The 72,089-nt window shown below is 42.9% G+C and overlaps 1 long non-coding RNA gene across 1 annotated transcript; it reads right to left on the reverse strand.

Moving 5' to 3' along the window:
* Positions 1 to 31,582: 31,582 nt before the first annotated feature.
* Positions 31,583 to 53,962, reverse strand: LOC109284483 (uncharacterized). Its single transcript, XR_009455041.1, has 3 exons — positions 53,873 to 53,962; positions 44,893 to 44,939; positions 31,583 to 32,572 (listed from the first exon to the last, which is right to left on the reverse strand). It is a non-coding gene; the product is annotated as an uncharacterized LOC109284483 (long non-coding RNA).
* Between the last annotated feature and the right edge of the window lie 18,127 nt (positions 53,963 to 72,089).

A 72,089-nucleotide genomic window follows, 5' to 3' on the forward strand; every position in this document is an offset into this window, starting at 1 on the left:
TAATGGAGGGCAGGGGATCACCCTCACCCGGACTTCCCTGTCCCGTAGCAGGCATGGGCATCCCATGGGACTGATGAAAGACTGATGCAAAGTACCCATTTAATAGGTTGGCTTTTTCCTGGGCATCAGTTGTCAGTTGCCCCATCTGGTTCAGCGGGGGTCCAGTTTTGCCCCTGCTTTTCCTCCGGCTCCCCACATATCTGAAAAAGGACTTTTTATTGTCCTTGATGCTCGAAGCTAGTTGGAGTTCAGTTGCAGCCTTGGCTTTCCTGGTATGCTCCCTGCAAGACCGGACCAGTGCAGAATAATCCTCCTTGGAGGTGACTCCCATCCTCCATCCTTTGTAGGCCTTTCTTTTTAGCCTCAGGAGGTCTGTTAGGTCCCTGGAGAGCCAGGGGGGCTGCTGTGCCCTCTTGCTGCCTTTCCTCCGAGATCAAAATCTTTCCTCTTCAAAATCTTCATCTTGGTATTTAACGGCTTTGTACTCTAAAAGTTTTGTTTTGTTGGGCTTTTCTCAAATGCCTTTTTATCATGTAGCAGGCCTACCTTTTGGAGCTGGGTTGAGTCCCAGGCTCGAAAGTCTGCTGTTTGATTGGTGGAGCCCTTCCACCAATCAGGAGGCAGCAAAAGGAGTGAATCCACACCCCTTTTCTGAACAGAGGGGGAGAGGAGATTCATTGACCTGATTGTAGCCTGCAACACTGTTGGGCCCGGAAGACATCAGGGGCAGAGTCCTGAAGAGTATATAAAGGAGAGCATGCTCTGCATGCTGGGGGGAAAGAGACACGAAGAGGGACAGCAAGGAGAGAGGAGCTCTGGAGATGACCGTCCTCAGGACCCTGCCTGAGCCTTGATGGTGCACGGATCAGCACACAGAGAGCCGGCCCTTAGAGCAGCTTGAGGCTGCTAAAGTTAGTCCCCGGTCTAAGCCGAACAACTGGAGCCCCACAGTGTGGCTCTGCATTAAACTAAAAGAGCCCCAGTGCCCAGAACAGGGCTTAGGAAAGGGAAGAACACCCAGTGCGAGGCCAGGGAACCAGAGCCAGTAACGGCTTGGCTCCCATGGGAGCACCCTGGGTGCCCAGCGCAGGGCACTGAGCCATGGAGAGAAGCCAGAGGCACCACTGGAGAGAGGCCCTCATGGGACTGGCCACCAGGGGATGAGCCTTGGCTGCTTCAGAGCAGAAGTGGGAGTTGCTGGGGAAGTGGGCCCTGCAGGGGAGGTGGGCTTGGGAGAGGAGGGTCTGCAGCCTCCACCCTCCTCCATTGTGGGAGGGGGAGTGTCCACATCCCAGGGCCCTAAAGGGGAGGGACTCCAGGGAACACCCTGGGTGGTGCTGTGTGCTCTTTTTAATTTGTGATTGTTGTTGTTTCATATTGAAGAGGTTAATATAGTTATGGATACTCCTTAAGAAAGTTTACATGTGTTTATCTGTCTTAATAGGCAATAAACACATAGACAATAATTGGAAGATACCTGTATTGTTGCCTGTGTACGTTTATGGTATTGCTTTCTCAGCTTACCTAGGTTATTTAAGTTGATTCCCGTATGTGTTTGTTGCGTCGATGCCTTGGCTTACCTGTTTCAATGTTTTAATGCCTGTTTTGTGCAGGGGGTGTTAATTATTGAATATGCTGCAAGTCACCTGATTTTATGCTTTTGTAGTCCCTGGAAGTAGTGTTATATGTTGATTGCAGGTTATTATTTGTGGTGTCACATGTTAATTTTACTGCACATATTCAATGTTCCTTATTTATATGTATTTATTGTAGCAATAAATATTCATATAGTTAAGCGCTTGGTCTCGGCCTGGCTCTGTAGAGAGGAAAGGGAACTGCTCCCAGGTGGCAGGCCCCTCTCTCAGCACCCTGGCTGACCACCATCCTTTCCACTGGAAGACAGGGTACATGCCCTGAGTGTACGCAGGCTACAATCAAAATGAGACTATTTATAAATCTAAAACCAAGTGTGACACTTTTATTGGTACCTGGTTAAATTACAGGTTTTGTATTTAGCTCATTTGTGCACAGTGTATAAGGCACTAGTTGTTATAGCAGTGGATTTTTACTTAAACAGTTACAATATCCCAGCAATGGGCATATTATGAGTGCCCAACACTTCTGGCAGTAAGGCACTTAAGAAGATCGTTTGGGTGAGTCAGTTGGAATCGGTTATAAAAGATGTTTGTGTATGTTTTGATTTTCCATAGTATATAACCTCAGCTCAGCCTTCTAGAAGTTCAGGTTTCTTTTGCATACAAGACAAAGGGATCTTTCCACACTCATATCTATGTGAAGATTATCAGGTCCAGACTAACTAATGGGAGGAAGGGACGGAAAGTAAGTGCTGTGTAATGTTCCACATTGGCATAAACTCAGACTCGGTTCACACTGTGATGAGTCCTACTGTGCTGTAGTTTTTCAACACTTGCCCTCCCCTCCCTCCAGGTTATTGGGCATTTCTTCTTTTTTCTTTCTTTTTTTTTTCCTGTTTCCCTTCTTTCCTTTCATAGCCTACTGATCTCCCCTCACTCACCTTGTGACTCCTGGTGGACCAGTAGTTTTTTTTTTCCTCAGGATTACAGGCCATCATTCACTAATACACCTCCCTGACTATCCAGGCAGTATGGTCAAAGAACAGGTTACCTTATTATTTTCCTGCTAACCTTGATCTTCCCTGGACCAGAGTGATGCAATTTGTCTGTAAACAGCAGACATCTTGTTTGTTTTTCTTTAGCATCGTCTGCATATGCTGGGTCTCAGTTTTAAGTGTTTTGTTCCCCACTTTCAATTCTAGTATTCTCAATAGTAGGTGCTCAGAATCATGAGATCTGCTTTTTTTAAAAAAATCACTTTCAACAAAAAAAATAAGGATAAACTTGGGGTTAACTTATTTGCCTTGTGAGCCTTTAGAGCTCATAAAGACTGCAGCCACTAAAGCTTCTTCAAAGCTGAGATATTCATGCCATTGCTTGTTGGTGCTTTTAAGGAAAACACCAAGTATGGCACTGTTTGTAATAAAATTGGGAGCGTTGGGAGCTGTAGTTCCAGTTCTGAGCCCCAAGCAATGTAAAGCTGCTCAATGACGGTAGGTAAAATTCCAAGCCAAGCCATAGCAACTTTCTACTCAACAGATTGCTATGGGAAAAGTACATTTCAGGAAAACTGTTATTTATTACTAACCAAACAGTGCTGCATAATCCAGGGAAGGCAGAACTAAATGATAGCCTTGTCCACTAGTATGGATGTTAGCCATCTTTGATTACCTGGATGAAGAAGACATATTTAGTCACCTGACCCTGATATACTGCCCTTAGATCAAAGCTATCAATTCAGGAAGTCAACTAACTGACTTACTCATTGCTCATTTCTCCAATGGTAAAAGAAAACACCTTCCTCCTACTTCCACTAATGTGGGTTCATTCACATTAGGGTGTGGACACACAATACTCCTATATTTCTTACCTAGCCAATTGATTCTGTCTCTACTACACAGTAAAAGTATAGTGAATCACAAAACTACTTGACTCAGATTCAGAATAAATTTACCCCTTTCAAATGTGCAATAACTTTACCAGGTATACCCGCCATCTATTCACTAGGCAATTTCATCCTCATATACCATCTGCTCTGTGTGAAATAATGGCTTCTCTACCACTTACTGACGAATTTAGCTTCAGAGAGACAATAGTAAAGCCACTCCTTACCACAGTGTTAGCACAAGACTCTGTCTGTCCAACCACTCAAATCAGTCAACCCAAGAGTGCCAAACTGTTGCCTGCAGAACCCTGACTCAAATGAACAAAGTCACTTGCCAACTAGTAGTTGAATGAGCAGGAGATCTGAGGTGCTCAGCCCAAGCCCAGCGTCTGTCAACTGGGTGCTAAAACTGGTCTTATGAGGAGCCAGATACTTCAAACAATGTACTACTTGATGCCGGTTTAAACTTTAATGAATTAAATGGTTTATTTAACAATGCAACAAGTAACAACAAGTGAACAGCAAATCTATTACTGTTTTAAAACAACTCACTGTACTACACATATATGTGTGTGTGTGTGTGTATATAAGTTCCTTCTATATACACTTTTTTCATTCCATCCAGGAAGAGCACACGCCAACTGCAGAAACTTCCTTTGCCTGACGAAAGGTTTTTGAACCCAAAAGCTTGCTTAATAATGGTTTTCCAACTATTTAAGTTGGTCTAATAAAAGAATATCACATTCCCCCAAAGAACCTTGTCTCTCTACTACATATACTATTATTTACAGGGATACATACAGGCAGATACAGACATACAATACAAAGGGATGAATGGATGATATTTACCTAGGAGATGATGAGGTAGTACAACTGGGGATGGAAAAGAGTAGACCAGGACTACACTCAAATATTCTCCTGACATGATGCCAAGATCCAATAGTATTAACTATTCTTCTATCCATGCTGGGAAACATTTGACTCACAGCCTCTCTCCACCTCTTGGGTACTGCCCAGACTCATACTCTAAGATGCACACACCACACACCAACCCTCACTGTCTACCTGTCCGGTACAAACCAATCAAATCAGCCTCTCAGGCACTCTCCCAGTCTCGCACCGTCTCACCCAGTCTCACACTCTCAACCACCTCCCAGGCATGCGCACACACTGACGTGGAGGAGAAAAATTCATTTTCTACTCACTCTGCACACCACGCTCTAGTTTTTCCACAAGGCACGTATACAGGTATTTTCACACAAACCACTAGATTCTCCACATGGCACACAGGTATCTCCTCACCACGTGCTATCTTTGCCGCACAGCCCTCTACTCTCCAGTACTTGCAGGCCACAGGGTCACTGAAAGCTCAGACTAGTCACAACAGACCAAATTTACTATAAAGTAAAATCCAGGCTAAGTTATTCTGTAGTAATCGTGTTGCATGTGTGCTCCCTGCATCTGGGAAGAGGTCACTGTATTATATCATCTGCGAGACTCCCAGGTATTTCTCTATCCATCTCAGCTCCAGAAAGCAGGAAAGGAAAAACAGCCTGCCCTTATGAAAACTATTACTTGAGTAGTGGGACAAATGCCTGGCTTTCAGAGAGGCAGCAAGAGCTATCTGTTTGGTTACTCACTCAAGTTCCTGAGTTAGTTTGGGCCATATGAAGAGAGGCTAGGGGCCTGGATGGAGATTTCATGTAAGTGGAGAGCTCATGAGGTCTTTTAAAGGCAGGCAGCCTAGACTTGACACACACAGGCTTTTTGGCAGACTTAATATCAGACAGGCTATCAGCCTGGGGTATTTTTTGTCCATTACTGTAGTGCAGTATGATGCACAGGAAAAAAAACATACCAAGGAGGAAATTGTTTCCCAGACAGACACATATCTGACTCATCTAAAGCCTAGATCTCTATCATGAGAGTAATCTCAACACTCCTGAATATTATTTTGATCTGTTTCTTGTGAATGCTCATATTTGGTAACTTAAAAATCATAAACACAATGTTCTTGGATAAACTTTTGTATTTCAAAGCACTGTTTGTTTTCATAATAACCCTTCCTTCCATCCCCTGGGAGTAACAAAAGAATCACTGATGCCATTTAAAAAGTACTTCATGTTTGCCATCTAATCGAACAACACTTGAGAAATATTTTGTTACTTCACCAGGGATTCTGTAACCCATGACACCTTATTGAATTTACTGGCAGGATGTGAAAGGTAGGAAAGAATCTATACCTTGTGACAGATCATTGAACAAACATGCTGCTCAGAAGAGATTTGAAAACCTCTTCTGCCATCCCTTTGGCAACAATCAAGTGTATGTTCTCATTCTTTTTTGCTTTGGATGAGTGGTTAAAAATTTCATTTTTCCTTGCAGGTTAGTGCCTCCATGGGCACTTTGTGATTTCCTGTGTACGGGGGTTTCTTATCACATTGGCATTGGTATATAGTAATACAAGTTTGTTTGCTTTAAAGAAACAATATTTGTCTTTTTAACTGAGACTAACTTCTGTATAAGTATCTGATATATTTTGTATTTGTGTGCATGCATGCTTCAGCATCACTTGTTTTTGTGCCGAGCCCTGACTGAGTGCCTGTTGTATAAAACATAAATCATTGAAGTAAATGAAGTTCACTCCATTGGCTTCAGTGGTGTTCTGGCACATGTCATAATGCACTGGAGTAAAGTTGGGTCTTGGTGTCCCTGCTACTGAAATCTGCCTGCCCTGTGGGAAAAAAGCATGTTTACAGGAGCTTAGTGAATCACATGTGCATCTCAGGCAGAACTGGGGAAACAATGCAAAGTACGTGTCACAGATATTCAATACGTGAATCTGTTCAGGCACTCATTAGCTGCTACATGGTATGAGGACTTATGTTTGAAAAGGCTAAAATTTGGTTTCTACAAAACTTGCTCAAGCAATGTTTATAATGTACATAAAGAACAACTGTATGATCATCAAATTATGAGCAGATCCAATACCACGGGGAGGTCCTGGTTCCAAAGAATCTCTTACCTCAGCCAGGAGCAGAATTAGATTTTATTCCAAAAGTTTTCAGGGATATAGCTACACATTAAATTCCCAGCTTGCATCAGCATTCCAGATGTATATGTAGGTTTATAAACTCTTCAGGGCAAGGAAATTCTCTCTCATCTGTAAAACACTGTATTGTGTAAATGACTAGTCATGAGGAAGGCTAGCTGGGTAATGCTTTCTCTGCCCCTGGGGAGTCATGACAGCTTCCAGAATTTCTGAAGGATTATAGCATGGGGGGGGGGTTTGTTATGCCACTTATTTAAAGGTGGCTGTACCAGCCTACCTTTAGTTTTGGCTGTGCAAGTTTGGAGGGTCCATGTTGAAATGTAGACTCCTCACACTTCTCTCATTTAATGCATAATATTCTATATCAGTGTTATGCAGCCAAAGTGGTACGAGATCCTTTTGAGGGTGTTGTGGGGCACTGCAGAGTTAGCACCTTGTGACAGGGGGGCAGCTCAGGGCTGAGTCTTGAGTCAGCCCGCCCACCTGTCTCTATGGGGCAGTCTGCCCAGTCTCACCTGCCATGACTTTGCTGTTCCTATAACTGTTGGAAAATGTGGGAGACGACCCATTACATGCCCTGATGCCAGGGGGTGCTCTCCACCACTCTGAACCTCCCCTACATGGTGGCCCATGCCTCGCAGATGGTATCATAAATTTTTAACTTCTCCGGCCCCACACTAGGCCTTATAACACTCTAGTCAAGACCCCAGCTAGATCCCTCCTAATCAGGCAGTCTACTCTGCCTTCATCAGGCAGCCACTCTCCCTGCCTCCTTCCCCCTCTTGGGTGTGGCCCCTACAGGACCTTTGACAACACAGGCTCTGGCCTCATTTCCAAGGCCAGTCAGGACTGCGGGCCCCCAGCTCTGGGTATCCTGCACAGTGAGCCCCTGGCCCTTCAACCAACCTGGTCCTCACCCCAGCATGGACCAGTCAAGGGTACCTTGGATCAACCCCCTCTGTCCTATGGATCCGCCTTCTCAGGCCCCACTATGGGGTTACCCACCTGGTTGTGGGGGCTGGTGGGGTTTTAAGGCACCCCTCCTCACCTTTCACCAGGGTGGTAACTGGCCTTGCATTTCTTGGGGGCTGTCCCACCATGAACAGCCTCACCAGGCCACCCATTCCTGGCAGGGTGCAGTTTCAAGTCATGCCCAGGGCCAAGAGCCACCTGTTCTTACCTGCCAGATGTTTTATATAGCAGTTCAGCCAAGCAATGTCTCTGCCTGGCTGCCAGCAGCAAACTGCTGTGTTTATATAGCTGGCTGCCTGACTTAGCCCTTAAAATGTTGTTAAGGGCTGTTACAACTGTACTGGGTTGTTTCAGTAATTTTCACATACCTTTAAGTGTGCAAATGCCTACAGGTGATTCACAGAAGAAACTCAGATTTTTCAAATGGTAATCCATAGTTTCCAAAAACATTCTGACCTGTTGTGGTCTTTCTGAGTTTTTGAAAAAGAAGAATTTCTCTATTATTTTACTGTAGTTTAAAAAATGAGCGAAAGCTAAAAGCTAGCAGTTTGGGGGGTGGGGGGCGGTGCTTTGAGTGTAGCGACCTTGAGAACCACTGCCTTATAAAAGGAAAATGCCAGTACTCTTGGATATGGGGGAAAACAAAAATTAACCAGCAAAATAGAATAGGTGTGTGGTTGAGGTTCCTCTTAAGTGATGTAATCTTCCAGAACACTTCATCTTTGGACCCATCATACCAAATGTGTAAAATTAATCCCTCATTAGAGGGCTTTAAAAATATATGTATACTTACTAGCTGATTGTCTGTCAGGACTGACGGGGAGGGGGCGGGCAGGGACAGAGTGCCACTGCCCACCACCCCACGCCACTCCACCTCCCAGGAAGGGGCAAGGGGAAGCTTGCCTCGCTGTTCCCTCTGTCCCCTTCAGCCAGCACCCCGCGCCCCCGCCGTCTCCAGGGAATGGGGGGGGGGGGGGGAGGCGCAAGGCCAGTAGTGCTAGGCTCTCCCCCACCTCTCTGTCCCCTCCATCCCCGCTGTCATGGCAATGTGCCAATGCCTCCTGGCTGGAAAGCTCTTGGAGCACTCTGATTGGTTGTTTTAGTAACCAGCCAGAGTGCTTCAAGAGTATTACAGCTAGATAGACAGATGAACTAAGCCCTTTATTATATTAGAATAATAAATGTTTAAGCATTACCTCCCTTTCATTTTGAATAGCATTCATGTGCCACTCTTTAGTAACTTGGCAAGTTTCACAGATCAGTTGATGCCTTAAAGGAATACAAATCCTCATTTTTTATATGTATTCCCTAGAAAGCTATTAAAGGAAACACAGCTAAAACTGTTCGTTTTGGGTCTGCTTTAACACTCGTTTAAACTACTGTAGAAGTATTTCTACTGAAATCAGTGATATGACAAAAATCCTAAGTGATCTACAATGGTACTGAGATTTTCCTTTTGAAGAGAAAACTTTAACATTAAGTTAAAATTACCATACCATAATACACTCCAACTGGAAGATGTGGTGAAAAAGGTCCTGTGTCTTACACAACATTAAGTTAAAATTACCATACCATAATACACTCCAACTTGTTGTAGAGCAATTTATCCAAGAGGATTTGTGAGTTGCTATTCAGGCCTAAAGCACTGCTTATCCATCATAGATGGATAGAGAGAGTGTGTGTGTGTGTGTGTGTGTGTGTATAGTTATATTTCTGCAGGTAATCAGTTAAGGTTTACAGATGCAGGAGCTCTTGTTACTCTCATTGCAGTACCATCACCAGGGAATAGGGGATGAGGGGAGGGGAGAGGAGAGGGAAGCCAGGCACCAGCTCTGGGCGCTGACTTAAAGGGGGCTCTGGAATGTGGTCCCCTGGAGAATCTGCCATGGCATGAGCAACCCCATGCTTCAGCAATAGAGGCAGCCAATGCAGACAGCAATGCAGCAGTAGCCAGGGTCTTTTTGTCCTTGAGTCCAGCAGGGGTTTGCCCAGGGCATGAATGGGTCTCACTCGGCACCTATACACGTCTGATGCCTACTCCAATGCATTCTAATTAAATTAATCAAGTCTGCTGGCCTGTTCTAATTAAAACATGCCAACAGCCTCGGCATCATGTATATTCAGCAACCCTGTGTTTCAAAATGGCAGTGGGGGTGCTTTAACTAAAGCTCATCAAACAAGTTTTAGATAAAGTGCCCCCACTGTTGTTTTGAAGCACAGGATGCTGAATACATGAGATGCTGTGGGGGTTTCAATTAGCAGCTCTCGGGAAACTCTCTAATTAAAACACTCCTCCCCCCCCCCCCCACATGCACACACCCTCCAGAGCATGTGTCAAAGCACCTACAGTTCTTATTGATTAAAACAGTGGGTTTCAAACTTTTTTTATTTGTGAACCCCTAAAAATGTCAATGGAAGGTGCAGATCCTCTTGCAGTGTAAGTGGAAGTATTCACCTACTTTTGATTGATCATAGTAATCTTTTGTGGACCCATTAAACATAGTCTGTGGACTTCCAGGGATCCACACACCACAGGTTGAAAACCAGTGGCTTAAAATATTGTAGCAAAACTTCAGAATAATTTAGTAGTGTGTTGATAGCTGGATGATGCTTTCTCAAAATTAAAATATGCTGTATAGATTTAATTAAAAGTATATGCACTTGTGTATATTCACTGTTCACGTAACGCTCAGATTAAATTCACAATCTTATTCATTTAATAAACTTAGCTCAGACTTTTATGGCCTGATTCTTTTTTTCTCTCCAGATATTGCTGAATGCTAAAATTCTCCCAAATCCATTTAATAAATTTCTAGTTTAGAAAATAAGTGCATTGATTTCTGATCCTGAGGCACTGTTGAAGATTTGATAAGCTGTCATTTTAAAAACATTATTCTTGATTTACATGGTTACTGGCCACATATGCTTTAAAATGAATTTGCAGGTATTTATTCAATAAGTTTTTTAGCATGTAAACAAGATTTCACTGAAACTGCCAAAAAGATGAGGAAAGAAGGCAGGAGTGGAAGGTGGCTGAAGGAGGATGAGGAAGAAAGACAGATTTGTTTTATTTGGTTGCATCCAACCATATGTATCAAGGTTTGGGATCAGAGGAATGATCATCAATAGCTAATCTTGTCCTATGATATTAGAATGGACCAGCGTACTGGACTTTCTGGGAAAAAAAGGGGGGAAAAAAGTGTGTGTATCATATGCCGGCACTCCTTTGTAGTATATGTACCATCCAGCTGGTTTTTATAACATGCTTTACTTACTAAGCAAAAAGGCTGGTTCCAGAATAAACATACATGCATGCTTGCTTACTTTGGGTAGATGTTATGTTGGTCTAAGATGCTGATTGATCATACTCCTCTGTGTGCGCTCTTTCTGAATCTGGCAGCTGAGAATTCAGAACACCTAATCTGAACAAGCAGTCTGGAACCGTGGCCACATTTTAAATTCATCTTTTTGAACAAGTGCAGACAGCTTAATGAAGCAATATTTATGATACTGATATCATTTGGGAGGTGCTGCTTCTTTCTCTGTATTCTATTTTTTTTTCAGTATTTGATCTGGCAGACGCGTTATTAAAGGAATATTTCAAATTTGATTACTCTTCTATTTGACTGCCCACCTAATTCATGCATGCAACATGCCTGGGGAAATTATACATAGGAGTTTAGTAGCTTTATGTCGCTGTCTGAAAATATTATTTTTACTCGGAGTATAATTATTCATATATAAAGCTACAAGCATTTAAACTAATCTATGCCATCTTCCCTATTTAATTACATCGCTTTTTTCCCCCTTAATTTATTCTTCTCATTCCCAACTGTTTTTATTATTATTATTAGCTATTTTATTTTAGTTGGATTAAAAATAAAATAATATGTGGCAGGTCATTTGCAAATAATTCCTTGCAATCAAGAGGCTCAGAGATATTGGAAAGAAGGTTATAATTTGAAATGTGTATAAGGCACTTGATTAAAGGCACTGCCTTATTTTTTCACCTTTGAATTATTAAACAGATTTGGTTGATTTTTATGACAAGGGTGGCTTAGAAACATGCAGACAACTAAACTTACAATTGAAAGCTTCACAGCATGGTGCAGAAATTTAATCCATGTCAATGGAGCTGTACTTTGTTAAAATCCATTTCAAATGTAAGTACTTCATATGATTGAATCCTGTTTGCTTCGGCAAAGAGTTTAGGTGAAAGATTCTCACATCTATGCTAAAATGATAGTGCTTTCAGTGCCTCAGGATGTGGCAGTTTCAGCTGGGTACAATGCCCCAAGGATTCTTTAAGAGCGCTGATAAAATCTAGTATTCACTGTAGGTCAGTGAACTTTTACCTAATCAGTTTTTAAAGGGTAGAGAGAATATGGTGCTCCTCTGCTCCTTTCCTTCACTAGCTCCCTACTCCCAGTCCATAAGACGCCCTGACATATTCTTCCAAGCTTCTTCAGCTTTTGGTTTTCACTCGCATAAAAACATCAAGACTGAATAGCCTTATAACCAACTATTGTAGTTAAGTAAAACACCTGCTTTAGATATGGCTAACCAGTCTTACAAAATACTCAAGTGACTGAGCCAATGTTGCATAGTACTCCTAGCAGAGCTAGGAATTCTAAGTCCCTCCTGGTCCACTTATATTACCATTAGACAAAACTTCTCAATTTTATGCTCTTCTATTAACTCAGTCTCTTCAATGACAGGTTGGAGTCTTGTATAGTTCGTAATACATGGACGGAAGACTGTTGCAGACTCCTAGGAAATTGTCTGCCATATCTTGCAGGGAAAGTGATGCATTTGAATAAGCAGCTGCTATTGGAATTGGAAAGGAATAGGGAGCTAAGTAGTATGTTGAAAATGCCTATCAACTGACTCTTATTTCTGAATCATTGGCTAAGAAAAAGAAGAGCCCCCTTGATACTGTATTTGAGGAATCCTGAACAACTATGGAGAGCCCCATGCTGAGTGGTACTTCAGGCTTTCTACCTCTGAAATAAAAATTATATCTATATAGTAGTTAACTGTCTCTAGTTCGTTCTCTGTGCTGATCTCCTTCAGAGCTGAAGTTGTTTTCCAATTCATAAGATCAGAGTAATAATTCTGAAATATGTCATGCAGCATATGTCTGACGGCTGGATAATCCATTATCTGACTCAGCGCAGGTAGGCCTAATGAAACGCTCGTTGCAAATTAAGCTGGTGGTTGGTTTGTAAAAAGTCAATATTAACTTGCATTTATCCTATGCTGTAATGGCTGTGAGATTTGTGTAAATTTGAAAAGCCACAGATCTTTCAGGTCCTGCGCTGTTTTCATTGCACCAGAATTCAATTCTAGCCAGACACCCCACAAAACCAGATGTTCCTGCAAAGCAGATAACTGAAGCAAGGGAAATGTTTAAGTCTAGGAGCTAGACTTAGTACAGTATGTTTCTAATGTAAATGTCTGGAGGCTTTTCTTTAAAAGTGTTTGATTTCTAGTTCTCTTCCAACTAAAGCTGAATGCTACATCAATACATCAGCCTTCATGATTAAAATGAGAGCTGTAGATATTTCCTTTAGCAATGCAGTAGGAGTTCTTTTTGTGGTAGAAAGTGTTTTGACTTTGACAATGGTTTTTATCAAGACCACTGCATAGGGAAGAACAGCTTTCATGCTAGCTTTGTGTTATTGGGCCAAATTTACAAAAGGGCCTCACCTGGCCTCTTACTTTACATCAAAGACTTGCAAAAATGTTCAGTAATGGGCACAAGTGGTTTTCTGTAGACAATTACTTCATTAGTGGACCTGGACATTTTATGTGCTCACAGAACTAGACAGTGGCTTTCACTATTGTTCCTATGCCCAGTCTGAAACTTTGAGGGCACACAATCAGAAGTCACTGTTCAAATCGGAGCAGTAAGTGAAAACAAATTTGTAGCATCTCACAATCTCTGACACTACTGAATAATGAGCCTGCTGAGTGCACGTAAAAGTTTTAATAGGTACTTGGCATGTGACTTCTGCCTTATAATTACAACTGGGCAAACAATAAATTTACTAGTTCCAGTGAACAAGTGCAGTTTCTCTTGTCCTAAACTATTCACAAAAGCCAAAGAGTTTCATCTGGACAAAACACTTCAGGGGTACATTCAGAGAGGATGAGGAGGAGGAGTTCATGTCCTTCTTATCCAGTGGTCCAGTAGCTAGGGCACTCAAGGTAGAGAAACTCAGCTTTAATTACTGCTTTTAATTTGAACACACATCTTTCTCACCCCAGCCCTAATCACCAGGCTTTATGAGGTGTTAGCAAGGTACTCTTCCATTTTGTATAACTTACCAAATAATTGTCAGTAGAATGGGGGGACTAAATCCCAGGTGTCCCACTTCCTTGTTGAGAACCCCTTCCACTTGCTTAAAGAGTCATGCCTGCTCTCTGCTTGACATACTTCATTATGTGGTAAAGTAGAACATCATTGTGGTGAAGTGGAACAACTGTAACTAGAGGCATTGATTCAGATCAGTCGGCTGGGGGTGGGGGAGAGGACGTGACCCAAGTCCAAATCCTTTTCTTTTCCTTTTTGATGAACTCTCTAACCATCTTGAAATAGGACATTGTGAAGTACACCTTGTTCAGTTCTTCCTGTCAAAATATTCAGATATTCAATCAGCAAGAAAGTAGGACTGATTCTCTGTCCTGGTGAGATAATTCTCACTTCTCTGGCATAAAAAGATGGACACCACCCCTAATTGTAGCTCTTCACTTCCTTTGCTTTCATTGCAGGCGCCCTAACACAAAACTTCATCTTTCATGTTCAAGAAATTGAATTTTTTCAGCTTTTAGTTTTGCCAAGAAGAACAGAAATATTTTATGTTTGGTTCAGTTTGAATCTTTTCCTTCCGGCTAAACATAAATATCAATTGTTCCGAGAGAGAAAGAGAGAGAGAACGCATAGGACAGAATGTGCTATTCCTCATGTACTGCAGTTGTTTTGGAGCTTTGAATGATACTAGAAGCCTTAAATCAACGAGGTAGTTGAGCACATCTCTCAATTTTAAGTTTTTGAGTAATCCCATTAATTTTTTAAGACTGCTCATCTGCTGAAGTAGCTCGCAGGTCTGAGGACTAATGTTAGCCAATTTCACCTGGAGAACTCCCATTTTCAATGAGGAAATGTTGGCAAATACCCCAGAAGAGTGTGCGGGCCGGGAGCGGTCCAAGGTTCTCGGGGGTGCGCGGTGGGCTGTGGCCAGCAGCCCTGGCATGCGGGTCGGGGAATGCAGGCTGGCGGACTAGAATTAGGCATGGACACTTAGTGGTTGATTAAAGATTATTTTACTTACACCGAAGATGGTCGCGGTGCAGGCAGGAAAACTTGCTTGAGTTACAGTTACAGACAGAAAAGAAGAGAAGCAGACAAGAGTTCCTTCCACGCGAACCTCTAGCCCAATCCGGTTGAAGGCTCTAAACACGCGAGCCCATCGTGTCAACCGAAGAAAACAACTCAGAGAAAGAGCTCTGGATACACTCACACGAAGTTTGCTAGGCTCCATGGAACTTGCGCGTAGGGAAGGGGTTCATCGAGGGATCGTTTGGCGACGGGGAGAGGCCAGAGGTTGATCAGATCCCTATAGCCTTCTCAAGGTACACGCTGGGTCTAATAGGCTCCGCAGTGCTTAGAGATCTTCACAAGACGTGAAGTCCTCCTCCTCCTGATAGTTGTGGAGTCCTCCCTTGCGGGGTTCTCCTTGGAGTTCTCCAACTTCGGCGGAAACCGCTTAAGTCTCTTATACGGCTAGCAAGCCAATCGCTAGCTGCCACGTGGGAATAATTTAGAACTGGCCAATAGTGGGACACAAATTTGCATGCGGGTGGCGGGTGTGGTGGGCCAGTAAGGGGCGCTTCTGCGTTGAGCCGCCCACCTCCCTGCGCCCAACCGCCTTCCAGGCTCCAAGTGCCTCCCTGGGGTGCCTCCCGTCCGGCCGACCCCTTCCCTGGAGCACACCCGCTAGCCTGGGGTTCCCGCTGCCACCATCCAAGGCTCTGGACTCAATTCTGGCTCTGCGCACCTTGGAGAACACAGGCCTGATCGTCCAATGGGTACTAGACCCAATACAAGCACTTGGGGCACTTCCCCAAGTCAGGGGCTTATTAGGAAGCCTCCCTTAGTCCACAGACCTAAGGGGCCTCCTTGGCATAATTTAGACCCACCCCTCAATAAGTCTCCCACACCGGTCACAAAGGAGAACTTTATTGATTACAGGGGGTAGGGCGGAAACAGGGTAAAAGGTAGAACAATATCATAGAAATATTAGAGGAATATCAAGGAATCCCATAGAGCAAACCAGGGTGGCTGAGGTAGCCGTTTAAACACGCATCTGAGTTACTGAAGCTAAATATCTAATCGGATCTCTAGTAGCTTACTCACTCGCATCGTCCAGAGGTGGTTGTTGTTTCCTCTGGAGGCAGGGCACTCTTGGAGCATGCGGTGATGAGGAGAGAGCCAGGTTCAGATTCACTTGGATGACCGCATGGCTAATGGCTGCCGCCTTCTTGGACCGTGCCCTTAAATAACCTCTCTGACCTCAGCAGCCCGGTCCAATCAAAGCTGCCAATACTGGCTACAAACCGACCAATCTCCCAAGCATCCCTGGCTACCTGGGCCCGCGCGCAGGGCCGGGACTTCCCCCCCGCCCAGGTGACCAGAGCATCGCCTCCCAGGCGCCAGGCTTTTGTCATGCAGACAAGGTGGGAGATCCCCGCCCTGAGGGATCAACACCAGCCTCCCAGGCTGGATGAGACAGATCTCTGGAGAGGGGCACCGACGGTGGCATTTCTGCCACAGCGGGAACTCCTTTGCACCGGGGTTTTCTCTTTGCAACTGAGAAATGCACCTTCCAAAGAAAGCTCCGAGTGGCGGGAAATAATTTAGCAGTGCCGAAGCGCACACACACGAAATCACACCCTTGGGTTGTGACATCCCCCCCTTGATGAAGGCACAGCTGAATTATGCTACACGCTCGTCACTCGGGTGATGAAGAGCTCTTACCATGGGTCGTTGAACTAAACGGGTAAACACAAAATTCGCTAACATAAGAAGTTTGTCCTCTAGGGATCAAATCAAATAATAACCAGCACAAATACATATACACATAATCAGATTCATAACAAAGAACTGCACGATCAGGGCTTCAGTGGGCATCATGGCGAAGTCGCGCTTCAAGCCCTCACTTCTTCCGATGATGTTATCCTTCTTGGGGCTTTTCTTCGCCACGCACTCTGAATTCCGGATCTGTGAACAAAACTCTCAGAAAATAAGTTAACGTATATCAACATATTTACAAAATGTACGCACAACAAGGCGTTTAGTCAAGCTCAAACTCCATGGACATGAGTTCCAGCCATGAGACTATAGCCTCGTCAGATTCCATTTTAGATTCTTTGTACAGCTGCTGTAATTCCGTCCAAGCACGAATGCGACTGGTGGTGGCACAAACTCCATCTTGCGCATCAGTCACTGGGTTGATCGTGGCTACAGGACGAGCTGCTCTTTCGGGAGTCGATGTTGTTATAGGCTCAACTACTGCTGCGGGAGTCATTGCTGCTGTTATTACTTCAGGCAGGAGGGGCGGATGCACTCCTCCGCTTGATTCTCCCTTCCGTCGGCATGAAGGCGTGGTCGCCGGAAGCGACACTGTGTCAATGGGCGTGGTCGCCAGAAGTGACGCTGCGTCAGTGGGCGGAGTCACTGGCCGAACTCTCGCGGGTTTCTCCGAAGCTCCACCCTTCTCTTCCGGTTCTTCCACGCGGTCTCCTTCTTGCTCGGCGCCATCTTGGCGTGGCGTTTCAGGATTCTCTTTCGCAGCCACTTCTTGGACCGCTTGAACGGCCATACGCAGCTGGGCTTTCAAACTTAAATTCTTTTGCATTAAGTCAGTTACTGTACAAAAAGTTGCAGTTAGTACTCCCCCCTTGTCATATTGTGGGGCCACCCTCTCATTCGCGGCGCGTTCCTCCGCCTCCAGATCTTCGCGGAGCTCGGATGGAAGCTTGCGACCCCTTAATCTAGACGCCAGCATAAAGGGGGTGAACCGGTCGATCGGCACTGGTTCTTCACTCTCCCGAGCACATCTTAGGCAACGGGCACACTCCCGGGTGAGGGTCGGGTTTACTGCACCTGCCGGGTTGACTCTGGCGAGGGACACAGTGTCGAGGGGCCTGAACAGGACCCGCTCATCACTCATACACCCGAATGTCACGGGGTGCAGATACACTTCCCTCTCTCTCGGGGCTCCGTCTTCGGAAGCTCCCTCTTCTCCCTTCAGCGAAAGGCGTCCGCTGATAAACCTCTCACCCATTCCGCCCGCCTGGTGGTAAGCGATATGCGCCTCCAGTTCCATTCCACTTGGTGTTTTCCACTGCGCCAAGGGCAGTTCTTAACTAATTCTAGCTCCAGCGTGCCTTCCCCTGATCCCATCCTCGTCACCATGTGCGGGCCAGGAGCAGTCCAAGGTTCTCGGGGACGCGCGGTGGGCTGTGGCCAGCAGCCCTGGCACGCGGGTCGGGGAATGCAGGCCAGCAGACTAGAATTAGGCACAGACGCTTAGCGGTTGATTAAAGGTTATTTTACTTACACCGAAGATGGTCGCGGTGCAGGCAGGAAAACTTGCTTGAGTTGCAGTTACAGACAGAAAAGAAGAGAAGCGGACAAGAGTTCCTTCCACGCGAACCTCTAGCCCAATCCGGTTGAAGGCTCTAAACACGCGAGCCCGTCGTGTCAACCGAAGAAAACAACTCGGAGAAGAGCTCTGGATACACTCACATGAAGTTTGCTAGGCTCCGTGGAACTTGCGCGTAGGGAAGGGGTTCGTCGAGGGATCGTTCGGCGACGGGGAGAGGCCAGAGGTTGATCAGACCCCTATAGCCTTCTCAAGGTACACGCTGGGTCCGATAGGCTCTGCAGCGCTTAGAGGTCTTCACAAGATGTGAAGTCCTCCTCCTCCTGATAGTTGTGGAGTCCTCCCTTGCGGGGTTCTCCTTGGAGTTCTCCAACTTGGGCGGAAACCGCTCAAGCCTCTTATACGGCTAGCAAGCCAATCGCTAGCCGCCACGTGGGAATAATTTAGAACTGGCCAATAGTGGGACACAAATTTGCATGCGGGTGGCGGGAACTCCTTTGCACCGGGGTTTTCTCTTTGCAACTGAGAAATGCACCCTGCAAAGAAAGCTCCGAGTGGCGGGAAATAATTTAGCAGTGCCGAAGCGCGCACACACAAAATCACATCCTTGGGTTGTGACAAAGAGATCATTCACTCTGCAGTGTGCACATCATTGTCAGCTGTTTGGCTTAACAGAAATCATTTGATGGGTTGAAATGAATAAATGAATTAATGGCCAAATGAAGCCAAAGTCTGTACAAAATGAATACAACATTGGCCTATTTAAAATGTAAGGGCTCTGCTCTGCACTCATTCCCTGTCATCTGGTGGTTCAATTTAAATGAATTAAGGGCCATTACAGTGTCGTCTTCTTCGCATGACACCCATTTTTATTTTAAGATTTTCTGTGCATCTTGAGGCTTGCCAGATTCAAAATGGTGAACAGCAGTCCAAGAGCTGCTTAAGGGGATGTGGGGTGAGGGGAGGGGACATCAACCACTTGAAAATAATAAGATAAAATGTGTTCTTAATCTTCAGGAAACCTGAGCATACAAGTTGAGAGAGACTTATATTGGCTTAGCAGGTCAGCCAAGTTCTCACTGACCTTGGCAGGACTGAAGGTCATGAGGTTTCATTGCATGCATGAAATGTTTTTGAACAATTTCTCCAATGTGTCAGGCCCAAGCAAGCTTTCCATTAATTTCAGCAGGCATGTCTTCCCTTCCCACCTGCTGTTTGTTTTTCCTCCAGAGCAAACCCATTTAGATGTAGCTTTTAAAGGGGGGGAAAAATCCCATTTTTCATTAAGATCCAAATTTCCTTATGTATCTTTTGTAATAGGTCACCTCAGTAATGCAGTATAGGGAGCTAAAGCTGTTTTACACCTTTATAAATTATTTGCAAATACGGTCATTTCTGTTTCTAATCTAACAGCCTTTTGAATAAGTTTGTACATTGTGTACATATTGCACTTTGCCTTTACTTGATTGTGACTTGATTTATTAATCTCAGCCGAGGGCTTGAAACTATCAGTTGTTTCAAACTGGAGTCTGTACAGAAACTTTTTTGGAGAGAGACATTTGCCTTCCCAAATACATTACCCTCAGTAGCATTTACATGGCGTATGGCAGAGGAAAATGGGGCTTGACCCTGGCTTTTCTGTACCCCTAACAACTATATCCCTCCTGTGCCCTAACCACTAGGTTATTGGCTACTGGGTTGGGCAAGAGGCTTCTGCAGTTTTTTAGGCACTTCATCTTGGATCCTGCTGAAAGTTCATTGAAATTGGCTTGTTTCCACAGAAACTTGGAATGTCAATGAATAACAATTTTTCTGATGAAGAACCATTTCTTTGAAAAATTCCTAACAGATTTCATAAAATATATAGAATGCATTGACTTTAAAAGAATATTTCCACTAATACTTATTGTGGTATTCATGTTTGGATGCTAGTCAAAGGTAAATCTTTTCATGTATACCGTACATCATGGGTTTATGACATTCACTTTAACCTCTAAAACTAACTTGTAATATTAAAGATTTAATACTGAATGATACTGATTGAGGTAAGTATACATTAGAGTACTGAAGATAAATGTAAGGGATTATAACACATCCCTTATGCACAATCCATGGATTTGTTTCCTAGTTTGTATGGGTGGGGGTGGAGGGCAGATTTGAGTGCAGTAACTGTGACCCACTGAATCTGTCATGTATTTAAAGTCATTTAAGTCAATCTGGAATTTTTGTAACACTGAGGGTTTTTTTAATGCAAACCACAGGCAGCCAGGGAAACTGGTTGGATTGAATCTGAATTGACCATTATTCTTCTAGTCTTCAAATTTATTTTGATAAATGATCTATGCCAGCAGGGGAGAGGCTTTATTTGTTTGGTTTGTTTTCCATGTTGCCTTAGAGTGAGTGTAAGTAAAGACAACTAGCCTTTGGTGTCCCAAAATAGGGTAGGTGGGGAACAACATAGAGTGGGTGCCATAATAAATACATAATTATTTGCAATTATATCATTTTATCAATCTTAATGTCTTCCAAAGACTAGTAAATAATATTTCTATTTTATAGACTGAGGAAAATGTTGTGTGATGGTTTTTGAGTCTACCTAGAGCTCATGATAAAGAGCTGCAGAAACTGCTACAGATTCCTCATAACCTGAACCGTAGTAATCTCTTCAGGCTTCTAAATGATCCTGCCCAAATTGCAAAATTCTCATCCGAGACTTGTTTACTCTATGCGAGTGAGTGAGTATGCTCTCATCATCTAAAATATGTTTTATATTATTAAAAAATTACACCTCTGATCTCAGCAGGAGCTACAAAATATTAATAAAAAAATTGGGCAACTCTAAGGTGCTTAATAAATAAATGAAATAAAGAGGACAGTTCTTTATTGCAGTGCATTGCAGTTTAGCCTGCTCCAGTGGGCTGCTGCCAGTGCTAGCAGATGTACTCTCCACATCTCAAGATTTCTTTGTTAGTGGCTGGTGATGGATGATCTTGATTGTGAGGGAAGAAAGCCAGGTGAACAATTAGGACAAGAAGGCTTAATTCTGTGAGAGGCAAGGATTTGTTAGTTGTTCCAATAGAAGATATCACCCTATGTAGGTGAGATAACATTAGACATGTTTTTGAATACAAGATATTCTTCCTCAGGTCTCTGATCATGTTGTCCTCTAGCAGTCCAAAAAGGCCTCACCTTGCTGCCTGTTAATGGACAGCTTGGCACTGCAGGGAAGGACAAACCATTTGCTGTCTGTGCCATAGGCAAAACATGTCACAGGGATCTACTGATGTTTCATCAGTCTTAGCTCTTCATCAGGAAAGCTCTGCAATTCGTGGATGAAAAGCTCTAATTTAGAATGTGTATTTTTTTTAAGAATTGTACTAAATAAATATGTAAGAATTGGCCCAAAATCAGCAGTTGCAGTTTTAAGTTTTAAACTGTTTCATGACTATTTCTTCTTAAACTTTATATTTTTTTAATATATATATTTACACTTCCTTGCCATTCATTTTCTTTAGTGGATTCAACTGTATAAATTAAATTATATTATCTGTAATTCTATATTCAGTAACCATTGAAGTAAATGAATAGTGAAGAAGGAAAAGTTTTAACAATGTATGACTTTCCTGGCAAGAACAAGACAGTGTTGTTTACTGGTAGAAATTAGTTTATTGACACTGTTAATGGTGTTTACCGTAAGTAGTTAGAGATGTTAGTGTTAAAGTATAAATGTTTTATAATTAATCTGAAGTATGCTTGAGAGAAGCTAAGCCGATAGGATCATAACCACGAGGGTGGTTTGTTTTACTGATTGGCATATTGTGTCTCTAATTGTTTGTGGATCTTAAGTGGCTCACAGATGCATTTAATGATTCCCTCTTGGATTGCCTTGGTTTGCATTGATCATCCCACACGCATAGGAAGACATGGAAGGGATGTGGTTTAATTAGGCTATGGCTTTATTAACCGAACTCATCTGGGAACTGTACAACAATAACTCATGCAGCACAGGTCAAGATGCCTACATTGTTTTCAGCTGGTGGAAAGCAGCTGTCTGCATACTGTCCATTGCTGGAGAGCCCCATAGCCTCCCATCCAAATGCTGGAGGTGGGGATAATCTCATTGCTGTAGCAGATATTAGGAGCAGGGCTGAAGTTTTTTCTTTTCTAAATTCAGTTCATCATGGAATTGAACACCCTTTGAAATGAGGACCTACTGTGTTATAGTTATCTGTACGTATATTTTTATTTATGTAGATAGATATAGATATGCTACAGTGTTAGTAGTTTCCTTGTGTGCTAAATATAAGCACACCCTATTGGAAGTACCTACTTGACCCGTCCCGGTGAGTGGGAACATGTTTCTGTGGGGACAAACAGTAGCGAATAACAGGTGTGCCACTTCTGCTTGTCCCCAGTGAACATCCGTGCCATGCGAGCTCTGGCACACAGCATATGGCCCCAGGTCTTGGGGGCCTCTGGGAGCTGCAGCTATGGTGATCCTGCAGCAGGGAGCCTGGCCAGCTGCTGGAGTGTGGCTCTGGCCAGCCAGGCTCCTGTTTTATGCAGTGTGTGCTACTGCCACGTGCACCACCCCACTTCTTTTTAGGTGCAGGGCTTTTTGACCCTGTCAACCCCCCTTCCTCTGCCCCCCATGCTGCAAATAAGCAGTGCAGGGAACGCCTGCATGTGCAGGGTGCGACCCCGCAGATGGGTCTGCAGGACCACATACTGCATGTCTGCTCTTGTCTGGACATGCCCTCTGACTCCGTTGGGCAGGATATCCTTTGCGTCCTGTTCTAAACTGCTACTGATTGTAGCAGTACAGTGCTGACCATAATGGACCCAGCCTGGTTGTAGACTTCAGATGGTTTTGACACAAAAATGTTTGACAATAGTAAAACTTGGATTGCATAATTATAGAATGGATTTAAATACACTTTCTTTTTCATTTTATTTTTATTTAAATGTGCTTCCAACACCTATCCTGTTTGTTCCACTGTTTTTGCTTGATAGAAGAATGCTTTAATTTGTGAATTTGTTTTTTGTAATACAGTACTGGCCCTTTTTACTGTACAGATGCTAATTTTGTTTATTTGGAGGATAACCCTCTGAGTAGAAATAGCTTGGCTACTTCCAGGCAAGCAGCTCAATATTTTAATTTTCATTCCATTGGTTTATACAACAGTTTTAAGCACACCCTGGGTTGCTGCACCTTCAGGCCTGAGTGCATTCATGGAAGTTTTCAAGTCACAAGAGATAAATTTACTGTTGTAATTTTACAAAAACCCATTTGTAACCCAAGAGCTTGGAGACAGCTGTGCTCATACGGTTCCTGAGAATTATGATACTTTTGACTTGGAGGGCTGTGGGATGGTGTTCTTGGAAGCTTACTTGTACAGATAGGTGGGAGAAATATTCAGTTGTTGGAGGAAGTAAGGGAAGAGATCTTGGGCTGTCCTATGGTAAAAATGTAGGTAAGATGCCTGCCTGCATGTTTTCAGGGATTTGGCTTCCACACAGATAGCCCTTAGAGTGGCTTTAAGCTAGAGTCCTTGGGCATTTTTACACGTGCTCCAGGAGTAGGAGGCACTGCTTTAATTAGAGCAGCTCTGAAAGCCTCTATAATTAAAGTGGCCATAGCATCTTGTGTATCTGTATCCCTGTGTTTCAAAATGTCATTGGGGGTGTTTCAACTAAAGCTCATCAAACAAGTTATAGTTAAAATACCCCCGCCACCCTTTTGAAGGATGGGGATGCTGATATACGAGACACAGAGGCTGCTGGAGCGTGCTAATTAGCATTCTTCAGCAGGCTTGATTAACTGAGTCTGTTCCACATGCTGTAATTACAGCACATCAAAGCAGCCTCCCTGCGCATCTACAGGCACCTCTTGCTTTGCTCAGTATAAGTTAGAATTACCCAATAAAATACATTAAGCTACCTTTACAGGAATTAGTTATAATATAGGTAATGTTATGAATTGTGAGCAAGGACAAGGATAACTATAAGTACAGTGGTATTTGGCAAGCAGATCCTACAGCTAAATTTAGGCAAAAGTAGAGCCTTGAAGGCAATAGGGGGCTATAAAAAGACTGGGCACTTAAGACATTCTGCTAAATTACCTAAGTGTTGCTCAAGTAGAATCCCACAAGAAGGAGATGATATAATCATTTTATTTTGGAATATATAGATTACATCGAATGTATGGTACCACTCTTAAATCATATTACTGTCTAAATGCAGAGATTCTGTCCTGTCTCACCTTGAACTGATGCCTTAAAATTATTAATAGACTTTCCAGTTATCCTAATATTTGGTAAAAGTCAAGATATTATAAAAGGTGCATAAGGTGCCAATAAAACAACTCTCCTGACTAGCCTGCATTATCCTACTCAGCAAACATCTGGTTGCTGTAAATATTTATTTGGTTTAGTTATAAGAAAATAAAAGTTGGGACTCATAAATGACTGTTTAACTGTAAACACTGACACCATGTCTAGAGTCCTGACTAGAGAAATTGAGGTGTTTCTAATTTAGTAAAGAACCCCAAACTTACTAAGAATCTGCTTTGCCATGCAGTTGTAAATAGCTGAAATCTCAGACCTTCCCTATTAGAAATAGATTGACTATAAGAAACAGTGTACAATACGTTTGGATAACAGCATTTCCTAAAGCACTAAAGGTACCAGTCTTTTATGAACAGCTCCTAGTGAAATCTGATGGGAGTTGGGTACCCAAGTGCTTTACACAGATTGATTAATCTCCATTTCCCTCCAATCCTTCCACAGCCTCCTGTGGTGCCGTACCATTCTGTTTGTTTAAATGAGCCCGTAACAAACTTATCCAGCAATTTTCACCTCTCTGCTCCCAGACTGTATAAAAACGACAATACTCTCCAGTGTATTCATTATTTCAAATTTTATTGCTTAAATGCGTTTGGTCACATCAAGCACATGATGCTGTTGTTTCCAGACCAGGTTTCTGATATGAATGTTCATAGGCAGAGAAGTTACAATTTGCTTCCTCAGCTGTTCAAGTAGAGAAGATTTACATCAGCTTTGTGCAAATTTCTGTGCTAGTAAAACTCAATTGCAGGAATATTTGCAGACAGTGAACATATAAGGGTGCAGACAAAAGAAATAAGAATTTGTTTAAAATTTTGTAGTACTATGGGAGCTGTGTGTGTTGAGTACCCTTGAAACTGGGGCAATTTAGTCCTTTAAGTGCTCTGGTTGCTGCTGAACTTCTTTTATTGCAGTAGTCATTCTCCACTTTTCTTCATATTCTCAGTAAACTCAGTGAAGCATCCAAATATTTGACTATATTCTATCTCCTCATTCAGCAGATTAACTACAGAACACAGTTCATTGCTGTGCAGAAGGTCAGCCCAGGAAGGAGGCACCCGTTGCCCAGGGGTAAAAGATGGTGGTTTGAAGCAGTGCTGTTCAACTTCTGGGCAACCAAGGGCCATATACGGAAGGGCTTGACTCTCACCAGCACTCTGCTCCTTGCCACAGGCACAGTCCAACTCAGCAACCCTGGGATATGGCATATGTGGCTGGGATGGGGGCTGTGGGCATCACAATGGGAAAGTGGAGCTTGCCTGCACAGCCCCCGCTTTCCCTTTCCCTCTCCCCATCCCAGCTTTGCAGGCAACCCACTCTGCAGCCCAGGGGGCTCAGCTCCTCCCATGCACCATAAGTAGCCCCAGCAGCTTGGCCCCCTTTTTTGCACTGTCCTGCCCCTGCCCCAGCAGGAACCAGAAGCCAGAGGGGAGAGGGAGAGCCTGGAGGCCCTGGTGTTGCAGTTGTCGCAAAAACAATGGGCAGAGTAGCTGGTTGGGAGCCTGCAGGGTGCATGTTAACCCCTCATGGGCCACTTGTGGCCTGCGGACCCCTGTTGGACCTTGGTGGAGGATCCAAATATTCAAACAGTATTGTGGACTGTTTTCTCAAAATTGGATTTTGCATCTTTTAAAAATGTTGCATGATTAGATACAAGAGATTTAAGGTGTGATTTAAGGTTTTTTCATTCTTGGTGCTCTGTGTGCATGTGTGTAGTGATCATCTTGTTCTGCAAAACTAACCTTGAAGTTGGCAAATGGAATAACCAAAAAGTTACCCTACATAACATCCCATAAGCATGCCAAAGCATTTATGCAAGTGGAATATGCTCTTATGTTAGGTGTTAGCTTGGTGCTGAAAGAGGCAGTTACACATAAATATCTACACACTGAAAGCATAGACACTGATTTGTTTATGCATTTATTTTTTTGCCATTAGATTCTTGTGGCCCTAACATTACCTGTACACAGCCCAAAAGAAATCACGAGGCTCCAAGCAAGCACTGATGTTAGCATGCATGGATCAGATTGTAGAATATGGGCTGCTAATCTTCAATAATTTGGAGAGCAAGAACTACATTCTTCATTGACTTAAACCTGTATAATCCCACTGAAGTTTTAGCAAAATACAGAATAAATTGGGTACAGAGAGAGGGGGAAAGAATGGTTAGATGAAACCGGGGATGGGATTTACAAAAAGACTCATCAGGTCATACTTAAAATAAGCTTGGGAAACTAGAACAGGCAGTGTTCAGTTCTCCAGCTGTACTGATGTCTACCTGACTGAGCAATTAATTATGACATGGTGTCTTTTAAAATGTTTAGTGTAAAACAGAATATAGTGCAACCTAACAAGCTGCAAGACAGTTGGCTAGAGCAGGAGATAGAGGTGTGTATTAAAATCTAAATGTTGTGGGGAAGCATGTTTTAGGCCAGCTGTATTCATTATTTTTCATAAAATAGAAGCAGTCATTCATTTCTTACATATAAGACTTTGAGTGTTTGACATGATCTGTTTTCACGCTCTGAAATGCATCTAACCCTGGGTTTAAGCTTCTTGAAACATAGCAAAACTAGTGTAGCAGCAATACTTTGGTCACACTGTACAACTGCTCTCAAATATGCTAATCTTCAGGTAAGCACAATGAAAATTTAGACTTGATCCTAATGTGCATAATTTGGTTACTAGTCCACATTTTCAGTCTTTGAAAAGCTTCAGATAGTGGGTTAAGAGCTGAGTGTTGGGCTGTGTAAAAGCCCTACATCATAAAGTCAGATTCAAGCTTTCAAAGATAGGATGTGAAATCAAATTCATACCCAACTTCACTGAAAACTTTTTGTAAAACTTTCATGGCTGCTAGAAGCAATTCTGAGAACAGAGTTGGCAATGAAGTAATGTCACAAAAATGTGAGTAATAAAACCCCCCTAAATGTCATAGTGTGGCAATAATGTTTTACAGTAGTAATTAAAATTGTCAACGGTGATTGCATGTTATAGAGCTCCAAAAGCCACGCAGCTGTATTAAATGATACAAGGTTTTTACTTCAGCAGGATTTGTAGGAGGAAGTACTTCAATTATTAAAACCAGCTCAGAGGAATTATTCCAAGATTTATTTAGTAATTAAATGTGGGAACCTGGATTAAAGTTTCAAGTCATACCTACAGAGGTTATTGGTAACCCACAAATAGAAGTGTTTGACAGCTCTTCATTTTTGTCATCTGTGCAACATCCAATAACAAAGTGTCTCCATGCTTCAGAATGTAGTTTTTTATAGTACTGCCTGAGGAATGTGGATACTATGCACTAGCACCATTCTGTTTATGATATTCTGGGTTAATTAAAAATTAGGCTTATAGCTTGCTTAGACACATCACCAATAAAAAGGCTATACATACCAAAAATTGGTGTAGGGAAAAAAGCATATTACATTTTTTCCTACTAAGCTATTGCTGTTATAATTTATACAGTGATTACTAACAGAATGCATAGAAAGATGCGCCTGTACTGCATAGCATAGCTGCAGTGGTGCATAATGCTGTGTCACTGTAGTTACACTAAGGACTAAACCTCAGTTTAGACAAATCTGAGATCCATAATAGACAGTTATTTATATTGAGGGCTGAAGTCTCAGAGAGCACCATAAAACTGTATATTAGTCTGCCTTATCCTGAAGAGCAGGGGAAAAGCAAACTGCAGGTACCCCACAGCTGAGATGCAGAATTATGGGGGTGGAGGGCTGGGCAAAATTTGTATTTTCCCATTTTGTGGGACATTTTTGTTTCTAGTTAAAATTCTAAAAATGTGAAATTTCTAGCAATGTAAAATTTCAAAAATAAAACCTGTTAGAAGTCAATCTAACTTTTCATGTTGATGAAATTGGAAGAATATGTTCCTAGTAGGCACTATATTTAAAAATCAGTTCCAAATAAAAATAGAAAGGTTGAATTCTGGACAGCCTTACTTCCAAATTTTTTAATAATATTTCATCAATTAGTTCACTTTTTGAAAACTTTCAGTTTTGACATGCAGCAGTTTTCATCAAAAAGGTTTATAATGAGAAAATTCCAGCCTGCTTTAATAGCTAAACCTATAATCAGAGAATCATAGAAAATGAGGGTTGGAAGGGACCTCAGAAGGTCATCTAGTCCAACCCCCTCCTCAAAGCAGGACCAGCCCCAACTAGATCATCCCAGCCAAGGCTTTGTCTAGCCAGATCTTAAAAACCTCCAAGGATGGAGAGTCCATAACCTCTCTGGGTAACCTGTTCTAGTGCTTTACTACCCTGCTAGTAAGAAGATTCATCCTAATATCTAACCTAAACTTCCCTTGCTGCAACCATTGCTCCTTGTTCTGTCATTGGTCACCACTGAGAACAGTCTCACTCCATCCTCTTTTGAACTATCCTTCAAGTAGTTGAAGGCTGCTGTTAAATCCCCTCTGTCTTCTCTTCTCTAGACTAAATGAGCCCAGTTCCCTCAGCCTCTTCTCATAAGTCATGTCCCCCAGGACCCTCACCATTTCCATTGCCTTCTTCTGGACTTTCTACAATTTGTCCATATCGTTTCTGTAGTGGGGGGCCCAAAATTGGACACAGTACTCCACATGTGGCCTCACCAGAGCTGAATATAGGGGAATAATCACTTCCCTTGCCCCACTGGCAATACACCTACCAATACAGCCCACTATGCCATTAGCCTTCTTGGCAACAAGGACAAGCAGTTGGCTTATATTCAGCTTCTTGTCCACTGTAACCCCCAGGTTCATTTTTGCGAAGTTGAATTAGCCTCCAGCCTGTACCAGTGCATGGGATTCTTCCATCCTAAGAGCAGGACTTTGCACTTGTCCTTACTGAGCCTCAGATAAACCTTCATGCATCTGAGGCAATAATCCATCCCTAGTTCTTTTGTAACCTCCACCTGCACAGGTCAAGGAGGAAGTGAAAAGATAGTACAGGAAACTAGAGCATAGAGACTTAGACTCAATCATTAAATAATGATAAATTAAGCTTTACTTTGGAGTAGCTGGTACCTTTTTTTATTATTATTTGCCTTTCAGAAGGTAGGCCAGGTTGGCACCACTGGTTGTATATACATGTGCTAACTCTGATACCTAAGCTGACTTAACTTTTTAAAGTCAACTTCACTGTTAGGATCTACACACACATGTGGAGCAAAGTTGGCTTAAATGCGGCGCAAGATAATATACTTCCTAGGTGTATTAATTTGAGTAGCAGTAGTTGAGTCACCTTTGCTCACAAGATGGCTGCCACCATGTCAGGGAGCTTTATACTCCAATGTGGCTTAACTTAAATTGACGTAGTTAAGTCACTGAGTTCTAATCTGACTTAGTGCATGTGTACATGCTCGTAGAGAGTAACTGGGTCAGCACGCCATTTATCTTTGTGTGTAAGTTCTATTTTCTCAAGATGAGTTCTACTTTGTATTTTCCTACAGAGAGACAGTTGTCTTGGTTGGTCTCTAAGGGCACTTGTACACATAACAGGGGTTTTGTCCCCTAAATTGAAATGGTGGGGGGCTTTATTGTGATGATTAAAAACCTACCATTTCAATTTATGGGTTTTCATCACCCTTACAGCAAGGGGCCCAATACTTTTTCCACAGAGCATGCCTGCACCTCCCATGGCCAGGGAGCAAGCTGCTGGCAGGCCAAGTGGCCCCTGAGTTGCAGGGGGTCCCAGTCCTTCCATCCAGGGTGGTAGCACCCTCTGGGCCACCTGGGTGGGCAACTAGTGGGAGGGTGCTGCCCCAGCTTGGGGAACAGTTGGACTGGGCTGGGTGCTGGCTCCGAGCTGGGGAGATGCAGGCAGGCTCCTCAAGAAATAATGGATCAGGCCCCTTGCTGCTTTTTTTTCTTTTCTTTTTTTTCAGCAGAGCCTGCCCACATGAGGTGCTGCCAGGCTGTGCAGCCTCTGAACTGTGGGGGACCCAGTCCTTCCCTCTGTGGCAGTGCCCCCCCCACCCAGGGCCACCTGGGCAGGGTTCTAGCTGTGCGGGTGCTGCCCCAGCTTAGAGGCAGCACCCGCTGGGCTTCCAGGGAGTGGGCTCGGGCTTGGAGAAGAGTTCATAGATTCATAGATGTTAGGGTCGGAAGGGACCTCAATAGATCATCAAGTCCGACCCCCTGCATAAGCAGGAAAGAATGCTGGGTCTAGATGACCCCAGCTAGATGCTCATCTAACCTCCTCTTGAAGACCCCCAGGGTAGGGGAGAGCACCACCTCCCTTGGGAGCCCGTTCCAGACCTTGGCCACTCGAACTGTGAAGAAGTTCTTCCTAATGTCCGATCTAAATCTGCTCTCTGCTAGCTTGTGGGCATTGTTTCTTGTAACCCCTGGGGGCGCCTTGGTGAATAAATACTCACCAATTCCCTTCTGTGCCCCCGTGATGAACTTATAGGCAGCCACAAGGTCGCCTCTCAACCTTCTCTTGCGGAGGCTGAAAAGGTCCAGGTGCTCCAGTCTCTCCTCGTAGGGCTTGGTCTGCAGGCCCTTAACCATACGAGTGGCCCTTCTCTGGACCCTCTCCAGGTTATCCGCATCCTTCTTGAAGTGTGGCGCCCAGAATTGCACGCAGTACTCCAAGTGCGCTCTGACCAGCTCCCGATAGAGGGGAAGTATCACCTCCTTGGACCTATTCGTCATGCATCTGCTGATGCACGATAAAATGCCATTGGCTTTTCTGATGGCTTCGTCACACTGAGACTCATGTTCATCTTGGAGTCCACTAGGACTCCAAGATCTCTTTCCACCTCTGTGCCACCCAGCAGGTCATTCCCTAGGCTGTAGGTGTGCTGGACATTTTTCCTCCCTAGGTGCAGCACTTTGCATTTCTCCTTGTTGAACTGCATTCTGTTGTTTTCTGCCCACTTGTCCAACCTGTCCAGGTCTGCTTGCAGCTGTTCCCTGCCCTCCGGCGTGTCCACCTCTCCCCATAGCTTTGTGTCATCTGCAAACTTGGACAGAGTACACTTCACTCCCTCGTCCAAGTCACTGATGAAGACGTTAAAGAGTATCGGTCCAAGGACCGAGCCCTGCGGGACCCCACTGCCCACACCCTTCCAGGTCGAAACTGACCCATCTACCACGACTCTCTGGGTGCGACCCTCCAGCCAATTCACCACCCACCGGAGTGTGTAGTCATCCAAGTCACAGCCTCTTAACTTGTTCACCAGTATGGGGTTGGATTGGATTGTGTGCTGTCTTTGACCCGGGGCAGCAACCATTGCAGCTAGCACTTTGCCCAGGTGGCCCCAGGGGGTGCCACTGCGGAGGAAAGGACCAAGGCCCCCCTGAGCTCAGGGTCTGCTGAATTGGATCTCTCTAGATAGTCTATTCGTCTATTAGCAAGGTTTACTATACTAAGTACTTGAAGTTCCATAGCAAGACACTGAAAAAATTAACTCCCAGTGAACTAGAACAGCTCATGAACTAGGTGTGTACGTTCTAAAATATTTGCTTTAGCAGTGCACTTATGTCCTCAACCTAAACTTTGATCCTACTTTGTAAAAGCTGTTTTAAGAACCTAACATATTCTGTTTTAGCTGTTCTTTATTAAAATGCAATCAGATATTGATTTGCTTGACAATAAGTGCTAGAAGCAGGTACATATGTAATTTAGTGACAGATTAAACATCATCTTTCATTTGAATTACTATCTTAAGGCTTGTATATAATGAATATAGAGACGAATTATATCATTTAACACTCGTAATTTGCTTTGAAACTTTTGGTCACCCAGCCACCAAAGGATTGGAGACTTGTTTCAGGAAAATGGAAAGCCAAAGGACAATAACCCAGAGATTGTAACTAGATTAAAAACAGTGAAAGATCAGGTATGTGAAGCTGCGGTTTGTGGGAAGACACTACCACTCTGGAATGGTTTGCTCAGCATCTGTAAATGGTAACATTGGTTACTCTCTCCTGGGTTTTCAATCCGCTTCAGTGCTTTGTTTATCCTGCCTTAAAATATTCTGTCAAAGATTTTTCTTCCATCAAACGGGGCGACAAGTATTTTGTCTCTGGAAATGTAGAAAAGCTATAATGAAGAAAAGAATGACACATGTAGATTGAATTACTTATATAATGCATTAATCAGTGTAGAGAAAGAAATGGTTTAAGAATCATCAGTTTCCCCAAGCACACCACTATGTTCTTAAATTATTTTGTCAGACAGTCAGGATTCAAGATGCTGGAACTGTTTTTAAATAATAAAGCTGTATTTTTTTTCTAAGGCTGAATCAACACTGCTGAGAACACTACGATGCTATCTATAGCAATTCCTACAGAAATTATTGGTATAGTAGCCTAATGCATTGTAGATGAACTAGAATGGATTGCATAAACTGGAATTCAAATTACCAAATTTTTTTTTTCCTTTGCTATTTTAAATGCAGGAAATTTGTTGAAGTATGATGGAGGGATGTAAATGCTTCACATAAGAATTACTGAATACTTTTAAATATCAATTAATATTAAGACTGATTTTTTTTTTCTTTTTCCACCAGTTTTATAGTGCTTTAATGCCACTGACTTCAAAAGTGAAAGCCAGACCCTATTGAAGTCAATGTCAAATCCCCCATAGGTGTTCATGGTGCCAAGGTTTCACTTCAGATTCTTTCATATAAGCAATTGGTTTAGTTTCTCACTAGAACTGAAGAAAGAATTCACGAGACTGTCTAAAATGTAAGGTTAGAAGAGTGTATTTTATTATTTACTTGAGAGCTTTTATTTGCATGAGATACTTAAGGGGCCATTCTACAAAATAGCTCTGCAACACTTCGAAGAAAACTGCCTGTCCTCAATCCTGGCAGACCAAGATAAGGTATTATAGTGGATGGTAAATCAGGTAAAGGAAAGTGTGAAGGGAAAGGCTCACAATAAATCAGAAGATGAGCTCCCTGGGTAGAGTTTCTCAGTCCTTGGAGTAGGGGGCAGATCTTTGTATTAATGACCTTTGCACAAAAGTAGAAGTGTGCTAATGAAATTGGTGACGACACTACTGAGACAACAGAGGTCTCATCAGCGTGGAGAAAGTTTGAAATATATATGCAGAATAGGATGACCTTGAGGATGGCAGTTACAGCTACAGGGAGAAGAAAGACCTAGGAGTATAGTCAAGCACAGGATGGCTTCAAGCCACCCATACAATGAGGCTGTGTTAGAGGCGCAAGCAATTACGAGTGTCAGGAAAGATATTTCTAGCAGGGAGAGAGTCAGGAAGTGTTGATATTACTCTTGATATTTTCAGATCTGATTTCTATAGGCCTCAGTCAGAGATGGTTTAAAGCCAGAATTAACACCACTGAAGTCAATGGCATGATTAAAGAATTGTAACAAGCAGTGGCAAGGCTTCATTTGGTATATTGTATACAAATCTGGCCATCCATGTTCAAGAAGGATGAATACAAATAACAGGTTTCAGAAAAATACTAGTAGAATTAATAGGGGCATGGAAAACCTATGTTACGAGAGAAAACTGAGGGCAAGTCTGCAACGTCATAAAGTTTACTGTGTAGTGTGGCATCCTTTCGTACACTGTGCTACTTCAGACAAGCTGCCTCTGAAACCTGATGCAGTGCAGCCACATCTGTGCAGCCTCCTGGGCTGTCTTCTAGCATAAAGATGAAATAACTGGCACTGTCATTTTGCTTCAGATTTAAGAGGCAGCCCAACTAGAGAAGTGCTGTATATTTGAGGATGCCCCTCTGGAGTTTGCCATGTCAGTGCAGTCTAAAGGATTTGGGCTTGTTTAGCCTTGGAAAATGAAAGAGAGCCGATTGCTTTCTGTAAATGCATCTGAGAGGCAGGGACTAAGTACCAGGGAAGGAAACAACTATTTCAGCCAGGTTTGGCAAAGTTTCCTGGTAGTAGTCTGGAATGACAGCACTGGGACCAGGACACTGCCACTGCTTCTCCCTGTGGCATGGGCAAAGCCCTCCCTTCCACCAAAGCCCCAGCTGTTCAGCTGCAGGACAGTGTGGGCAAAGGCCCCCAGCCTCCAAACCATTGAAGCCATCACTCTCTAAGCCATAAATTGCCAATCCCTGATTTAAGCTAAAGGACGGTGTTGGAGAAAACAAATTGCTATAAACTGGCCATGAATTAATGTGAGACATAAATTGGAAGGAGGTTTCTAACAAGTGAGGTTTTGCACAGCTCCTTAACAGCAGTAATGGGAGCAAGAGACCTCACTGGTTTTAAAATGGAGTTCAATAAGATATGACTGAGTTACCTTTGACAGCAGGCAACAAGAATCAGTGATGCAAGGGGTCCCTTCCAGTCCCTTTTCCTGCTAATTTCAAAAGTTCTCTTTTGATGAATGGATCAAGCAAGTGGGCTGGGGTGGGGTGGAGGCGAGGGAGTTGCGATAATTTTACAATATCTTAATTTCCAATTCAATATCCTCTTCAGCCTGGCTTTTGAAAGGCTGCAGTATTACTATCACATTTTTGACAGGGGTGACTCACTTGATTTCCCACTTCTTCTCAAACTACTTTTTTTTTTTAAACACTGGCAAAAATTCAAATTCTAAATGCAAATGCTGTTGTGTTGACTCCATAGTTATCCTGCAAAATATAAAAGTACCTCCAACGTGTCATTAACTAGCGTCTGCTTTTAAAGGCCATGCCTGTTCTTCCTGACTTTGCACAATATAATTCACTTTATAGGATAGTTTAGTTGTGCCTGTTCCTTAATGAATGTTCTGTTTTGTTTCATGCATACTTATTTACCATGAATAGTAAATAGTTGATGATGTCTTATTCACTGACATGCATGAAAATGTGGATGGGCAAAACTGCTGATTACTTCAAATCAGTGAAAATGCCGTATATTGTGGGGAATGTTGACAGCAATAAGATGAGACATTTACATGAACCAAGGTAAAACAGATATACTATATTTTGTATTACTTACTATTTTTGTCCATCTGCATTGTAAAATCATGTAAGAATTCCATCACCTTGCTTTCTATCAGCTTGATTTGTTACTTTTTGACCTGAACTATAAGGCTAGAATTTTACTGCTTGCATTATAGTGTCAAAGAAAGGAGGCTTGATAATAGAGTTATTTCCTAAAGTGCTTTAGAGAAGCACTGCATATTGTTCATACAGTTTAATTGTTTTTAATGTGTATAACTTGAAGCTATTTTCTGCTTTATCTGCTGGAAGTCCAGAGTATGTGCTGCATATATTATTTGTTGACTACCAAAAAAAAAACCCCAACCCTGCTCCTCTTATGCTAAATAAATTTAACAGTGTTTCTGTTTAATTAAAATTCTTTGTGTGTTCTGCTATGTGCATACTTTGAATATATGCATACATTGAGGATTACAGGATAAAGTATTTTTCCAGTTCTGCATCTTTTCCTATCTTATACTAAACAAATAATGACATTTTGATTTAAAATATGCATAAGTGTATTTCAGAGGTCAAAGTTGAACTGTGTACCATGGATTGTAACAACCAAACTCAAAACTGTGAGCAGAGTTTATCACGTACATTCTTGACAAGTGTGATGAGGATGTAGGGTGATGGCTGTGTCCGTGTATCAGAGTGGGCTGATTATAGGTGTAGTTATGGGGAAAATAGCAAACTCTCTTAGCTAGCTAGCATATCACTGAGTACAAAGATATATTAATATGTCTTGACTAGTTACTTTGTTTACTCCTCTTGTTGTCATGTGAATGCGGTTTTTCTGTTCAATAATTCACTAACGTAATGATGCAAGCTGATGGGAAATGTATGAGGTTCCATTAGACCATTTATTATCAGAAAAGAAAGAAGTGTGGATCCAGTGAATAAATAGCAGTGAATTCATTACAACATGTAGACAGCTGCTACTGCGCTTCTGGTCTTCTCCACATGTGAAATGTATTCCAGCGTTCTCCTCGTTCATCATTATTCATGTAAGCACAAATTAGTTACAATAACTATTGTTGTAATAGCTGATATACTCATTGGCAAAAATGAATAAACAAATGTTTCAGAAAATATGGCTCTGAACTGTAGCCAAACCTTACTTAGATCAGAAGGTGAGATTCTTATCTTTCTCATGTCGGTAAATGATAAGTGAGTCCAGGGAAATCAGTGGAGTTTCCATCAAGGTGAGCAGAATTGGAATCAGTTCCTGAGATGCAACCAATTTCTCGCTAGGGGTTTGTAACCCCATCTTCATGGAATAGAAGTAGAGACTGTTATGTTGTAGTTACAGCAGATAGAAAACTCTGTTCCTATGAGGAGAATAAATGATGCAATAAAATTCTAACTCAATTCCTTTGGCTCATGTATTTCCACACTTCTCTCTTACGCTTCTGTCAGTGGCCTCCTTCAGATGCACAAAAAGCATGGAGAGGAAGTGTCTAATAGTGAAAAATATAAAACATTGGTTTGCAGATTCTATGGCTTTCCTACTCCCCTTCAAGAAAGATATCTTCTTTTCCCCTCTGCCCCCAAATCAGTCTTCTACCTGCTAATAGCAGAGTACATATTGCTGTGACATTCTTCCCTTCGTGTCTGTACCCCAAAGCATGTCTTTGGGACCTCAGGAAGTGGTTTCCTCCTGTTGATGTGAAAGTGGGAGATCTAGCTGTGCAGTGTTCACATCCTTGCACTATAAAATTTTAGGCATATCAACTGAACACTCAGTGCCATGGTACTCGGTGTCAAAACTCCTGCGGACCTCAGACATGGCCAGATTTTATCTCCTGCTTTTAATGTTACAGGCATGTCCAATATCCCTAGGCAGACAAGGTTCCTTGGGTGAATTTGATATCTTTTATTAGACCAACCCAAATGGTTGGAGAATAGTTATTAAGCAAGCTTTCAGGTTCAAAAACCCTTCATCAGGCTAAGGAAGTCTCAGCAGTTGGCGTGTGCTCTTCCTGGATGGAATGAAAAGTAAAGAAGCCAAGGGCTGGCCTGGGCTGCGGAGTCAGTTGCCAGGCAGATTGTAATGTATCAAAAATCCAATGTCTGTGTTTAGTCCCTGATCTCTAGTATCCGGCAGGTTGATGAAATGGAGCTCATAGGCTCGTCTCTGGGAAGTGTTGTGTAAGTTTCCCTTGAGGATCAGGACTGAGAGATTGGAGAGAGAGTGGCCCTCCTGTGAGACATGTGCCCCCACCGGTAATTGGGTGTTTCTGCCTTTGATAGATTTCCAGCACGCATTCATTCTGATGCGCAGTTGTTTTTTAGTCTCTCCTACGTATTTTCCATCAGGGCATTTAGTGCATTGGATGAGGTATATTACATTTCTGGAGGTGCAGCTGTAAGATCCAGGGATGCGGATGGCTCTGTTGTGGGGTGTAGTAATAGTGGGGGTGGTGGAGATGTGTTGGCAGGTTTTGCATTTCTTGTCCTGGCATGATCTGGATCCTTTTGGTGTGCTCTGGGCTTGAGGAAGTTTGCTTCTGGTGATGAGGTTGGCGAGGTTCGGTGCTTGTTTGAAGGCTAGGATGGGTGGCTCTGGGAAGATCTTTTTAAGAATAGGGTCTCTGTCTAGTATGGGTTGCAATTTTTTGAGGATTTTCCATACAGGTTCAAGGGAGGGGTGATATGTCATAACCAGCAGTGTGCGATTTCTTGGGGGGTTTCTTCTGTATTGCAGCAGTTCTTCACATGGTATCCAGGTGGCTCTTTCAAACGTGCAATCTACCTCTCTGGATGAGTGTCCTTGCTGGGTGAAAGCCTTTTTAAGATTGGTGAGGTGGCAATCCCGGGTGTTCTCTTCAGTACAAATGCGGTGGTATCTCAGGGCTTGGTCCTCTATGTCCTTAGACCAACACGACTACAACCTAAACCCCTCCAATATCCCTATACACTTCAACTGAAGAAACTGAAGTATTAAATTGACCCATTATACTGTATGATACAACATCATGGCAAGCACAACAAAGATGATTTGAAATGCAAAGATATTAAATTACTCCGAGTTTCTCATTCTTTATAGTGGTTGCACAGAAAATAGTTAGGACTAGCCCTTTTTAATTTTTTTCAGATCTTCTCATGACAATTTAAAATCATTCCCTTAGCTGTCTACTATCAAATTACTTTCAGAGATTATTTTTTCTTTAACTTATCTGTATGTCTTCTCAGAATAAACAAAACATCCTGCATTGGAGGGAATCAGCTTGTTTCTTGTAAAAAACAAAACAAAAACCAACCACATGGAAATGAAATGAAAAATGGAAATGGCCGGGAGGGAGGAAGGAGGATGTTAACTTTCTCCCCGCCTATTGTGGCATGCAACTATTCTGCATTTTAAGAGACAAGGAGAATTTAGTCTTGCTATATAAGAGCAGCAGCAGTCATTTTTTAAAGTGCTGTTGTTGGTAAGGGATTTAGTCAAGCACAAAGTGTTTATTTTCACACTCTTGGTAGAATTTACTTTATACAAGGAGTAAACAATACAGTGTTTGAAATAGTGGGGGAGAGAAAAGACTTGCTGGAAGCTTCTTGTACAAAAATTGTCATTCAGCAAAAAAAGAATGTGTGCAGCAATTCCTTGAAGGATGTCTCCCTTTTCAGAAGATTTGGGGCCTGTGCTTTTAGCATTTGTAAATTTGTTGCCCTGTTTCATTTAACTTTGTATGCATGTCTTGTTTCTGACTCCTTTGAGCCCTTCTGTTACATCATCAGCTCCTCTCTGAGAGAGTAAGTAAAGGAGTCATAATCTTACAGTTCTATATGTACATACTACATATGTATTAAGGAAGTATGGGTGGAAAGAAAACTGGATGAATCACCAGGTTCAAAGGATAGTAATCAATGGTTTGTTGTCTAGTTGGCAGCCGGTTTCATGTGGAGTGTCTCAGGGGTCAGTCCTGGGGCTGGTTTTGTTCAATGTCTTCATCAATGACCTGGAAGATGGCATAGAGTGCACCATTTTATTTGTCCAAGTTTCCACTTGTTATAAGCTTCCTTTTTGTGACTTAGTTTACTGAAGAGTTCCCTGCTAAATTAAGCTGGTCTTCTGCCATACTTGCCAGTCTTCCTGCTCACTGGGATGGTTTGTTCCTGCACTCTCAGTAAGGTTTCTTTAAGGTACAGCCAGCTCTCCTGGACTCTTTCTCCCTCAGACTCATTTCCCAGGGGATCCTGTCCATGAGTTCCCTGAGTGAGTCAAAGTCTGCTTTTCTGAAGTCCAGAGTCCTTACTCTGCTGTTCTCCATCCTTCCTTTCCTCAGGATCCTGAAGTCAATCATCTCATGGTCACTGCTGCCCAAGCTGTGAACCACTACTACATTCCCCACCAATTCTTCCCTGTCAAGAAGAACACAGCCTCTAATTGACTGCTCCAGCACTTGTACCAGGAAATTGTCCCCAACACTCACCAAAAACTTCCTGGGTTGCCTGTGCACTGCTGTATTGTGCTCCCAGAAGATGTCAGGGTGATTGAAGTCCCAGGGCTTGTGATTGGGAAACTTCCACTAGTTGTCTGAAGAAAGCCTAATCCACAACTTCCTCCTGGTTTGGTGGTCTATAGCGGGCACCCACCACGAAATCACCCTTGTTGCTCTCCCCTTTGACCTTAACTCAGAGACTCGCAATAGGTTTATCTCCAGTTTCATACTGGAGCTCCATGGTGAGCGGTCCTGCCTGGACAGAAACCTCACAGGTGCAGGCAGTGGCAGTGGCTCTGGCATTGCAACATCCTCCAGTCTCTTAATCTGCCTCTTCTTTCTTACTGCCCTCCTTCCAAGCACGCTTTGTCTAGCGAACCACCTGGAAGCTGGCCTGTTGACTGCTTGTTGGCCCCAAAAGGTTCCTTTTTTCCTGCTTCCCTACACTAAGCTGAAAGGCTCTCCCCTCAAAAGTAGGAGGGGGGGGGGCAAACTGACCTGCAAGCTGCTTACCCTGTTTGCTGACTCTTGGTCACTGGCTCCCTGGTCGCTCAGAGCGTCTCCTATTTATACCCTGCTGAGCCTGGACTGGCTCTGCCCCCTGTTAGGGGTTCTGTCAGACCCAGGCAGCAATTGCTCAGTAATCAGGAGTCCCTCAGCCAGCAACACTCCCAACGTCTCAGAGAGCACACCCAAAACACACACTGCCCGCCAAACAAACACTCAGCAAGCCAAAGACACAAGCAGCTCGGGATCATGTACCTTCCCTGGGCAGGATCTTAAGAGAAGATGCAGCAGTGTGCTCCACTAGTGTAACTAGGGGTGGACAAGTGGTGCACAAACCCTGGGCGCTGACTGAGAAGAGGCACCAGGATGGAGGCCTCCTGGGGAATCTGTACCTTTGTTACTGCCAGTGCGGGCAGCCAGCAGCCCTTGGGGTGCGGGCAGGGCTGGCAGCATCAGACCACAAGGTTCTGGGCACAGAAAATTGGGAGCAGGAGTGAGCCTTTGCCAGTACTGCCCTGCTGTTGGGAATAGCTGCTGCTGCTGTGTGGGGAAACGTTGACACAGCCAGCAGCTAACGAGTTAACACAGTACCCCCCCCACGGCAGCTGCTGCTTTTCTCACTGCCGATTGCCACTGGAGATAATAATCATGGGTTTTCAAGGTGGGCAAGCACTGGCTGCAACGAGAGGGCATAAGAGGAGGCAGTTGTATTTTACCCCATTGGTGTTAGCCATGCTGCCACCTCTCCCCCCTTCCTCTCTGCCCCTCCCCCACACATCAATGATGTCTTTCACACAAACCTTACCAGTCACACCTGCTATGCACCAATTATTCCGATATTTTGTCTCTGAAACTAGCACTCACAGGGGTTGGGATGCTCAGTTCTGGGTCTGTCAATAAAGGAAGTTCAGACTGAGGTAAAATTTGCAGGATTTAAGATTCCCTTTTTGTCACCTTTTGATTTCTAGTTCTGTTCCTTGTCCTCTCGTTGTCCCTCTCTTGTGCCTTCAGCTCTGGGTGAATGCTCTAGCCTCTATAATTTCCTCAATCAGGCCATTGATGAAGACATGATGATGCTGATGCAATTAAAACTTGCATTTTTCATGGAAAAATATGGTCATATTTCTAAAAACCTGACATCTTTCTGGTAGAAAATGAAATTGTGGAGAAAAAACTTTTTAAAACTTTCACCACTTCTCCCAGCCCTACAGTGCTCAACGCACTGGGTTTGAGAGAAGCCAAATTCTGTTTCTGTTGCAGACACAGGCTTAAATTTATAGACTCATTACTACAGAAGTAAAACAATGATAGAAGCAAAGAAAATTATGCCCTGCCCTTAAGAGCATTGAATTTATTCAAAGCAATTAATTGATATCTTCATTTTGAATAAGTGCAGAAATGCTGTGGCTGTCTCCGTTTATTGCTTAAGATATGGTGCATAGGGAAATGAACTCAAATTTAGTTGGAAAAAAAGAGAGAAATATCTTGGGCACAGACTTCCACAAACACAGTACACAGATATTGTTTTGGAGATGAAAGAGTGCACAAATGTCCCCTGAAATGGCACAAAGCTAAGAGCTGGTGTTTGGCAGCCGCACAAGTAGATATTAAAGGGAATTATTGTACTGTAGGTGTGGGAATTTATGGCATCCCTTTGTACAGGCAATCTAAATGTTAATTGGTAACTACGCTAGTGTCTATTTTGAGTACCTCCAAGCAAACATTAACTATTTTACTTGCTTTGCAAATTTAGTCTTTTCAGTTTATGATGAAACACTTTAAATGTGAAGTTCCACTCTGTCTTATTATACAAAAGTCTCTTAAAAGTTTGAATCATAAACAAGTCAAACTATTCAGCTAAGCCCTGTGCACACATTTCATGCAATATTATATTTCCTCCATAATCTTTGTCAACAATCTAATTCTGATGCCCAACTTTAAAACACTTCAGGTCGGAGTACCCAATGAGATCTGAATATATTTGGAGCCCCACTAGAGGGCAGCCATGCTTCCCACGTGTCATACCTCCTCTTTAATAGGGAGTGACCCCTCTGATGCTATATACCAGGTGCTCCCACTTTGTGGGTGAGTAAGTAAACTAATGCACATTTAAATGACAAATTCTAGTTACAAAGAAGCAAGTACCCTTTTACTTCAGGAAAAGATAGGAAAATGAGCAGGGACAGGTAATAGGCCAAAGGACTCATGGATGTTACTACTGGCCACTCCTATAAATTAATTAAATACTTCCCTGAGAAATCCCAACTGTGCTCAAGAGGCAGGTCATAAACAGGCACTTTCAGGTTTAGTCAACCCAGCCTTTGTGCTTCAAAACTCATGTAGTCCTATAGATTACAGGGAAGCTTCCAGCCTTCGTTGTCCCAAGTCAGATGGCAGATGCCTGAGAATTGGGCAAGGCTATCCCTGTCCTACTATGCTGGTGACTACACCGTATAGGTGTAACATCTGTTGGTACTATCAGCTATATAGAGAAATTGATGTTCTAGGACTCAATAATTAAACAGTTTCATAGTTTCATAGTTGGTAGGGCCAGGAGGGACCTGAGGAAATCATCTAGTCTGACCCCCTGCTGTGGCAGGAAAGAGTACTGGGGTCAAAAAACCCCGGCCAGATGTTCATTCAGCCTTTTTTTAAAGAGTCCCAGGGTAGGAGCCAGCACCACTTCTTTTGGAAGTTGGTTCCAGGTCCTAGCCGCCCTGACAGTGAAATAGCACCTCCTAATGTCTAGCCTGAAACTACCCTCCACTAGCTTGCGTCCGTTGTTTCTTGTAACTCCTGGGAGTGCTCAGGGGAACAGGGACTCTCCCAATGCCTGCTGGTCCCCCTTGACTAGTTTGTAGACTGCCACTAGATCCCCTCTCGGCCTTCTCTTCTGGAGGCTGAACAGGTTCAGGTCCCTTAGCCTCTCCTCATAGGGCCTGCCCTGCTGACCCCTGACCATGTGGGTGGCCCTCCTTTGGACCCTCTCCATATTGGCCACATCCCTCCTGAAGTGCGGCACCCAGAACTGGACGCAGTACTCCAGCTGCAGCCCGACCAGTGTTGCATAGAGAGGGAGGATCACCTCCTTGGACCTGCTTGAGATGCATCTGTGGATGCACGTCAAGGTATGGTTGGCCTTCCTGACCACGTCCCCACTTTGTTGGCCCATGTTCATTGTGGCATCAATGATGACTCTAAGATCCTTTTCTGTCTCGACACTGATGAGAAGGGAGTTCCCCAGCCTGTAGGCATGCCGCTGGTTCCTCCTCCCCAGGTGCATTACCCTGCATTTGTCAGTGTTGAACCCCATCCTGTTCTCATTGGCCCACCCCTGTAACCTGTCTAGATCTGCTTGCAGCCTGTTCCTTCCTACTAGCATACCTACTTCACAGTGAAAAAGGAAGGTTTGCGACCTGTGAGGACAAGTAACTGCCAGATGCACATGCTGCTCACAAAGTCTATTAGGAGAATATGGAAGGATAAAACAAATGGGAAAGCATTATGTAATGACATGAAGGAGATAGAAACCGAAACAAAATCCATGTATTCAGACCTGGGATCCAAACAACTGGCCATTGTATAACTCTGTGGGTAAGGGTGAATGATGATGATAAAATAGAAGTGGGCCTGCAAGAGGTTCTACCTCATCCACACTAAAAGAGCTATTAGAGAAGCAATAGGAGAACTAGTAGAGGATAAAATCACAAAAGCCAAGAGAGGATGACATGGGAGTTTAACAAGTCAAGGAGGATAAAGTAGAGTAGTTGGTTTCAGTTGTGGCTAAGAGGTCAATAGAGATTTGGAGAGAGTGGCTTCATGTAAGTGTAAAGAGTGAAACTTGGTTTTGAGACTTACTCTAGGAATGGAGTTGGAAGTGTGTAACTCCAGGCAGCAATTATAAAAGCATGTTTAAAGAGCTTAGAGATGAAAGGGAACTCAGATGGTTACTGGAGACAATAAAGGTGAAAAGCAAACTTTATAATTTTTTTTAGATGGGACAGCTTAAACATGTTTATATTGTAAAGGAAAAGAACAAGAGGAGAAAGATTAAAGAGAGGCGTTTAAAAAGGTTCAGCTTTGCAAATCTTCCTGTTGCTTGAGATGTTTACTTATATGAATGAACTGGTATGAACAAAGTAGTACATAGTAATTAACACATAATATCCTATGGAGCGCCTATCATATGGTCTACCTTTCACTTATGAAAACTTTTAGGTAATAGGTAACATATATATATGAACCTGTCTGAACCCTACCTCATCCTAATCCACAGCAAAAATGGAATGTAAATTTTTAAGGCCCATAAACATCTAGTATGAAATGTAAAGACTAATTTAAATCTTTCCAATGTGATAGTTCAGTCCTACTCTAGTTCTTCAATCACTTTGTACTGGAGAAGAGATGCAAGAAAAATCCTATTTGGCCAAAAATTTGCATATACTTCCAGCTACTGTAAGAATAATTTATGAAAGCAAGAGTAAAATGATATTTTGTAAAATGCTTACCTTGTAATGTGCAGATCTAGCAGAATTTTTTTCAGTCAGAATCCAAACTGTATGGAGAACAAATTGTATTTATATTGACTGATGATGTTTGACAAAGCCTCTAGTTAAAAAGGGGGAAAAAAGTTAAGTAAAACCTTAAGATTTGGATCATAATGAGGAAACAAAGATTTATGAGTTAATTCAGTTATTCTGGAATTTTAGTATTTGATTTAAAAGTTTAGAAAATATTCATTAAAACTGTTAAGTTGTGATCCATTCAAATAGTCCTTGTTTTTAGGACATGTCCACTAAATTTATATGGCTATGTGGGTGAGGAGAAACTGAGACATTCAGATACACCCTGGTAATTTCACTCCATTCACATTGATAGATATCCCTACCAAGAAGTTCATTGTAGTACAGCCTTTTACATTGTTATTTATTTATTTATGTATTTACATATACCATGCCACCTTTAGCCCATTGGCACTAATAAGACAGCACCAGTTCATCAAAACCTGTGTCTTACTAAATCAAGCTAGGTGGCAAAAACCATGCAGTACACACTTCACAGTTTTAAAAATACTTATTCCACAAAGATTTAGTTTTATATTACAGATGGCAACATAATGCCAACTTCACTTCTGCATAAATAATATTCAACTTCACTAAAATTGTTCCCCTTTCCCTGCAACATCTGGGTAGGATATTAAGTTAAAAACGGTTTACATTTTGCATTTAAAAATTGCATTTCAGGAGGTTTTTACACTGTGGCCTACATCTGATTTTTGGTAGCTCCATTTTTGTTATATTTACCTAAGACATTTACAAGGTACTGAGCACTCACTCTGAAAAATGGACCCCTTAGTGTTTCACACCCCGAAAAATCAATATTGACACCTTCAGGAAACATGAAATGATATTATAATGTTTAGACTGATTTATTGAATACTTTTGGCTGTTGTAGAGCTGTTACTAAGCAAAAATGTTGACATCTGTAAGAAATTTGTATTTTGCTGTTTTGTTTTTTTTAATTGACAAGCCTGGTACTACTTCTCACTATGAGTGCAGCAAGGACACTGAACCATACGACATTCCAGTCAGTCACATTTTTAGAATGATTGTTTTAGTTTTCCTCAAAATGGAAATCAGCCCAACAAGCTTTCTCATGAGTTGAATGTCCATCTAGCAATCAAATCTAAATTTTGTTTCTCATGTTACTTTACCATTACTTTGCTGCATAGTTGTTATGAAGCTATATTGGATTTACATGCAAGTTTAACTGCAAGGTCCATCTTAGAACTGACAAATCTTGGATAAAAGCGAGTCAAAAGATTTAGGTTTTGGCAAATCAACATTTTCCAAAGTAGAAACAATCTGTGGCCATGAAGTAAAGTAAAATTATTCCTGTTATAAAATGAGACCAGTTTTCTCTTCACATTTTTTCCTTATCTTAATACCAGTCAAATTTGCATGAAAACAGGGTCTTTGTTTCTTGAGATTTCAGTTAATCCTCTTTGTGACACTTCTTATCCTGTTTGTGACATTGCAACTGGTTGCTGTGGAAATTAGCACATTGTATGAGGTTATAACTTAAGAAGGAACATATGAACTGAAAAAAAGTCCCCAAAGATTCAGTTTTTATGTAAATGTTCTTATTAATTAAAATGAAAGAAAATAAAGGAAAAATAAGGCTGGTGTGTTTCCAAATATGAACTTGCTTTTCTGTGTTGGTTAATGTTTGTTTCCAAGCTCCTGGGCTAACTTAGAACAGACCAGAATGAGTCAATATGCTCATCATGAGAGAAATGCAAAATATTTTCTTTTTCTCAGCTTGAAGCAAATCTTAATCTTTCTCCATTTTTTTCATTTACAATGTGACAGGGAACCGTCTAACACACAGTCCATAGCAGTTGGACATGGGGTCCTCTGTTCCAGAATACTCTTTAAGTGTATGAAATTAGCAGCAGTAAATACTACATGCTTAATATGTTTAAGTTGGATTAAGTTACTAAAATAAATATCATTGGCTTCCAAAGGACACTTTGGTTGGAATGGTTAATTATTTTGTTCAGAATCCCAGTGACTGCTGTGCATGACATTTTATAAACAAAACTATTACATTGTGATCTAATTACACAGGGACTAGATGGGATTACAAAATGTCATTCTCCACATGTAGGCTTTTTTCCATTGTATTCTTTATTGTTACCTTGAAATGCATCAAAAGTTTAATAATAGGAAGTACTTTTACAAGTAGAATACTCCTCTAATGTGTATTGCTGCATCAAAGGTCAAAGTTTTCCATTGCAACATTCTCATGAATGTTCATTTCAATGAAATTTCAATTTCATTTCAATGAAATTGCTATCAGAATGGTTTTTTACATGAATTTTAGAAACTTAGAAAATGTGATTGTTAACAAAGATTGTTTTAAAATATATGTATGATTTTAACATAACTAATAATTTGACACTTGAAACAAGAAAGTGTGTCAAATTGTCATTACATCGAAAACAGGAGACCCTCTGATGTAAAAAAGTAGTTTCAGTCTGTGCTATATGGGTGCTGCCTTTAATGAGTTAAATATATAAAATAGTTGCCATCTTAAACAATCTCTCCCCATTTTCTGTAGTGTTCAGATTGCTTGTTCATCTGCTAGTTAGACTTGAATGTCTGTTTATAGCTGTCCATGTTGCAAGTGCATGACAGAAAAATAATTTGTTAACATCAAAAGGTCAAAGACTATTTTTTGAGAGATTATTTTAGATATCTAAATATCTAAAAATTGTGGAATTATCTCAGGTGGATTTGGATAAAAGCTCATGCCATCACAATATGCAGTTTAGGTATAAGAAATGTATTTGAATACCATGTACAAGAATAAATTCAAGCAGAGTGTCAGCTGCTAGTATTGAAGTAATTTTCTCTATTTTCACTGTTTGTTTGGCTGCTTTACATTTGTCCAATTACTTGTAATATGATTTTAGAAAAAAATATTGTGAAAAATTTCACAAGAGCATTTCAAATGCGGATTTCAGATACTGCTGCTTGACTCATGTGTGATGCAGTGATGAAGCTTATGCAGTCTTACACACTACTCAGCTATATATTCTTGCCTGAAGAGTGGTGCACAGTTCTGAATTGCGTTTTAGGCTTCTCTGTTACTGTTTTTATAAAGAATAGTCCTAATATTTTCTAAAAATTCTGAATCTAGCTAGTTTCCTAAAACCTTTGTTAGACTAGCAAAATATGTAGAATTTCCCTAGAGAGGTAGATATTGCTTGGGACCGATGAGCTGTTTAGTGCTAACAACTAATGGTGTTCTCTGTTATTTCAAGTAATGGAGGGCTTTCCTCCATTGCTTATGGTCCTGGATTCAAACCCAGCAAATTGCCTACTTGGGATTCATTACTTTTCTATTATTTACCTGCTCCCTTTTGGAGAAATGAAATTATTAGTAAAATTGAAATTGTATGAAATAGCATTTTAAAACTGGTTCTTCAAAAAAAAATCTTTTTTTTTTTTTGTATGAGACTGTTGCAGCCTGACTCCCAACAGTTGTTGTTGCTGTTGTTCTGTGCCCTGATAACACAGTGCAGTTTCTTCTTGCAGTTAGGGAAGTGCCATTCCGTAAACCACAGAACTATAATATTGGAATTAATATGAGGAAAACATTGCATGCTTTCATAGCCATATTTACTAAGGATGCCATCAAACTGAAATTGTTTTTTGTTAAAACAAGATTTTTGGAACAACCTAAGACAGGATTTAATATTTACCTTATTTTTAAAAACAGTTCGATATATATATATATATATATATATATATATATATATATATATATATATATTAAAAAACAGTCCTGCAGTGTCTATAACCAGTGCCCTATTTTCTAGGTTAGCCAAAATTTACATCAGAACCCCTCAATAAGCTACTAAGCCAGGGGTGGGCAAAATATGGCCCATGGGCCAGATTTGGCTCGCCAAGGGACGTTGTCCAGCCGGCAGCAGGTCCCTTGATGCCATGCAGCCCGGGGGCAGTCCAGGCCGTGGCATGTGCAGCCAGTCCTACCATCCCCAAGTGTGTAGCAGTGGCTGGGCTAGTTTCCCAACAGCTATGGAAGCATTAACTCCTTTGAGCTGCCAGTGTCACTGCCATGGCCAGACCTGGCCCTGCTGCCTGGGCACCCCAGCCCATTCACCCTGCACCCACTGCCCTGGGGCAGGACCTGCATGGGCAGGGCAAATGGGATGAGGCTGTAGGTGGGCAGAGAGCAGTGTCTAGGAGCAGGATAGGTGGGAGGGGCTGGGATCACAGTGCAGGACCACAGGGAGATGACAGCATGGGTTTGGGGTCTGGGGAAGAGTCATGATCTGCTGCCTGCATGTCCCTACAATGGAGATTGAGTCAGCACCAACCACCCACTCCTTCCCACCCCCAACAACTCATCAAAACTCCCTAAATGGCTCTGCTCTACACTAGGCTGGGTGGTTGGACTGGAGCTATGGGAGAGCAGGGAGCGGCATCCGGGAGTGGAACGGGTGGCCGAGGCTGAGACCAGGATCACAGAGTAGTGATAGCTTGGGCAGGGGGTAGGATAGAGCCACAATCCACTTCCTGCATATCTCTGTGATGGGTGCTGGTTCCCTAACTCCCTAAGTGGCTCTCCAAGTCAAATAATTGCCTACCCATGTATTAAGTGAATTAGACTAGTCTCATTCATTAATGAACACAGTATGAACACTGTGAAGAATTTGAAAATCAAGCACATAGATTTGGAACAGCTAGTTAATTTCTTTAGTGAATTTCACTTTTTTTTGCTTCAATTAACGTGAACTCATGAGTGGCAACTTTCAGATCAACAAGCTCTTCAGTTTGACTTTCAACTAAAAATGGATGCAAAATCCACCAAGATAAGCCATTATAGAATGTGTTCTCTATCTTTATGGCTAGGGACAAATATTACATACAAGTGATCAGTTTAAGTGATCAGAAATTGGTTTAAACCTGTAACAGAACAGAAGTTCAGTGCACATAAACCAGTTTCAAAATGGCCAAAACCGGTTTGAGATAAACCTGATCGAATGTAGTATCAGCTTAACTGATTGAGCTCAAATGCAATGTTCTGTTCTTTAGCATCAGTCAGGATACTTGTGAATCCCATATCAAATTATTGTTTCCAAGGAAATCCTTTGAGACTTTTGGCTGATACAGAGTTTGCTTGATATCCCCATCAACTTCTTGAAGCATTTTACTGATGTTAACTTCAGAAAGTATATCATGTCAAAGTACCATGCCACGTGAGAATGTATAGTTGCAAATTTTTGTGAGCCAACAATTTGAGAGCCCTTTGAGTTTTGGTTCTTTGTGTCCCTTTTGGCTTGAATCACTAGAATTTGCTAAAGCATGCTGAAGCAGATTGGTTCAGGTTGACTTTCTCATCTCATTTCATATAAGACTTTTAAGAACAGTTTGGTCACTTGTCAGTTCATTATATCCTTCTGATGTGGTGAGGCCACAAAAAAGTGTAAATGCTTTGCACCGCAATGAGAAATACCATAGCTTCAGTGCAGTAACTCGCAACATTGTTGAGTCTGAGATTCAAAGAATGTGTATTGTCTGCAGCAGAAAATATTACCTTGTTAAGGTTTCAAATTCTGTTTTGAACTTTGTCCTATTCATCTTTCCTATTTTCTTACCCTGCTGGCATACTCTGACTTCTCAAACTTATATCTACACTTTGGTAGCAGTGTACCTTGGCCAGGGCAGTACCAAACAAACCCCATGAACCCAACCCATACCCAGAAAAATGTTAATGAAGGTTCTGGGCTGCTTTCAGGTATGTTGAGAACATCTTCACTAGTGTGTATCTACATCTGGGGCATTCAAGTGCCTCAGTACCTGAGAACAAGCAAGTAAGATGTGCTTGAAAGAGTCTCCTGGAATATACAGCTGCTGCAGTGTAGACATGTCTTGAATGATATTCCCATCTCTTACTGAGTGTTCAAGGAGAGCCTCTATCATTTTGTCCCCTCCATCTGATGCTAAAGAAACCCCAAATGATGAATGGTTTTTGATTATAATATTACCTTTTCTCACTGCTTCTGCAGAAACCATTCTAATGATCATCATCATCTGTTCACCTCTCTACTATGTTTGGTGCAATTAATTACAATAAAATGATACCTAGGGAATTTCAAGGAAAAAAAATATCATCTTTGGTTGTTCACAATGCTATCTATCCTTTGGTAGCAGTGTGCCTTGGTCAGGACAGCTCCAAGCCGATCCCAACAGCCCAACCCATACCAAGAAAATTCCCAGCTCCTGGGCTAAGTACACACAGTCAAAAAGCCCAAGGTCGAATCAATTCAGTCTTTGCAAGTTAGTCTAAGATGCAGAGATTAAGCTGAGAAACAACTGGACAGAGATTCACTTTTGATTCAGGAAATGCAGCCACATGTCTGCAGTGGCTTAGCCCAGAAGCCAGGGGGCACTAGAGTATGGCTGTCTGGCACATAGCCAGAATGGGCTCTGTGTTTAATTCCTCTTCCTCCTGCCCCCAAGGTCTTTGGGACTTGCTGTCCAGAATCAGAGCAGCAGGACTGTGCAGGGTTGCTCATCACTTCTTCTTCCTGCTTCCAGGTGCTTCTGGGATTAGTAGTCTACAGTTGCAGGCCACAATAAATATTTAGCAGGGCAGGGCAACTTTGTACTTGGGGGAGGTGAAGTTTAACCCCTCTCCCTGGCTCCAGCCCCCCCTTCTCTTCCTCCCCCTACCCCAACCCTTTTCTGCTGGAGCACACAGCACAGACCAGCCCAGGGCTGGAAAGCATGCTGGGATGCTGGAGGACTGCAACTGAATTTGAACCAAGAAAGGATCTGGGACAGAAGTTTCATAAACCAGGTTGACCCAAATCAGTTAAGTCTGCTACCACATTCAACCAGGTTTATCTTAAACCAGTTTCAGCCATTTTAAAACTGGTTTATGCACACTGAACTTCTGTTCGGTTACAGGCTTAAACCAGTTTCTGCTGATTTAAACTGGTGTATGTGTAACTTCTGTCCCTAGCCCTGGTGTCTTTCCCAGAGGCAGTGATTTTTATTGTAGTGAATTTACAAATAGGAGCTGCTACTACCACTTTAGCTCAGTTTTGAAAGGTGCATTGGTTCCTAACTTTGATTGAAATTGGAGTTAGGCACCTAAGTATCTTTTAGAAAGGGCTTAGGTGAGTGTCCCCTTGCCAAGTGGAGATGGCAGAAAGCACACTATATGGACTTCTGTGTGAGAGCTGTGTCTCAAACCCAGGATTACAACCAAATAACCTTCAGCTAGAGGGAATGGAGGAGTATAGCACACAGTACAAAGTACATTCCTTGTCCTACCCCAGTTTTGCTCATGTTCAACTTCAAACAACCATTTGTTCATAACTTATTTTCATTCAAGCACTGCAGCCAGTTACTGATACTGTTATAGTCATGTGTGATCAAAAACTGATAGAAATGCATATCTCCATTTGTTTTCTCCTGGAGGGTTTTGTGGGCTAATATTTGATGAGTGAACAGTTGGTTTTAGGGGATCGCCACTTGTGGGTTTTCTCCTGGTTCTGGTCTGCCCACTATGCATTTAAAGGTGTGAGGCAGGGGAAGAAATGTGGTATACAAACTTCCAGAATGTCAATGATGCCCTTTTATGACTCTTATTTGGTACACGTTGCCCTGGAGCATTGTAGGATTGGAGAGTGGATGAGAATGAAATTGTTTGTGCTAAGCCTAAACTAAGTTATTCTCTGGAGTTGTGAGAAGCCTCTAGTAGAATGGCAAAGATGGTGTCTACTCCATCAGTACCTAGGTTTACAGCTTGGCATTAAATACTCTTCTCTCCCCTCCTATTGCTTTAGGGGACATTAGCTCCTATTTGTTTCTAGCACCTTTTTAAAAGATGTTTTCACTATCCCTGCCTAGAGTATTGTATAGGGATATTCCTATATATGTAAGCAATGTTCAGATCAAATGAAAGCGTACATCACCACATGAATAGTTAAAATGTATCTTCACCGTGGAACCATTAAAAACAGCCATGTGAAGTGGAGCATTTTGAATTGATCACATTGCTAAATGGAATGTACACGTGCAGAGATTTTCTGTGCACTTAGAGCAATGCTAGCATAAATGACTCTCTTTAACAGAGTGGAAGCTGTGATATTCCGTAATTGCATTGGCTTCTCTCTTTGCATTTCTAGCTAGCTCAGTAAGCAGAGTGGAGAGGGAAAATCAGCCTACAAAGATGACCACACCATAAGCAAGCAAGCCAAATAATTGCTTATATTTCTAACTTTATCTGTAGAACGTGTCAGAGAGAAGGGCAGAACAAATGTCACTAGAATGAGACTGCAATTACATGTAAAAGGACTGGAGTTCTCATTTAATTTTTAAATAGCTACTCCAACTTTAAACAGGAGTTTGTGTACATTAGCTCTCCTTTCATTAAGCAGAAAGACCATTTGCTTCACCAGGCCTTTAATAAATGCTGTACACTAACCTATGTGTTTCCTGTACCAATTAAACTAAATAATGTGGTGTTTTGTAGGAGAAGACTGATAGTTACTCTTCTGTGCTCCAGCCACTTAGGCTAGGGACAGACATTCAAAAAGCCTGAGCCTGAATTGATTCTGCAGGTTAGTCTAACCTGAAAAGCTTGAACTGATTTGGAGGTGGATAGGCATTCCCTTTTCATTCCAGAAAGGTACATGCCTTCAGTGGCTCAGGCTAGAAGTTGGGGAGTGCTGGAGCAGCCCTCCCTTCCCTTCTACGGTGCTGAGTTGAGGGGAGGCATGGCCAGGCCCCAGCAAAATGCTTTGATCAGGTAGGGGTGTAAACCCCAATCCTGCCTGCAGTTCCAGGCTTTGCCCCATTTGCTGTTCAAGGAGCAGGGAGTTTTGCTAGACCCTGCATCTGTTGATGATATTGAGTTTTCCATTTCCTTACCTTGTTTCCTTACCTTGTTTCTTTGGAAGGAGAGGGGTGGGGCCAACCTTGCTCTGCTCCTGCAGACAGCCCAGTCCAGCCCACTACTACAAAGCATCTGGGATGCTGGGAGACCCTGGTTTAACAGAAACCAGGAAGGGACAGACATTGCATAAACCGGTTTGAGCCAAATCAGTTAAGTCTAATACTACATTCAACCAGGTTCATCTTAAACCAATTTCAGCCGTTTTGAAACTTGGTTATTTGCACTGAACTTATGTTCTGTTACACATTTAAACCAGTTTCTGATCATATACTGGTTTATGTGTAATGTCTGTCCCTAGCCTTAAAATATCAAAAAGGAGATGCTGTTCACATTATGACTGTGTCTGTTTTGCTGGGTAGACTTCCTTCCTTCCTTATTTGGTGTTTAGATATCTGCATGAGCTCTTTTGGGCACCTGGGGTGAACATTGTTATGGTTACAATTTAAAGTCTAATTGATACAAACAAGAAATCTGCCTTCCTCCTTCAGTGCTGTTGTTTTAGGTTTCCTGCAAACTTGGGCATCATTCACACTCAGTACACAGTTTCAAAATTACTTTCACAACCTTAAAAGCTACAGACCACATGGAGATTCTTGAGTATAGTTGCCTCAAAATAAATAGTACTGGCAAATGATCCATCCCACTCCTCAGCTTCACCTTAACCCCTCCCTCCCCCACTGAAAAATACCCTGAACAAATCTGATGTATACTATTTTTTTTTCTATGAGTCAGTACTGATCCAAAACAGGCCTGTCAGAAAACATACTTGTGATAAATTAGACATTGCAGAATCTAATTGGGTTAATGAGCCGTACAAGAGTTGTGCTCTGAGAACTATCTTTAGAAGGTTGAGGTGACAGGTTTTACAGGAGAGGGAGACAGTAGCATCTTCAAATACACTGTTGTCATCCAATGTGAGAAAAGAAAATTGAAAATACTTAGAAATATTTGTGACCTCATGAGTATTGACAAACTCTGGCAGATTGGACCATGTTTTACTTTTAAACTCAAGAAAATTCAGGATAGGGCTGACAACTTCCGTTCTGAGTTTCAGCCTCGTGCAGTTTCCAATGGCAAAGTTATAAACCACTTGAGAAACAGTATTTATAATGGTAACACCAACAGACCTTAAACTATAGTGGCACTGCTGGGCTTTACAGCAATAATGTTACAATGTTTAGGGCTGCCAGAGTTAATGTCACTAATCTATGTCTAGAAGGTAAAAGTCAATGATGAATGAATGTCATCTTCTGCAATAATAGGTTTCCTGAGTCCAGAGGACTGTTAGCCTCTAAAATAACCATGGACAGATTAATGGGAGTGTTCAATGAGCTGCAGCAGTGGGTTCTGCTCTTCAGGGGTTCCACAGTTTGTCAAAACCAAAAACAATTACAGGAATACATATAGAAATATGAAATAACTAGATGACTTCCTGGTGCAAGGAACATAAGAGGTATTCTGCTGCAGGACTGAAGGTTTTTGATTTTTTTTTTCTCTTGGGTTTCTGCCCTAAATGGCCTGGAAAATATTCATGTTCAATCATCAACTAAAGTTTGATGGTTGTAGTCAGAAGTTGTTTGTGTGATCTTGGAAAGTAGTTTATTTTTGATACATTGTGTTTTCTTAGATCCAGCTGTAAAAGCAAGCCTCTACTAACCCTACTTTCTGAAACAGCCCTCTTGTTTGTTGTTGAAATAATTGACTAATAATGTGCTAGGTTCTCAGAGTTTATCCAGTCCCCTTTTTCTTGAATGGTTATATTTTAATCAACAACAAGAAATATGACCTTCCTCGCTTCCTGTTATGCATCTTTAAATGCTTTGCAAACTGTGGTCAAATGACAGTGGAGATGACCAAAATTGTTAACAGATTTTTGCGATATCTGTAGAGCTTTACTTTGTTGGTTATATTATGATTTTTTCTCATGATACGCTAACTTGAATGAAAAAAATACTACCCTCTGACATATTTATGGTCTTGTGGTTTAAGGTACAGGGATAGAAAATGAGCCCTGCATTAAGCTCTTCTACTAAATTCAGGTGTGACCTTGAAAAGCTCCAACGATCATATTTAGAAAGACACAAGCCCTGCAACACTGCCTGTGCCTCATCTTAAAAAGTGATGACTGTATGTTGAAGTTGGGGAGATGAGATTTAAGGTTTAGTTTTAGACTAACTAGCTTAGGTACCAAGAGAAATGGTAACATTTTCCTGAGAGGGCTTCCTATAGTCATCTATAAGCCTGCTCAGCTTCTATTCCCCAGCAACATGGTTTTCATCTGCCTGGCTGTTCTCAGTACCTGAGCTAGCTAAGGTATATATACAGTGTGTCTACACATGCTGCAATCAGGTTTCCCAGTTGCAATGCAGGGATATCTGAAATACCCAGGAGCTTTACATTCCATTGACTTTCAGTGAGAGTGGGGCACAGAAGGTGAGATCCAAAATGGCATTTACTTCAATAGGAGTTTAAGCATGTGACTCCTACATGGTGCCAGATCCAATACAGTATTTCAGCAGTGCTTTTATACATGTGCTTTAATTAAAACAGTTCCAAGGGCCACTCTAATTAAAGTGCCAGGATCATCACATGTATCAGCGTCCCCACACTGAAAAATGATGGTGGGGTGCTTTAGTTCGAGCTTGAGTTAAAGTTCAATGAGCTTGAGTTAAAGTGTCCCTGCTACCATTTTTCAGCATGGGGTCACTGATGCATGTAATGCTGGAATCTGCTGGACCATGGTAATTACCATGCTCCAGCAGCCTGGATTAACCAAGTCTGTTCTGACGTGCTCTAATTACAGCATGTTGGAGCAGCCTCCCTGCACACGTATAGGTGCCCTAGGTGCCTCAGACAGCTGAGTTCCATTTCAAGAGTGACTGTTACTGTTGGACTGCAGTGTTTAAGTAACACTCAAGTACCTGTCTAAACTAGAGACTGTATTGCGTTTCTCTTCCATAAAATTAGGTTGATTAATTTCTGAAAAGTATTTTGGGATCACTGACTATAAGGCACTATGTAAATGCAATATTTTAAGTGTGGGAGACTGCAGAGTGTTTTGCCAGCATGTGACATTGAATCTTTACTCATGCTGAGATAGCATGTCAGCAATGGCATGCAGCCAAGACCAGTTTGCAAAAAGCTTTGGAAACATGTTCTGAAACCTGTATCATGGATGAAAGCTCTTGTCCAAGAGTTACTGCCCACGTATTCTAAACAATAGAATTTACAACACATCTGTAATTGTGTCACCTGATTCCCGATAATATTGCAGGTGGCATAAAGCAGGAGCTATTGATTATATAATATTTGCTCCTCACCTTTTGTCTCCTCAGTGTCTCAATACCTTATATTCCTCAAGGCAGGCAAAAGATTGATTTTATTGAGAGCCAAAGTAGCTTATAGTCAAGTTCTGAAAAACTTTACTTGCCTGGGACAAGTATTTTATGTGCCAGTAAAATGTTTCCCCTCTACCCACTGTCATTAAAGTAATGGTAGGTTGGTTCCTAAGCTTGTACCTTTTAACAACAATTTTGCAAGGCTGCTGTACCTGAAATGTACCTGACTTCTATTTTTGCAGCAGTTTTTTTTTTTCTATATGTGGTATAAATGCCAATAAATCTTTTTAAAAACACGTTACTTGAAAAAATGGTAAGATGACCATAGTCACAGTGTTGAAATCTCAGTGCCATGAATATATTATAAGAAAGGTGAAATACAATGATCTTATGGTAACTACGATTTCTGCTAATCATCCCAATTTTGTTGTGCACTCAAATTCAAAGTTCTCTGGAAGTGCATTTTGAAAATCCTAATGAAAGACTCCAGTTGACAGTGTGGTCTTTAGCCAGTTTAATATATGAAAAGTCCCTCCATTCTCTGATGATATTTGTTTTACTATGGTTAGATTGTCATAATTTCCCCTGGTAACTGTCTAATATATGACAGCACCAAACTATCAAACCAGTGCCAAATCCTTTTCACGCCATTTGTGTGAAATTACATGTGGAATAAAGCAACTAATGGCCAACCACGCTGAGTAACTGACGCTACATAATATCATTCAACTATGAAGATCCCAATGTTTTAAAGACTGTGTCCATAATGTCATTAGAAGTTACTGCCAATACATTTTGGCTTAAGTTGCTCTACTTCCACTGTCTAAAGGTAGTTTGTTATTGTGTCAGTAGCTACTTGTTCTCATAGTGAAATTTTTATGCTCCATTATTATTGGAAAAACTGTAGTCTCTTTGCTTTCAAAGCATTCCAGCATGTATTTTTCCTTGTCTAAGCCCTCTCGAGCGCCTTTTGATTGTCCAAACTTTCTATGTCTGCATTTCCCATTCATGACTTCACACCTCTTGTCTTACCCCTTTATCATGAAAGCATCCCTGAATACAGTGGGTGAAGCATCATGAATCTGTTCCTTCAGAACTCTTCAGAAAACTGCCTATTTTTAAAAACTTTTTTATTGTAATGCCTCTGATTTCAGAGCTTCGAAATAAAATATTATTAAACATACACCAGTATTCCCCACACAAGGTCTTGCATTACTGCTGAAACTGTGCTTGGTGTTGCATGAGATTTAGAAGTATATATTCCTTGCTTCAAAGAGTGTGCAGTAGGGCTGTGTGAAATTTTACTGGGTGTCCCATTTCAAAGCTGTTTTGATGCGTTTCAAGCTCAAAACAGTGAAATTGAAACAAAATGAAAGCCTTCAAAATGAAAAAAGGGCACTCGAAATGTTTCGAAATTTTTGAAACATTTTGAAGCTGGGCTTACTTGGCTTCTGTGCCAGTCCCAGGCGGCAGCAGCAGCCTCCTGTCATCTAGCACGCAGATCAGGGGTCTGCCCACACCACCGGGAGGGCTGCAGGGCTGTGTTGGACTCCTCCTGGGGGTGCAGGCCCCTGATCTGCATGCTGGATGACAGGAGGTTACTGCTGCCGCCTGGGACCAGCCTGCACCCAGCACTGGAAAGACCTCACGCTCGCCCACTCGCTCCCACTGCCCCTGCCCCAGCCCCGCGGTACAGGCGGGGAGCAGTGCTCAACCCTGATCCCACACACCACATGGACTGGAGTGAGCAGCAGTGGCAGAGAATGAACGGGTGCTCAGTGCAGGGGAAAAGCGGCTGCTCCCCCTCCCTGTGGCCAGCACCCCATGCTGCAGCTGATCTCAGCCCGGGTGGGGCTATCCTGTCTCTCTGCCGCATCACCGGAGAGCAGGCACGGGCAGCCCAGCATGGATTCTGTGCAGCTGCAACACGGGGCACTGGCCATGAGGAGAGGGAGTGGCCACTTTTCCTCATGCTGAGCACCAGCTCGTAATCCACCATCAATGCTAGCCTGGGCCCCATACCAGCTCCAGACTCGCTCATCGGGCCTGAGCCGTGGCAGCAGCAGCTGGGCAGAAACTGCTGCTGGGCACGAAGGAAAGCCGCCCCCCGCTTACCCCCGTTGGGCAGTGTTTGGTGCGGCTGCTGATTGGAGCCCGTGCTGTGCTGGGCTGCAGTGCAGTTGTTCCAGCCCACTCACAGATCTGGGGGCCCACTCCCCTGGGAGGGCTGCAGGGCTGTGCCAGACTCCTCCTGGGGGGAGCAGGCCCCTGGATCTGAACGCCAGATGACAGGAGGCTAATGCTGCTGCCTGAGGTTGGCAGCAGCACTGATCTTTCTGGCCAGCAGCAGCAGACACCTGTCATCTGGTACACAGATCCATACATACATACATACATAATAGGCCTGTGCAAAGCGGCTAGTATTCGCTTCAGATTTGGCTGATTCGGGGGACAGTGATTTGATTCAGTGATTCAAATCACTGTCCCAGATTGATTTGGCTGAATCTGATTCAGAGATTTGACCACCACCAATTCAGCCAAATCTCATTGAACAGGATCCATCCCCACCCACTCTCCCAGCCCCGTCAATGGCTGCCCCATTTGACCCCAGCGCCCCAGGACTTAAAAAAAAATTAATTAATTAAAAAAAAAGCCCCCACAGTCTCCAGGCACCTTCCCAGCCAGAACCTCCTTCCTGATCAAGTACAGGGCTTACTTGGCCAAGGCAAGGAGGAGGTTGAACAGGAGGTCTCAAGTCTACAGATGGGGTGACCAAAAACAAAAAGGTGGGGGGTGAAATTCAACCAGAACCTCAGGAGGAGTTTCTGGACATGGAGGTGGAGGGGCTGCAGCCTGGTGCACTAGAGGGTCAAGTGCACCAGCATCTCCCTCTGCCCGCAGAAGGGGCAGGAGACCAGGATGTCTGTGAAGCTCACCACATACGCATGGCAATGGCTCCATGGAGAAGCCACCAGTTGAGGTCCCCAGTGGCTTTTGGGATGAGGGTGGGGTACAGACTCAGCCACTGAGGTCCCCCAGCCATGCCCTCACCGAGCAGGTCCCGCCACTTGGTGTCCGGGTGGGACACAAGGGTGACATGATGGATTGTGTGACACATGAGCATTTAGAGATAGTGGCAATGGACAGTGGAGAAGCAGACCGGTCTGGTGTCCTCCAGCCGGCTCAGGTGGTGGAGTGTGGAGGGCTGCAAGGCCGGCTGAGGCGCCAACCCCACAACAAACTCCAGTGGGCTGGAGGACAGAGCGGGGCAGGGACTGCCACCACATAGAACTGGGTCAACAAAGGCAAGGGCATCAGGAGGTAGGGCAGATTTCACCTCCTGGATCACAGCACACCACCCACTCCTGCCTATTGTAGTCCAGGAGGTCTCCGATACAGGTGACGCCAGCCAGAATCAACTTCAATTGCAACCAGGGTCTTCTGCTGTCAGCACGTCCAGCTGGGGGTTCCAGAGGAGGGGCTCGACAAGCAGGTCAGCACCCTGGGTGACTGTTGCAGGGGACCTGGAGGCAGAGACCAGCCTCCAGGCCCAGAGGAGGTCCTGGTAGAACTCTGGCAGCCTTTGCAGGTCCTGCAGAAAGAAGCCCCTCAGGGCAAGGAGCTGCTAGTCATATCAGAGCCCCCAGAAGTGCCAGACGAAGGTGCGCCCCAGGTGACCCCAAGCTGCATGGCTACTGACACCATATAGCAGTTGCTGCATGGCCTGAAGGTGGAACATGAGGATTTATTCACCAAGGCGCCCCCGGGGGTTACAAGAAACAATGGCCACAAGCTAGCAGAGAGCAGATTTAGACTGGACATTAGGAAGAACTTCTTCACAGTTCGAGTGGCCAAGGTCTGGAACGGGCTCCCAAGGGAGGTGGTGCTCTCCCCTACCCTGGGGGTCTTCAAGAGGAGGTTAGACGAGTATCTAGCTGGGGTCATTTAGACCCAGCACTCTTTCCTGCTTATGCAGGGGGTCGGACTTGATGATCTATTGAGGTCCCTTCTGACCCTAACATCTATGAATCTATGAGGACCTGGCTGCGGAGGTAAACCCAGCCCTGGCTGCCCTCCTGCAAGGGGAGGCTCAGGACTTTTGCAGCAACCCAGTGCCATCCTGGCCAAAAAACTTCCAGTGCCCATCTCTGGAGTCCCACCAGGACCTTGGGAAGCACAGGCAGGGTATGTAAGCAGTGCCAGAGCATGGACAGGACCAGCTAGCTCAGCACTAGCACTCTCCCACACAGGGTGAGACACCTCAGGAACCTTGCCCATGCCTGGAGCTGCCCCACCTCACTTGCCTCCAACTGGTGCCTGTTCTCCTGTGGGGAGGGGTCTGTGGGGGACAGGTAGACCCCCTAAGTAGAGCAGCGAGCCCACACTCCAATGGATCCCGTGGAGCACAGGCAGGAGTGAACCCACCTGCCACCTGTCACCCACTGCCAGGCCAAAGCTCTTGACCCAGTTGACCTGGGCAGAGGAGGCCGCTGAGTACAATGCCTGGCAGGCCTCTACCTGTGCCAGGTTGCCCGAGTCCTGGACCACAAGGAGTACATTGTCAGCATACACTGACAGGACCAGCCACACCGCTGGCTCCCAGAGCATCAACCCCGCCACCCACTTCCACAGGAGAATGAGGAAGGGCTCTAGGGCCAAGGTGTACAGCTGGCCCGACAGTGGGCAGCCTTGACACATCCCTCTCCTGAACAGGATGGGCTCCATCAGGGTCTAGTTGAGCTTAACAAAACACTCTGCAGAGGCATACAGCACCTGGAGAGCCAGATGAAGCCCACAACGTGCCTGTGAGGTACCCATGATCCACTCTGTCAAACGCTTTCTCCTGGTCCAGGGATAGCGGGGGAAAAGACAGGCCCTCCCAGCATGCTAGCTTCAAGAGGTCTTGAACCAGGTACAGGCTTTCTAAGATGGAACATCCGAGCACCGAGTACATCTGGTCAGGATGGATCATGTCCATCAGCACGGACCATGGGGATCCCCCTTCTTCAGCAGGAGGGTCAGATGAGAGCAAGTAGCCCTGAGCTGCTTGCCAGGGTGGCTTTTTATACTGCTGGTGCCAGCTCAGGGAAGCTTTTTATACTGCTGGGTCCAGCACAGGTTCTGGCCCCATGCTCTAGCTCCCCCTGGCTGCAGATTTGGGAGAAGCTGGGCAGGGTTATTTTGCCCCAAATGGCACAACTTGCCCCATACCAAAGTGCATGTCTGGGTACTTTGAGGCAAAATTCCCCAGCTCAGATTTGTGCTACTCCTCTTTGAGCTGCTGCAAGCGCCCACAGGTTTTTGAAGGGATTTGGACTAAGCCAGTGTTGCAAGCCCTGGTAAACTGCTGCTGAAGTTGGGGCACTGCTATTGGACTAGGGCAATTTTCTTTTTAAATTAAAAAAAAAAAGGTTTCTTCTTATGCATCATAACAAGGCTTTCTCAAGAAATAAATATCTCATAAAGGACATTTGCTTCCTGAACTTGGCAGTTGCCTCATATTCAAGTTTTTCACTATTTGTGAATGAGTAAATCACTTCCATGCACAGCTGCAGTGTGGAGCGTCACTATGGCTTCACATTTGCTGCATAAGGCTTTGGAAGCTCACAAAATGGAGACTCGGAAATGGTACATGGAATCGGTTGGGATGACAGCAGCAGATCTGCTGCTATGAATCTTCCAGCCAGGCAGACTTTGGTTCAGCAGTATTATAATATATTTCACATAAACTAACAAGTTTTGATAAATCTAGGAGGCCCTGAGGAGATGTGACTGTAACAATCTATATGCTCATATATGGGGACTAGGACAAAAGAGATAAAGATGTGGGCTGAGTGAGAGAGAAAAATCAAAAGGGTTTGTCAATAGCTATGGTAACTGAAAAGCAAGTCCTACTCTAGCATTGGAATAATGTGCTGTGGCATGATTACTGGCCCTTTTGGAAAACCCAGAAGTCACGTCTGCAAAAGCAGCTTTCTGCACTGTGGAGGTTCCCCCGTAGAGCCACTTTTGTGCTCATGGCATCCTCTAAATAGATTCTTCTAGTCTCAGGGCTGAGCTGCACTACTCTGGGCCACTCAGTTCATTATGCATTTCTTCCTGTCATTATGACTTACAGTGTGTCCATACAGGACTTTAAACACAGTTCTGTGGAACTGGTGGGCATTGTCCACTTCTGCACGTGCCAGTGATAAAAGGAATTTAAAACCAGTGTCACCATCTCTTTCCTGAGGTGTGTTTAGCTTTTCTGTCATATTTTGATACAGTCTTAGGCTATGGATATATTAAACAATTTAGTGTGGGATCAAAGGGATCCCCATCTTACTATGAATTTGTGATAATTATCCATGTATGCACATTTATCCTGTGATTAGTGAAAGCTAGGTGGCAGTAGGTGAGCCCTTAATGAAAGAGGGGTAAGTTATCACAGATAATTCTCAATTACAGTGAAGCAGCTGACATGCAGTAAAGCCTGCTCTCTCTTCCCCAACAGTAAGTTATTCAGATGTCCATCTACATCGAATAGTGTAAAAATGATGTTGCATAGAACAACTTCGGGATTTGAATTTAAGAATTCAGGTCTATCCCTATGTGTTAACTCCCACCCTCCAAAAAGACTGAGGGTGGAATGTCCTGGATCTTGACTTCCTTCTAGTGTTCAGGTCAGATTGGAAGTCTTAGATTCATAGATGCTAGGGTCGGAAGGGACCTCAATAGATCATCGAGTCCGACCCCCTGCATAGGCAGGAAAGAGAGCTGGGTCTAGGTGACCCCAGCTAGATGCCTACCTAACCTCCTCTTGAAGACCCCCAGGGTAGGGGAGAGCACCACCTCCCTTGGGAGCCTGTTCCAGACCCTGGCCACTCAAACTGTGAAGAAGTTCTTCCTAATGTCCAGTCTAAATCTGCTCTCTGCTAGCTTGTGGCCACTATTTCTTGTAACCCCCGGGGGTGCCTTGGTGAATAAAACCTCACCAATTCCCTTCTGTGCCCCCGTGATGAACTTATAGGCAGCCAGGTGGTCGCCTCTCAACCTTCTCTTGCGGAGGCTGAAGAGGTCCAGGTGCCCCAGTCTCTCCTCGTAGGGCTTCTTTAGGGCCACATCTAGTCTATAGCTTCCTTTCATTTTATTCTTTGTTAGTGATTACACAACCCTGCATAGCTATAAAATCCTTACTTTAAATATATATTTGGAATTCTTTTCTGGATTTGGCACTCACTAATGCAGGCCCTAATGAAATGTTCCTGTAAACATTTAAATTTAAAATGTGGCTAAAACATTAATTGTGTTTGGAAGCTATCTACAATACACAACTTCTACACAAAAGCAGCTTCCTTTTTTAATAAACAATCTGCATCAATAAGGCCCTTGAAATGAGTGCTCAGAGATCCATGACTCCACTAATGCTTTGTGAAAATGGAGTAGAATGCTCTAAATAGAATACAGGTGTTTATCCAGAGAGGTGTCAAACTTGGTTAATGTAAGATAACAGACTTCCCAGTATAAATGACAGTGGCACAGGGAACACATTTTTCATTTTATGCATAGACAGCATGAAAAGACCCTTCCCTGCAAATGAATTACATTAGGCAATGAAGTTGAGATTTTCCAGGGCCAGAGCCCACCAATACAGTCTCTTATCCCCTTGTTAATAAATATTGGATGCTTGGTAGATAACCCTAGACTACCATTCTATTTGCAAATAGAAAATTGCATTTCCTTTGAATGTAATGGGAAAGAATGATAATTAATCCACTAAAAATAAGAATTGAGTCTTGTGACCTATGCCCATGTGAGCATAGAATTTTTCACATAAGTAAGGACTTATGTGTCTGAAAGTTGCAGAATCAGGCTGTAGGTAAGGCACTAAAAATATGTACAATGCATAAACATCCATAATATACCATGCAGCTGACAACAGTAAAACAGGATCAATTATTCATGCTTCAGACACAAGGAACAGTGTAAGCATATTTCCAACATATGCAGAGGAAAATGTGCCTAATAATAAGCCTAAGATACCCATAAAAATTTGCCTTCAGCCCTAATCAACACCTGGGTGCAATCGGTTGTTCGATAAGAATGAAGTTAATATCTTAAAGTCTTACCCTCTTCCTTCACTAGAAGCCGCTTTGTGGGCAAACCTCTGGTGTGAGCACATAGATCTCTGCAGCAACTTTCTACTGATAAATTATGATGATGTATTTTCTGCTGATAAACTATGATGATGTACTAGTCCACCTTCTTTTTCCAATAGCCATCTTCAGTACTTGAAGTCTGTAAAATTAATTTGAGACTTAATGTACTTCTTAATGTGCCTCTGCTTAAATGTGCCAAACCTCCATGTTCCTAGTAGGCCAGTGCCAGGGGAAGGGACTTTCAGAGCTATTAAATCCTCTGTGCCCCACAGCTCATCTGGAGGGTGCTAGGGGGGCATGGCTCCTGCCACTGCATGCATCCTCAGGTGGGCACAGGGGGGTATGTGCCCCCCAGATGTATGTGGGGTGGGGCAGGCTGCAGCTGCAGGCTAGAGCCGGGACTACACAGGGCTCTTAGTGGGTGCAGAGCCAAGGTGGGTTTCAGGCAGGAGGTGGTGGTGCTGGAAGGGGGCTATTGGGGGCTACAGAAAAATTCAGAGTGGCTGCACCCCCCACCATAGCCCCCGCCCAGTGTCGCCACCACCCAACCCAAGCCCAGCCTCCATCAAGAAAAGCTGAGCATAGCCCCAGCTGCAGCTTGCAGCTGCAGTCTGCCTGCCCCACCCCACACAGATCTGGGGGCGCCTTCCCCCCCCACCCCGTGCCCTTCCAGTGTGAGCACAGCAGCCTCCCCAATCCCTGTATGAGCCGCAGCACCATTCCATGCCCACCCTGCCCCACTTCCTCACTATGGGGGGCATTGATCTGCCGCCCCATACCCCTTCCCTCCCCCCTTCCCCTTCTATCACACCAGATTTACCAACTCCATGCAGCTTTCCAAGTTGTCAGCTTCTGCTACTCGCTGCCTGCATGCTGCACGCATGCATGGGCATTCATCGACTAAATTATTTGCTGCATGTAGAACCTAAACCCTTATTTCCCATAGATCCTTGGTATCTTCTTACGCAATTTCTATTTTCATGGTGTTTTTTCAAGAATGCAACGACCATGTAAATTGAGGCCCAACTGTACAGTCATACCATTTATTCTAGTGGTCCTTAGGAAACCAGAATGTCTTTGTAAATCTAGGGTTCACCACGTTTAGGTCTGCTTCTGACTTCTTTAGGGAAAAATGGTAAGTCTGCATGTATTATAAAGGCTTTAATGATTATCTGTAAAGTGAAGTGTCATTTACAGTTAAAGACTTTCTTTTTCTCTTGCCTTTGGTGATGAGTTAGACTTCAAAACACAGGAAGCAAATGGTCAGCAGAAGAGAAATGCTTCAGAGTGGACCTACACTACTTTGATCACTAAATGCTTACCGAAAAAAGCACTAGCTCTCATGCTGATAAAGTAAATTTAAAAGAGTCTTTCTTCCTACTTTCCCTTGAGCTGTACTTTTTGCCTCGCTTATTTCAGGTTAGACCAAAGCAGGGTTTGATGTTGAGTGCTTTAAAGTTAATTGCGTGGATAGATTATGGGGCATAAATGTATAGTTGTTACTGCAGACAACAAAAATGTTCAGTTCATCTGGAACAGGCCCTGTGATAAAGTGCTTTTGTGTGGGGGGGGGGGCGTGTTTTATTTTGTTTTGTTTTTGTGGTGCTTCGTCAGTTAATGTGACACTCCTTCCCCATCTCTTTGTGTAGGTTACTCTGCCATATTCTTATTGGTAAGAGTGCCGTTAAAAATACTTTTGATCTGTGATCAGTTCTGGGGGGAGAGGAGTGAATAAAAGAACAATTCAAATGTAAATTTTACAAGATGCATTTTCTTTGCTGCTTTCTGTGGCTAAGTTGTATTTTCATAGAAATTATTCAGCACGTGTTGTAAAAGAGCAATTGATAAAATGAAATTGGAAGTTAGTTTCTTTGGACAGATAAGACAGTGTCCAGAAATACAAAAAATACCAAATAGCTCAAATATTCAGCTACAAACTTTGCATTGTCATTAAACATCTGAAGCTGTACAAAATTTCATATAGGACATAAACAATTTTTTCAAAGACAAGCTTTTAAAGTTTTTTTCAGATATCAGCCATATCATTTTTATTTTGCTTCCCTAGATTTTAATTTTTTTTGAGAAACAAAAAGATACTTTCCATGAAATAATTGTTAAAATGACCACTGAATATGTGAGAGAATGAATCTACAAGATGCAACCAAAAACTTGAAACTGAAAATCTTTCTAGTTATGAAAGGGTTGCTCATTGTGAAATGGTGGGAGGGAATCACCTAGCTCTGTAGAAAATATATAATGCATCTGTATACATCCTGTCTATGAATAAAATTAATCTATTTAGGCATTTCTTGTTGAGATCTGGGCAAGTCTAAAAAAATTGATGATACTCAGTATTTGATAGCCAGAAATCTACATATACAGCAATTTCCCACCATACTGTGAAGAGCTTTATTTATCAAGCTGTTTGAAGAGTTACAAGGTTTCTTGTGCATCATATATCTTTTTATGGATTAAAATACCCTAGAGTGGTATTCATGACTCCTTAGTTCACTTTTTGAAGTTTAATAGCAGCAACTGTAAAAATTTATATATTGATTATGGAGCAGATGAACCACAGTTTCTCAGAGGGGCAGATTCTGATGCCCTTACTCAGAATTAATCATCCATGTTCCACTGAAGTCTGACAAGTAAAGGGACTACTCATGAGGATCTGCTACAGTAAGAACACAAACAATTCCCTCTCTTTTTCTTCAGGGACTTAGCCAGTTTCAGGAGCTCTAGAGTCCATGGAGCTCAGACTTCAGCAATAGCTACTTGCAAAACCATTTTCTAGTACTGCCTGACAGTCAAGTTACTGATTGTAAAATGAGAAAGTGAAGGGTGGGGAAATGCTGGAGACTGGTTTTTTTTTCCTAGCAGTTAAAAAGGTAGTCTTCCATTTTAAGTTACAAAGCTTCAAAATTCTTTTATATAATTTAAATAGAACTACCCTGGGCATCTCAGTGGGCATTTAGAACAAGCAAGTTCCTTTTTCTGTCAACTCTTTGTGAACAAAAATTTGAAGAGTAATTCATAAGGAAAATAACATGTTTTTCTGGTTGTATAATTTCACTATAGAAGTTTTAATGCCCTAGTGTCAAGATTTTGTCATTTGTATTCTTTCTGTTGCAGGGAAAAACAAACCATTTTAAATATTTTTGCAAAAGCCAAGAGAGAGATTTGAGAAATAACCAATAGTCTGGTGGTTAACGTAATGAATGCTTAGTTATTTATATCAAGTGGAACAGCTCCAGCTAGAGAGATTAAGAGAAAATATGACTGTAAGGCTCTCAATTAAGAAATGGAAGAGGCAAGCTGAAGTCTCCCTACTCCGTATTTCTTGACCAAATATAGAATGACAACTGAATCCTAGAATCAGGAAACCTCACAGGTAATGGGCTGTAACAAAAGTTACAGCTGATACATTTCTGTGTAAAATTTTAGTTTGGAGAAATCAACATTTTCTAAACCAAACATATGTTGAAAATTCCCTACCTGCTCTATTTGAGGTCATTTGGTAGAGCATATGAAGAAAAAATATTAGCTGTTCTAGGATCACTCTCTCTCTCACTCTCTCTCTCTCATTTCAACAGTATTTTTTTTCCTGGATCTGAGACACCCTGACAAAATTGAAAAGTGGGGGAAAGTTTTGGTTTTTCTGACCAGCTCTGCTATGAAAGTCAATTTACTAATGCTGTGAAAAGGCACCAATTTATGGCTGTGCTAACTGCAGGTCTGTTCAGAGGATGTGAAGACTCTGACTTTGTAAAATAAATAAATAGCATTTCACCTTGAAGCTGGAAGCAGATGGGCCAAGGATCTCAGTGGGCACAAGACTGCTATCTTTGTCAAAGACAGGGCTGGGCCAGGGAACCTTGTTGTCTCTTAAATGGAAGACCTGTGATGTTTTGGGTCTCTAGTCAACAGTATTCATGAAATTCATAAGTGGTTCCTCCCTTACTCCCCACCTCCCCATACCAGAGTCTTTTCACTCCTATCAAAGAATAAAATGTCTGCTGTTACAGAAAAAAATAAAGTTCCCATGAGTGGAGCCCAAAGCTTGTCTTTGTTTGAATGATTACAGAGCTTTGATATGTGCATTTGGGCTATGCACAGACATTCAAAATGGCTGAGCTTGAATTGATTCAGTCTTTGCAGGTTGAGATTAAATTGATTTACAAGTGAACAGACATTAACTTTTGAATCAGGAAATGCAGACACATGTCTGCAGTGGCTCAGGCTAGAAGCCAGGGGGCACTAGAGCAAGCTCTCCCTTCCCTTCCTTTCTACAGTGCTGAGCTTAGAGAATAGAGACATGGCCATGCCCTGGCAGGATTCTGTCATTAGGGAGGGGTTTAAACCCCCACCCTAGCCTACACACAGTCCCCAGGCAGGGTGTGCCTGAAGGGGGAGGGGGAAGCAGCCATCACCAGGCTTTTCCCTACTTGCTGCTCAAGGGGCAGGGAATGTTGCCAGACCCCACCCCTGGCTAGCACTCTGAGTCAAAAGGGGACTTGGGGGAAGGAGGACTGCTTGTGTGGATTGCATGCATCTGTTAATGATACTGAGCTGTTCAATCTCCCTCTCTCTGCTTCTTCATAATGTCTGCAGTAAACTGATGGGCACTCACAGGTCCCATGCATTGCAAATCAGGTCATTTATCACACCTCTTTGAGTCCCCTCTTGAACACTGACAGATTGCAGCCTTTGAAGCAAGCAAGCCAGCAAAGAGCTTATCAGAACACAAAGCTTATTAGCCAATCAAGAAAACAAAAACCTCTCTCATTAGTTCAAGCTCTTCTTAAACAGCTTTTTCCAAGGCATTTGTAAGGAAAGGGAGAGAGACATTACCAGCTTTCCTGTTGATTAGTTCCAAAAAGCCCTAAGTGAACACCATTCTGTCTGCCTTTGTTCCAGTGAAATTGGGGACTCGCACATAGACACCCCTCAGCATAACCTAGCATGGGGGTGGCATGGCCAGATGCTGGCTAGGGTATGTGCTGCTGGGGTCCCTGCTCTCAGAAAGGGCAAATCCCTGCTTGAGCAGTAATCGAGGGGAGGGTGGGACAGGGAGAAGCCAGGCAGATGCTGCTGTGCCTGGAGAGTCCACCGACTTCTCAGCCACCTGGAGCTCCAGTTAGGAAGGAGAGGGGCAAGACAAGGCCCGCTCTCTGGAGCAGGTAGCCCGGCACAGCCTGGGGCTGAAAAGCATGCTGAGATGCCGGGGGACTCTGATTTAACTTAAACCAGGAAGGGGTCTGCACCAGAAGTTCCATAAACCAGTTTGACCCAAATCAGTTAAGTCTGGTTTGCTACACTCAACCAGGTTTATCTTAAACCAGTTTTAGTCATTTTGGCCATGTGTAGACAAAATGAGAGTCATGTGTGCATGAAACCTTAAAGCAGGCTAAATGCTTTTGCACCACTTTAGTGGTGTTGGTGTTTGCATGCCTCAGCAGCATATCGCACGTTAATTCTAGCTGCTGTAGGAAATTCAGTGGCGTAATGTGCTTTAAATGATTTGGGGCGCAAGTCAAGTGTTGGCTGCCCCTACACTGTGCCCCCGACTTGGGGGTTTAATCAGCCCTAAATTGAAGTGGTGTTTTTTAAAACCCACTGCTTCAATTTAGGGCCCCCGTTTCGTATATACACAACCTTTGAAACTGGTTTATGTGCACTGAAGTTCTGTTCTGTTACAGATTTAAACCCGTTTTTGAAGACTAAAACCAGTTTATGTGTAACTTCTGTCCCTAGCCTTGCACTGGTCTTCAAAATCATGTACCTGAATGTGCAACTTCATGCTGAAGACTCAAAATAAAAAAGGCTAAACTATACATTAGAAGAAACATGATTAAAGAATGCCAGACTGTCTAAATGTATATTGCATCCCATTGGTAGAACAGATACCAAAGTGTTGGTTAGAAACCACTGGAAAATATGGTTATGGAATGAAAGGATTTTTTCCGATCATTTTAGTTCTTTTGTTTGGAGATTAAAATGCTCTTGGGCTTCTATACTCGGCCATTTCAGAAGATTTAGACATTGTATTTAATAGCCAGACTGTCTTTTCCTAAATCAAACAATTCTGATGCCAAAAAACATTTTTAGTTACATTTGTGTAGAATAACAGTAATTTCCAGCATCCCATTTCGTTAGTCATTTAAGTACACTATGTTCTTTAAAGGTATTTTTGAGGACATACCCCAAGGATTGTCTCTTTTAACATGTCTAAGATTTGGATTTGAAGCAGACTCTTTTGCATAAAATACTCTGTGTTTTACTATGCCAGCCAGGCATAGTTTTGTAATATATTTATTTTGTTATAGCTGTCGAGGTCTGCTAAAAACAGAAAAAGAAAACGTACTCTATAATCTTTTACAACAATCTCATCCATTGTCTTTGTGGTGGCCATGGTTCTCTGTGCAACGGAGAGCCTGTGCTGCTGAGGACAAGGGACCTAAACAAAATAGATTAATGGCTTCCATTGGTTCAGATGCTACAGCCCAACCACTTAAATAGCTCCTTCACCTAGATTAAAGAATTATCAAAGCTGCATAAGGTTCCTTGAGCTTTCCATCAAAGTAATTCACTGATAGATATCAATACGTGGAGAAATAAATTGGCTCACGTGGTGCACTCTATTTTCCTGCTGGAACTACATAAATACTTGCCTCAAAGACACAGGGAGCTATTATCTGCCTTGAGAGGCAGTTAGATTGCACATACTGA

This window comes from Alligator mississippiensis, chromosome 10 (assembly GCF_030867095.1).
Source record: "Alligator mississippiensis isolate rAllMis1 chromosome 10, rAllMis1, whole genome shotgun sequence".
Lineage (NCBI taxonomy): Eukaryota > Metazoa > Chordata > Crocodylia > Alligatoridae > Alligator > Alligator mississippiensis.